Source organism: Glycine max, chromosome 1 (genome assembly GCF_000004515.6).
Source record: "Glycine max cultivar Williams 82 chromosome 1, Glycine_max_v4.0, whole genome shotgun sequence".
Classification (NCBI taxonomy): domain Eukaryota; kingdom Viridiplantae; phylum Streptophyta; class Magnoliopsida; order Fabales; family Fabaceae; genus Glycine; species Glycine max.
Window position 1 is genome coordinate 8,588,999 of NC_016088.4, and position 65,823 is coordinate 8,654,821.

Here is a 65,823-nt window from a genome sequence, read left to right on the forward strand (position 1 = left end):
ACATTTTTGTTTGTTTTCAAAAATACCAATATATTTCAGGATGACTTTTTTCAATGGTATCTCACTATAAAGATTGGTAACCTTACCACCCCCTTGATTTTTCAGGCTAATGAACCTTAACTCACTCCCCTTCCATCACAATATGAAATTTATATTACTACTCTTAAAGGGAATTCATCTAAAGGATGATCCAAAAGGAAATCATCTTCTAGGGGAGGTTGGCCTTCTTCAATTCGTTCTTTTAAAAAAAGGGAGGAAGAAACAAGTCAAACTAGCAAATATTGATGTTAAGGAAGTTGAAGATGTTATAGTTTAGGTTTAGTATAGGTTGGAGAGGTAAAGGATGTTGAAGTTAAAGATGAAGGAGATTTGGAAGTTAAAAAGCTTTGCTTAATGTATGACAACTTTGATACAAATTAGAACTAAGATAAACTTTATACCAAGGATGGGTTTGATCATTTGTTTAAGGCTAATCCTATGACACCCTCTACCACACACATATATGTACTAATAATAAAAGAAATAATTAAAAAAATTAAACTTAATTCAAGTTTTTAAAACATATTTAAATACAAGCCTTTCAAGAGGGTAGCAGACTCACATTCACCTTTCTAACATCATCATAAAACTTTTCTAAATAAAAGTAAATGTGACACCCTCTACCCCGACATATATATATATAAATAAAATATATTGGTAAACAAAATCACATGGGTAAAAGGTTCACATTCACTTCAATTACCAAATAAAACTTATTAAAAATATATTCGGCTCAAAATAAGGCCGTCAAAATTTACAAAAAATATTTTGTTAAATCACTAAGGTGAAATAAAATAGACTAACATCATAAAATTAACATAAAAACTTATATCCCAATGTCACATCTTATCAGAGCGTTGTGTCCCGACGTCCTTCAGCACATGGTTCCTTAAAGCAATTCACCTAGTCATCTGCTCCCCCGAACACAAAGTTCAAGATGATCACAGGATCCAAACACAAACAACACACGGGGAGTGAGTTATCACATTCCTAACTAATAGAGAAACAAGGCAACAAGATATACATATCATATAAACCAAATAAAACTTAGTTACACGTAATTCACGTAATTCCACCACTTTGTCATTCAAAGTTCACTTTTCAATCATCAATCACATTACACAAGAATCACACGCTCTGATCAAGACATAATAACACATCAATTTCATAATAAACAATTAGCAAGCACATGAGACAGTTATGCAAAGACTCAAGCCTATATGCAATGTGGTACCATGTCAGTGAAAAACCACCCTGGGGCGCTTAGGAGTACATAACAAGACACACCACACAATGGGTTTGTCAGGTCACTCTCACTAAGTAAGATCATAGGGAGACCAGTTAGGGTCACGATGTTTTGCGAGAATGCTCCAACCATATGGGATCAGCATAGGCTTAAAGGAGCATTCAAACCCGGTGACCCCCAAGGCCTACACTCCGAAGAGTCCGTCAGAGCCTCTCCCTCCTGATTCAGGTCCAACCCCTAAAATCATTTTAGCACACAGACACTGCTAGTGAATTATACAATACCCATGACCTCACACTTGTGTCTTAAACACGTACAACATATTGTGCTACAATTTAACACTGGTTCCTAAATAGGAACCTACACTTTCTCTTTAACACTGGTTCCTAAATAGGAAACCTACACTTTCTCTTTAACACTGCGCATTTACATTTTTCTCAAGATAACACTGGTCGAATTATTGTACAATTCACAACTTACAACACAAATAATGTCACATCAAGAGTTAATCACACACTTATTCACAACCAAAACTCATTCACAATTTCGCATCTCATAATGTCACAATCCACCATCACATGTTTTCACGTATCTCACAATTCAACACCTGTTCTACTTTACACTTTTACTCAATCTCAATAACAATATTATAATCTCAAGGCAACATATTATTCCATAATTCATCACATATTTCATTTATAAACACTACTCATGAATTATACAATACCACGACCTCACACTCATGTTTCAAACATGTTTAACACACTTGCGCTACAATTTAACACTAGTTCCTAACTAGGAACCTACACTTTCTCTTTAACACTGTGCATAAACACTGGTCGGGTTATTGTATAATTCATAGCTCACGATATAATTAATGTAACATCAAGTGTTAACACATCCACTTATTCACAATTGAATATCATGTCCACACTTTAACATCTCATAACATCACATCAACCATCCCATAACATTCCCAATGATATTCATAAAGTACAACATACACATGTTCATGAAATTTAACCATAATATTCTCAAACTCCAACACTTAATAATTTTTGGAATCATAGTATAACACTTTACAATACTATTTACATAAATTATTAATATAAATAACTACCTCTATATCTATAAACTAGCATACATCATATTGAATCACAAATTTCAAAGTAAACTTTCAATGCACAAATTCTAAATAATTATATGAACACTTTGGTCAGTTTCAATTATGATATTAATTTTTTAAAATTATATATAAAAGCCTAAACAGCAAGAAAAAGAGAAAATACAAAATCAATATCTCTCTCTAAATTTCTCCTTACTTTATTTCATCAATTCATATTAATTAGAAAAAGTACTCGATTTATAGGGTTCACGCTCAACACAATAGCATCATATCAATTTCACAAAAATTGGTCTGTCAAACATACATAATTCACTGTAATAATTATAAGGATAAAATGAAAATTGCAAAAACACCCCAAAACCCATTCCAATTGATATCTCTAAGGATCCCTACACATGTTCTCACTAATTCCCAATTGTGAATAACTCATCCCTTACCTCTAAGCGGACTCACGTGTCTTCCGACAACGATAGCAACATCTCTAGTGGTTCCCTGAGATTCCTTCAGTTATTCCTCCGACTGCTCCGATAGAATTCCCAAATGTCAGAGAGATGGAGAAGAGATTGAAACCTCCACTTGTACTGTCTTCATGCGATTCCTTTTTATCCCTCCACAATAATTATCTCGAAAATCCCAACGGTGAAAGTGTGCGCAATTGAATTTCGAACAACATATCCAAATTTCATGAAAATCCAACGGTTAACAAAACCGGAATCTTAGTTTTACCGAGACAGTTTTGGGTTTCTGCGAGAAATTTAAAGACTACAATGCGAAGGGTTTTCCTCTAAGCTCAGTTATTATTTTGAAATTACCAACGGTGAGAATGTTTGAAATTGGGTTGCAAACGTAGTACTCAAATTACATGACGATCCAACGGTGAACGAGTCCGAGATTGTTATTTTTCTGAGACAGGTTTGGTGGGCTGCGGAAAAAAGAAAGGATTTTTGAGAGGAGAAGGAGAAAAACGAAAATGAGGCCAAGAAGAGGCACCTGACTTAACATAACTATTTATACCTAGGGTACTCAGCCTATTATTTGCTCTATATTTATTTATTTATTTATTTTATAAAAACAAACTCTATTTTATTTTCTATCAAACAAATAAATGAAATACCCTTTTTATTTTCTCTCAAATTATTATTTTAATTAATAATTATATCTCCTTATTTATTTATTTATAAAATCTCATCATTTTTCTAAAACTCTATTTATTTATAAATAACAATCATTTTTAATCTAGATTACAAAAATTGGGATGTTACAAATCCTAATAACTACTATAGCTAGAGCTTCCACCATGCTTTTAAATTGGTTGCTATATGAAATGACAAGAATACCACAAGAAAGGTGGTTGAATTGGGGTTTTAAAGACTTTTTTGTGTTTCCTTTGAAAACAAAGGTTTCTAATGTTTGTTTAGAATGAAACTAGTATAGAATAAATAACTATTATGAGCCCAGAATAGAAATATAAGTTGCTTAGAATGAAAATACAAACAATTCTAGAAATATATTCTTTTGCAGTTCAAAGCTTTGTTTCAAAGATAGTTATTTTCTTAAAACGTTTTTGATAAAGACAAGTTTAGTTCAAGTGTTGATTAGAAAAAGGTTATCTGGTTTAGTGATTGAGCCCAACCTTGGGCTATGTTTAGTCGTCACCTTTCAAGTTGATATTTCACTAACACTTTTAGTCATAACTGGACCACAACTACTAGATCTCAACACATTGTCAGTTCCCCAACTAGATTTTAATCCTATTACTAGCCTTAATTAGATTAGCAACACCACTAGATTTCATCTTTGCCATCCACTATTGGACTTAATACAGAAAAAAAAAAAGAATTTGTGTTTTACTGCACAAACTATAGATATTCACCTCAAAAGAGGGATTCCACTTAGGAATTAAATCTCACACTTCTATCTATAGATTTGTACGCACAATACTAAAGTGGATCACTCTCAAAGAAAGGGTTGAAGTAGAACTACTGGTTTCTCAATAAAAGGCCTAGCTCAAGATGTTTCTATGTTGGAATGATTCAAATTATTTTTCATTACCTTTGAAATATCCTAATAGAGCTCCCAAGAAAACTGTTGAGGTGGGCTCCACATATCTGACAATCTTCTAAGGCAAGTAGGTATACTTTACAACTATCATGAAGTGACAACATGTAGAACCATTATGAGGTTCCCATTATGAGGAACCTTTCTGGTAGGCATTCTGAAGAACCATCAAAATAGTCATTCTGATGTATGTTGAGAATGAATCCATACTTTATGAATTTAGTTGATGACGTTCAAATTGATATCCCATTTTGATGTAGCACAACTTCATCACTCTTAACACTTCTTCATAACTTCAAGCATTCTGAAGTTGATAGCTTCACAAAGACTAAGTAGAAGTTCAATTGCTAGAATGTTAGTGTTTTGTCCACGGTTAGACTGAGTGACATTCTTCAGTCTTTCATTCTAATGACTATCATCAATGTTTTTCATGGATAACTTCAACTTTCAACATATTTACATCTTTCTTATGCAGTTGGTTCTCACTTTCTAATGTGCCTTCAATATATGTGTCAACATATGGAAAGTGAAGTGCACAATCAACTTAAGTCTTCTTATGTGCCTTTTGTATGTGAGGCATCATATGGAAGAACTGATGTTGTCCTTGTGATGCATTCTGAGTCTTTTTGAACCATTCTGATGTTCAAAAAGTCAGAGTCGAGATCTTCACCATTTTGATGTAGACTCTGCCATAGTTTCATTTTGATGTTAGATGCTCATCATGTAGCCTTTGATAAGTCTTCTATGTAAGGCCTTGTTGTTTAGTTTCTTGGCAAAAACCTAGTACTCAGAAGGAAGCAACCTTCATCATTCTGATGGGCTTCAAGAAATCTTCTAAGTTCTTAACTTGGACAACTGTTCTAAACCTTTCTTAGCATCATTTTGAGCACTTCAGAATGAATGAACATATTTTTTTTTCTTAAAGTAATAAACATTAAATCACTTGAGCATAATATTAGTCATCAAATAAACCCATCATCGTTTCTATTTGCATTGTTAATGGTTTGTCATAATTAAAACCAGAGATATGGATTCAATATTATATTCCAACATTTCCAACACAAAATTCTTCTTAATGTTGCTAGTTCCAAATAAGTTCATTATAATTTAATGACCAAGGCCAAACAATTTGTAAAGGATGTCTAGGTCACCAATGCAGGGTAGTCAAGTTGAAAATAAACACAGAGAAGACTGTCAAAAAATGAGTTATGAGTCTAACTGAACCCTACAAAACCGGCTTGTAAGTGAGAAATGTGTCTCACTTATATAGTCTATCTCGGTACTATTTTTAGTCAATGTGGGATTGCAACATGTCCCTCTTTTTTCCATGGCTATCCACTATGTGGGATTTTCAACACACCCATTTGTCTTGGGTTGACCATAATTTTAGGTGGCTTTTCCAACCCCCCCCCCCCCCCTTTATAGCATGACAAACACAGGGAAGGCCATCAATGGGTCTAGGATAGACTCTGATACCATGTTAAAAAGTGAGTTAATATCCTAACTCAATCCTACAAAATAGGCTTGTAAGGTGAGGATTGTTTCCCACTTATATAGTCTATCTCGACACTATCTTTAGTCAATGTGGGAATTCAACATGTCCTTTTTTTCCCACGGCTACCCACCATGTAAAACTTTCAACACATCCCTCTATATATGGGTGATCACAATTTTAGGTGGCTTTTCCAACAAAGACTAATTTTAAGTTTGAGAAATAGAAATTGTAAGAAGACTTAACCAACTCATCTTAAAAAATTCAAGACTTCAAATATTCTTTGGAAATGACCATGAAACATCCAATAAAAAATAAAAAGCATTGAAGAAAAAAAAACAAGAGGAGATCAAGAATGTGAAGGTGAAAAGAAAGGTTAGTGTTGAAGCATAACCATTTTCTAAAATAAAACTTTTAATGACAATAATCTTTCAAGAAGAAAATTTTAAGTCTATTAGACCTAAGCCATTAATAATTTTCTTTGAGTATGTTATTTATAGACAAGACTTGATTAAGAAACATGAAAAAAGGTGTGATTTTTTTTTTTTGAAGTATGCCAACCTTCTAAACATAGGATTTGTCACATCAGAAGCAAGACTACAAAAAGGAGAGTCAACGAAAAACATGAAAAACAAATTATATTTTCAAAGATCAAAGTTTAACAAAACCTAGAAACTATGTATGATTAGAAGCATAATCATAAGGTATCTTCAATCAAAGGGTAATATGACCATAACTATATTTGCACTGTTCAGAAGCATACACCATAAGTGGCTAAATTAGAAGAAGACCTGCAAGTGTTTAGAAAGATAAGATCTTAGAGATCACCAAGCCCCTTTGAGACAAAGTAACCAAAAGCAAGAAAAATAGTTGCACAAGCATTGCAGACACCAGAAGTAACCACAAGAAATATTTTTGTAGAAGATCAAACTTCAAAAGTATCATTCATTACAAGAACCTGAAGATATCATGAGAAAATCACTAACAACAACAAGAACCAACTATCACAACTTCAAAATTCAAATTATGCACATTATAGATATGAAAAAGAAAGAAAAATTGGTTGTAGAAAAAGTTCATAAGCAATAGAAAAGACAAGAGAGTTAGTCAAACATCTCTAGTTTTGTGAAAAAAAACAACTCACACATAGCTTGAGTGAATTTGAACTTTTTCTAATAGTCATAAATGGCTACCTCAAGGCCTATAAAAGGGACCTTACTTGATGGTGATTATATAAGGAAGGGAAATAAAAAAGAAAGGGTAAGATCATTACAAATTGAGATATTTATAGAAAACAATGCAAATTTAGATACAAGTATTTCTCAACCAAAACACTCTAAGATTAGAGCCAAACTTTTCTAACACACTTGATATTAATAGAACTCTCGCTGTATTTTGAAATATAAGAAAGGACGACTCTTCTTCTAACAAGTTTATGATATCCAAGCTACAAGCTTAAGAGAAAGTATTAGAAATAATGTCATTTGTGAAAAGAAAGCCATAGAAAATTGAGTGTCATTAATCAACCCCACTTCTAGTGACCCTTTGAACTACTTCAATTGGTATCAAAGCTCAACCCTTGAGAGTTGAGCGCACTTAATAGTGTGGTAGGAAATGATCATGAAGAAGTGATGATGAGCACATGCAGTGAAATATTCATCCAAAAGGAATAACCCATCAAACTTTGATGGGAAGGACTACTACAACTAGAAAGAAAAAAATGAATTACTTCATGAATCTCAAAATGTAAACATGTAGGACATTATCTAGTAAAATCCATACATTCCTAGCAAGAGAAACTCTGAAGAAGTTCAAAAAATATTGCCAGAAGCGCAATGGAGCTCAACAAAGAAGTGAAAGTATCTTCTGAACTCAAAAGCAAAATACTTTCTTTTGTGTGCATTGAGTAGAAGTAATATGTTAAAATGGCTTGTTGTGAAATAGCCAAGTAGAAATGCTATACCCTGAAAATGACCCATGAAGGGACTAACTAAGTGAAGGAGTCCAAAATCAACATCTTGGATCATTAGTATGAGTTGTTCAAGATGAAAGAAAATGAATCTATTAAGGAGATACAACACCTCATAGCAGATTAGAGGAATCCTAAGAAGCTTCTCTAAGGTATGGAGACCTAAGGAAACAACTATCTAAGAAGTAAAATATCCCATCACCTTAAAGTTGGATGAATTGCTAGGGTCACTCAAAGTCCACAAACAAGAAAACATGAATGAAATTTTGACGTAATATATATATTTTTTAAAATATATTAAAATATAAATCATTTGATTTCTTTCTTATTGATATTTAATTTTCATAAAATTTGACACAAATAATCAAAATAATATATAATTATCATTCAACCATTAGACCGATCACATTCACATGTTATGTAAAATTATTAAATTGTGTAATAATTAATGTAAGTTACACTAGTGTCATTTCCACACACTAAAATTAATTATTACAAAAAGAGTAATAGTTCTATCAACATTTTTTATCACTAAAATTAAAAATTATTTAATACACATATATTTATAAATTATCTAAAATAACTCAATTTAAGTCATAAATTTTCAAACATTCTATTTAGGTTATCTAATTTTTAAAAATATTTCAATTACATTATTTTCATCAAATTGAAATTGACACCCTTAATGAAAATTCACCATAATTTATAAGTGAATATTGTCAGAATTTAATGAAATTGACCTGATGGAAACATTTTAAAAAATGAGAGGATTTAATTGAAACATTTGAAAATTTAGAGACTAAATTAAGCTATTTAAAATAATTTTGAAAGACTAAATCAGTATGCAAAGCCTTTTCTTTTTTGGCTTTATGCTTCTGTTTCTCCCTTTGAGATGTTATAGCAGGAGATCTAGGATCCTGAGATTTTCTCATTATTATCTGCTGTAAACATAGGTGATTTTGTTTTGCTCGCAAACAAAGTTCTGCCACTACCTTCGTTTTTATCCATTTACGTTAGACATAGTCTGTGTTCTGTCGCGATCATTGGGTGCACGTAACACCCAACAAGGTATAAATTCTTCATAAATAGCATTATCCTTTCAATATTTTTTGCTTCTAAATTCTTAATTAGTTATTCAAATATTAATACAATACCCCAACTTTTTTTGGACTGATTATTAGTCTTGTAAAACTTTGTCACTAAAAAAAACATATTGTTACTAAATTATTTTTTGGAGAACACAAGTTATTATTGAGTTTTTTTTTATATCTTCACCTTGTTTTGGCTAAATAAAAAAAAGTTAAGTGAACTAAGTCCAAGGGCTCATGAAAGTCAAGGTTCTCAAGACTTAGAAAACCAATGTTTTCATAACTAAATCGGTCATTGAATCGATGAAAGTATTGGTTCAAGGATCAATGATTCAATCGGATCGAATCGGAGTCGAAACAGTTTTAATAAAATAATTTTTTTATATTTTAATATCATATCCTAATAATATTAAACAAAAAATAACATAATATATATAAATTGACAATAATAAAAAGTAAACTTCACTTAAAAGTATCATAAGTCATAATATTTATTTTTTAAAACCAAAACAATGTCGTTTTTAAAGTTTTTTTTTAAAAAAAAATAGTTTTAAGCAAAATTGATAAAACCGGTTCATCTATGAGGTTTTACCGGTCTTCGACCGATTTAGCAGTTTTGAGCCGGTTTAAGAACACACCAATTTTTAAGAAAGTTAGACTGAACAAATGACCTGTTCCTAGTCGAACTGGTCGGTCCGATCGGATCTAGGTTCAAAATCATGTAAGAAACACAAAAGATTCTCATATTTGGAGCGCATGTTGTTTTAAAATATGAATTCGTTTATTATTATTTGGATCAACCTTTCTTAGTTATATATCTCCATCTTAACAATCACATGAGAATCTAAGTTGGACTCGGGCCGGTGTAACATTCAAAATCAAAACCTTATCCTTTCATAAAACTAAACAAATTTTGAATTTTGTGATTAAATATTAAAAATTAAAATATTACCTTAATTTAAATTTTATTTTTATTTACCACTATCCCATAAATAGATTTATGATCTATTAATAAATATAATTCTATTAAAAAAGATTAGTTTCTCACAATCTCACATAGTAAAGTTTGAATATCTATCGAGTAAGATGCTCACATTTTAGTATACGACGATATGTCAAACAACAATTTCTCTATGAGAAATACTCGCGGAAAATTAAAAATAAATAAATTTATAGTCTCTTATTAAATACCAGACACATCCAAAATGATCCGGTGCAGTGCAGCGAAAAAAAAAATGCATCTGTCAATTCTCATTGGTTGTATATGTTTTAACTATTTGTATTTTATAATTAAATAAGAAATTTTTTTATGGTTGAATTCCTTTAGAACCTTATACAATCCAATTCCTCACACGTGTGTGTGTATATATATATATGCCCACACCCGTCTTCTACATTTGCCAGCTTCTTCTGTGTGCCACCCTTTCTTTAATTTTTTTTTCTTTGTAAGCATTTTCTTCCTTTCTACTGCTGTGAAACGTGTCGATTCTTTGTGATGCTGTTTCCAGTTATGTTAAACTGAATGAGACTATGATTGACCTTCATGTTTTTTTTCCCTTTAAGTTTCTGCTGCAGTGGGGGTGTCAATTGAACATGTTTTATGATCTGGGGCATGTGTTTCTTGTTCTTTGAAACTTTTTCTACAATCTGTCAAGTGTGCACTTGTTTCCACCCTTTTTCAATTCTTGACATCGATCTCTTGAAATTTTGGTTGTGGCGATGATACCCTTTTGTTGAATTGCTTTCTTTTTGACAATTATAGAGTCCACATGCAAATTGAATTTATGGGGTGAACCGTTTCATGCGTAGCTTAAAGTTTTTTTTTTTTTTTTCTTTCAATACTTTAGTTATATTATATGACTCATGTAGGCATGTATGTAAGTCTTGTAGTCAAACAAAAAGTAAAATCAAAATTATCTCATACCTATGTTCTGAATTTTTGCTTCCCTTTTTTAGAATTATGTTTTTAGCTATGAAGCTGGATCTTGGACAACTTTGGAATTCCCTTTGTGTTTTAGGTTTAGGAAGGCTAAATGCAAAGCTGGTTGTGTTTTGAATTTCATTGACTTTGTTATTTCCTTCTGAATTTGTTTTGATGCTTTCTTTTTTCTTTTTTGGTTTACAAAATAGAGCTTTTGGAGTTTGGATTCTCTTGAACCATGGCTAAGAATACAGGAGAGTTGAGGATTCATGAGAGTGTGGATGAGCTTAGGACTGATTTGGCAGACTATGTTGCTGAGTTATCAGAGGCATCTGTGAAAGAGCGAGGAGTCTTTGCCATTGCTTTATCTGGTGGTTCTCTCATTGGCTTAATGGGGTATTTGTATCTCATCTTTTCCATATAATGTTTCTTTGCTTTCATGATTTAGTGTTGGTTAAAACTTATGCTTGCAAACAGAAAACTCTGTGAAGCTCCTTATAACAAGACAGTGGACTGGTCCAAGTGGTATATCTTCTGGGCTGATGAGCGTGTTGTGGCGAAAAACCATGCCGATAGCAATTATAAGCTTGCTAAAGATGGCCTTTTGTCCAAGGTTGTGCCCTCAATTGAAACATATCATGTTTCTCATTTCTTTATCCTGTTTATGTAAAGAATGATTTGTTCTCATAGTAATTTGGAGGAAAGTGATGTAGTTGTAGTTTTTTAGCATTACTCTGTTCTTTTGTAATTTGCCTTCTCATGCTGATTGCTGCTTAAAAGGGAAAACCAAACAACGTGGATGGATGGCTTTTGTTTCACTTTTGAGCTTATATAAAGAAGCTTCTTTCACGTGAAACATTATATTTTTGCTTCAAGGTGCCTAATTTTGAATATGTACCAAAATTAGCATTCTGGATCTAGTTTTTACTGTTTACTTAATTGAGATTTAACATTTATTCTGATATGGAAGTTAATTTGCCCTTTATAGTTCACAGAATTAGGAGCCATTCATAGTTTACTACAAATTTCTTCTTTATCCTCTTTTCTTTACTTTTTCAAGGCGTGGGATAGGGGGCACAGGATTATATAATATATATCAATACCACATAAGTTTGAATTCTCAAAAGGCTGCTGTCCAAAACTTGTCTTTAGTAGAGGAAAGGATTATGCTGAAACTTGAAAGGTTATGGTACTTTTTCTGCAAGATTGTAATGGTAGATATTCAATATTTATGGGATATACTAGTTAGTTGGCTTGAAAGACCATTGGGATTGAGTTATGGGATCAAGATTCACCAGTTAGTTGACTTGAAATACCATTGGGGTTGAGATATACCATAGTTGAGTCGGTCTGACATGAAGCAAATGTGTAAAAGTTCAGTGGCATAAGTGGAGTTGCATTTTCACAAAACTTGATAATGCCAAATTTGTGAAAGGAATCAGCCATCCCTCATAGTACCACCTCATAGAAACTGTAATATTGAAACTTTCATATTTTTATTGATTCTCCAGCATACTGCAGCAAGAGCTTTTGGAAGAAAATGAACTTTTTTTTTTTATTTTTTTATTGACAGTATGAGAAGTCGAAGCTGCACATTCTCAAAAATCTGAATTTATCACATGATTTTGTAACATAAGAACTAGAGAGACAGCAGAACTGATCTAGTAACTGTTCAGCTGACTTTTATGGCCTAGTCTCCAAGGTGGATAGGACCCAATAGCTCTTTCATGGAGGGTCTTTTATGTTTTAGATGCTGGGTTATTAAACTATACCCATTACCAATAATTATGATGTTGGGGATTCTTACAGTCCTAGCAGGATTGACTATATCATAATAAGAAAGAGGAATACCAGCAACACACACAAAAGAACTTTAAAATTGGAAGATTGCATGTGAAAGTTTGTTATTCTGTTGCTACAATCAGAGGAAGTACATTGCCTGTTAGTGGCATGTGCCTCCAATTTCTCCAATTTACTTCCATGTATTGAAAGTTGGTTGTCAGGTTTGCTTTCATAAGTGCTGAGGACCCTATTAGTGGACAATTTTGCTTGAAGGCTGTAGCAATAATAACTACAATGATCCAATATTGTGTAAGCTTCCTAAAGAGATTACTCTTTAGGAAGCTTACACAGTATTGGATCATTGTAGTTAACGGATCATGTGCCAATGCTTAATGACTTTTCAAATCATGTTTATTCTAGGAAAAGCCTCAATCTGGCAATTTAGTCCAGCCTGAAGATCACAGTTGTTGACTTTTCACTCTGAAATCAATTAGATACATCTCTCTGCATGTAGGTATAAAGACCAACCAGAAAAGATACAGAAAAATTAGTCTGAAGTGTAAACTTTTCTAGTAAGATTGAGTTGTGTAGAGACATTAAAAAGAAACAGCTTTTGTGTATAATCAGCCTTGGCATGATATGAAGAGTGAGACTGTCTGAAAGAAAGAGACAAACTATCTTAGAATGTCTTATTATCTTTGTTTTCGTAATGATTTCTTGATGACGGTTTTATTAGTGCAAGCCAGATTAGTTTTAAAGTAACAGCAATATGTAGTGGTGAATTTTAAATAATTCCAGAGCACTGTTCATTGCACAATGGTTATTCATACAGTACACCAAGTATATAGTGCTATCAGGTTGTTATGCAAAGCACATCTTGATCTTCATGTCTATTTCCCACAATCCATTGGTACTTTCTGAAATTTATATGGGGAATGGCTGCTTTAAGATAATATGACTGCACTGTTTGGCTATCTACTTCAGTCTCATTTTGTTTGTTAAGCCCTTAATTAATTGTGTATATTGCTAATTAAAATTCCCATAATATTGTAGTTGATGGACTATCCCCTTTTTGTCTTCAAGTATGATTACTTACAGTAGAAAACTAGAATGTGATTATCAGGCACGAAAAAGGAGGTATAAATTGAATTTGTCTATATTTCTAGTATATTACCTTTAAAGTTAGTCCTATTGTGAATTTTATGCTTGATGTATGCTCTAAGTTGGCTGAAATTTATTTCTTTGCCTAATTTCTACTTTTGTCATCTTACAATCCCTCAGACGTATGTTGTCTTCTTGGAGTCATAGTCCACTTTGAATTAAAAATTTCGAAGCATTAATAAAATTTTAGTCAAATACAAGGCATCCCTTGATGGCCATAAAGTACAGAGGTACAAGAGATAGTGGTGGGAAGAGGGAGTTCTTGGCAATTACAGATTATCCCTTCAAGCAGATTATGTACGAACTATGAATTGTGTAAAAAATGCTTTCAGCCTTCAAGAAAAATGTTCTTGTATTACAGGTTAAATAGCAATATAAGATGTGCATTACATTATCCCGGGGTGTACAACTTGCTTTTGATGTATTTATCCCAACAGGAAAAAGGTGTGGTTCAATTGGGGTGTTGTAAAACTTTTTTGTTTAGCTAATGATTGGGTTGTTCTTTATGCTTTACATTTCGCATAAATGTCTTTTGGTTGAAGGATCAATATACTTTGTATCTGGAGAATTAAAATAATTCTGTACCGTAGAATCTGTAATATTCAACACTTCACAGACTTCATTATTATCTATTCTTCTGTGCATTTAGTTTCTTAGCTGATTCTGTTCAGAGGTCCATACCATTCAGCTTGTATGTGATGTTTTCCTGTGCTGCAGTTGCTATAATACTTATATGTTATTTAGGAAAGCAAAACTGTCATTAAGAAAGCAATTTTGTCAGTGTTTCCCTGGTTGTTAGAGGTGCATTTTTTCATTTCAGGAACCATTTTGTAAACCCTGAATTGCATTTTTAAATATGCTGGTGGATAAATTCCTGACCAGGGGAAAAAGAGATGATTCAGGATTTGCATGCTTTTTATTTAAATATTGAGTTCAACAAATGCAATATGGGAGCCTCTGATATAAATGTTTTGATTTGATGTGTAAAAATAATTCTCCTTTTCTATCTCTCCATGTCTGTCTTATAATATTCCACGAGATTATTTAATATTCATTTGTATTCTTCTGCTAATATGCTTGTTATATTAGCAGGTGCCTATTATCCCCAGTCATGTGCATTCTATTAACGATTCCGTGTCAGCAGAAGAAGCTGCCGATGATTACGAGTTTGTCATTCGACAGTTAGTGAAAACCCGTGTTGTCAGCGTGTCTGAGATTAGTGACTGTCCAAAGTTTGACCTCATTCTGCTCGGATTGGGTTCAGATGGCCACGTTGCCTCATTGTTTCCTAACCACTCAGCACTCAATGAAAGGGAAGAATGGGTAACTTTTATTACTGACTCCCCCAAACCCCCACCTGAGAGAATCACATTCACCTTGCCTGTCATCAATTCTGCATCCAATGTTGCAGTAGTTGTCACAGGCGAAAGCAAAGCGGAATCCGTACACTTGGCAATAGACGATGTTGGACCTGATGGCCCCTTAATACCAGTGAGAATGGTCCAACCAGCGATGGGGAAGTTGGTGTGGTTTTTGGATAAGCTGGCTGCCTCAAAACTTGAAGATTCCAATTTGAACAAGTAGGACATGTTGAGTTTGTATGTAGTGTTAGGGGATTTCACAAGTGTTGATCATCCTTAGAATCCTGCCTATTTCTTATGTCTTGGATAGAAAGCTTGGTTTTTTTTTTTTTTTTTTTTTCTTTTTCCTTTTCTTGCTTTCTCCTAGGAGGATGTTTGGAGAAAGTGTGGTATAGTTTTTGTAACCGGCCAATAAAACTTGTGGCTATCATTCCAAGTTCCAACACCCTTCTTTCCTTCTATTTCTTCATTGGGTTATTGGCTATGATGATGGTCTCACTTGTTTGCAATTTAGAAAGGAAAATCAGGTTCATGTAATTCTAAGAGTTCACTTTCCCACTTTCTTGTTTATCTATTTTGTTTCAATTTCAATATATATATATATATATAAAAATCTCTACTTGATGGTGGAAAATTTTAATGCCCCCACTCTTTTTTTTGTTGATAATTAATTTTGATGAATCCTCTGGCCATTGGGAGAAGATAGTATGTGGCACCAAGTATCTATTAATTGATTCTTCTTTTCGAGTTTGTGGTTATTGATGGGTGCAACATGCACCATCAAGGACTCACATATACACTTGATTATGTCGGAGCAACTATAGTGCTTGTAGGGATGATGGAAAAGACAGTTGAATATATTTTGATCTTCTACAAATGTAAAAGTACAGATAACCCTTTTGGCATATAGATTTACATACATTCGTACTTACCTTTAGTTTGGATGGTTGGAATACAGAAAAGATAACATTTTAAGGAACGTAATAAAATTAAGATGATAATTATTGTCCTTTTCAACAAAAAAAATGATAATTATTGTCGTTTTATCATTTAAATAACTCTAGGAAAACAAAAGTGATAGTACATCCAAAATTTCGAGAACAATAGAATATAAATAATATTTTTAATAGAATCTTAATATTATATATATATATATATATATATATATATATATATATATATATTTCTATTGATGAATTTAGAAGTTAATAATTTTACTGAACATAGTTTTAGGGCCCACTTTGTTATACTTTAAAAAGAAAATGCTTTCACAGTTAGAACTTTTTTTTATAAGTTATTTAACTTCTGATAAATGTACTCAAATGACTTGTTTAGGTTGGTGTTTGAAAGTAATCTAATCTTGTATAACTTCTTAATCACATTTTTCTCTCGATAAAAACAGTTTTTCCTTTTAAAAACCCTCCACATGCTATCTTCTGGAAGTGAAAAAAAAAAAATGAATTATAAAAAATGGCAGTGGACAAGATTTCGTGTCTATATCTGCTACCAATATTAGTATTGCATTTGAATATGGGATTGAATTGTTCTTCTTATTAATTATTGTATGCATTCCATTTGGTTTCGTTTCATTTATCAAAAGGAGACAGAGAAGAACTGAATAACCTAGACCACTATGGAAAATTGTCAAGGCTAAAGAAAGAAAATATATATTTGATACCAATCTTGAGCGACCTACTAAAAAGGCTGATAATTAAATGAGAGACGAAAGCTATATCCACCCATATCCATCACTCTGATATAACCATTAAGAGATTTAATGGATAATGACAATGTCACAACTGAAAATGTTTTAAAGCATAATTACAAAATTTATGTATAATGAGATGACTTCCCACCTAAAGGTTTAAACCACCCTTTTCAATTATTATACATCAAGAACCACCAAAAGTATTCCATAATTCCAAATTGAGTTCTAGGACACTCTCAAGAATGTTAGTCCAACAATAATGAAGCAACAGCTAACGTAGAGAGGCATCGACGCCAAACGTATATTTTAGATTTTTTTTTTTTTTGCTTTAAAAAATCTCCATTCAAGTTTATATTCTGTGTTAGTTATGTGTTTAAATAGTTATTTAACCTAACTTATGACCATGGAGCGCATGGGTCAACTTAGCTGGGTTATTTCAGCTTAATCAAATATATTAGGTTTGAGTTCTGGTATGTAATTGCATTAAACACTCAAGGAGAATTTTGTTGTCCATAGTTTTATTGGGTTTAAACATGATTACATCTAGTAGATTATACTTGGGATTTAGAAAAAAAAACCCTAACTTATAACTTAGTTATCTTATTATTTTATAAGCTTGTTTAACAAAAAAAAAAGATGTTTAACTCGTTAAGATCGATCAAGTAGCAAAAAAAATGTGATAAATGTATGAGTACTTAGAAAAATCCCCATTGCCGTCATTGTATATAAAAATAATTATAAGATGTTTGATAAAAAAATTTAATAATTTATTTCGCTAATTTACTGTATTTTTTAACATTGCTTGAGAATCTTATAACTTAAACTTCTTGTTTTCATTTTATTCTCAACATTTTAATAAAATTCATCATCTATACCTATTTTGTTTATTATTCTTGGAAATAACATAATAAATACAATTGAAAGAATCTTAAATATTTATTTTAATTATTATATTATTTTTAATATTATGTTTTTTTTATCATTTTAATTACTATACTATTTACACTATTTATTTTAATCCTTTGAAAAAAATTATCTTTAAACAAAATATTAAGAAATTAAAATTAAATAAAACCTAAAAGGCTTAAGTATATTTTAAGTCATTGCAAATATGGATTTATCTTGTTTTAGTTCTCGCAATTTTTTTTTTGCTATTTTTTTATCTTGACATTCTAGTAGTGTTCGTACTAGTCATAGTTAATTTAGTATATCTGTCATTAATTCTTATGGATAAAAATAAATATTAATTAAGGTAATTAAGATAATGAAGGATTCTTCAAGCTAAGATAATTAGATTATTTTTAGGTGCTTAGTTTAATTTAATAATGTATTTATTGTTTTAGATATATATGGTAATTAAATATAATGTAATCTCATAATTATTTTAAGGATAAAATATATTATGGTCCATGTAAAATTTGAAAAATATTAATTTTATCCTCACAAAAAAATTTATATTAATTTGGTCCTTGTAAAAAAAATATACTTTTGTTAGTTTTCAGTGTTGTTTCATCTTCTTTAATCTCATCAGAAAGTACGACAAAATTGTGTAAGAAGTGACAAAAAATTATAATATAGGGGGAGGGGGGTTTGCCACCAGATATTATTTAATTCCTTTTAGAGGATTTAACCGTCACAAATTTTTTAATTCATTTGTAATCAAATTATATATGTAAGTTTATTAGTCACGTTTAATGTCTAACGGAATTATCTCTAAAGACTAACAAAAATATTTTTTTTTATGGGAACCAAATTAATATGAAAAAATTTGAGTACAAAATTAATATTTTTTAAATTTTATAGGACCTCAAACATATTTTATCCTTATTTTTCATTTCTAATATATTATAAATAGTGTTTTTTATTGCTTTTAATATTCTTGTTATTTCTTACTTTTCAATTCATTATTTACTTTGAATTTTATTTTTTAATATATATATATAATTTACTTACTTTTACATTTGGAACCAAAAATTAATGCTTGTGATATATTAAAAAATAAATCATATTACAATATCAAAATTTATGAATCGAAATTTAAAAATAATATCAAAAGTAATATATTAAAAATAATTTATCTTAATATTAAAATTAATGAGTGTTTAATTAAATTAATATTTTAAAAAATATGCAATATTAAAATAAATTATTGAACTGGAAAGTAAAAACAATAAAAATGAATATTGATAATATATTAAAAATAAGTTATGTAAGTAAATTGTATTTAATTACCTTATTTATATAAAGTAATAATTACATTACTTAGTTGAACCATGTTCCTAATAAAATCTAATTATCTTAATCTAAAATAATCAATTTCCTATTGGAGATTCCCTTGGTAGAAGTCTTAGCTTTTGCTTACATAAATTGTCAAAACACTCAGGTTTCAGCGTTTGTAATGTGGATATAACACTTTATAATTGAACAAAGCAGGACAAATTTATTAATGAGGATTTGAAAAAAAAAGAAAAAGATGCCGGAGAAAAATTACAAACACCAAAACATTTTAGTACTTCCCCGAATAAGAGGTGCAAAAAGAGACACGAAAATACACAACTTTGGCAAATAAATGTAAAGTGGGGGAATTGAGCTTGGATTATAATGCGAATGCCATTAATAAAAAAAAGAATGGGAAATACAACAGCCTAAGGTAATATAACCTCTAGAAATGGAACACACAGAAAGAAACAAACAAATAAAACACTCAGTTTTCTATACAAGGGATGAAGACTTTCACTGTGAGAAACATTGGCTACAAAACTGATATTACTCACTAGCAGACCCTACTGCTGTGCGGTATTCTGTTTCTGAAATTGATCTAATGCCATTTGAATCAGGGGTTATGTCTTCCTCCATATCTTCATGTGGAGGAAAGCCCCGTACACGGCCGAGTATCCATTGATCGATAACCCCGCAATCGATTGCATACTTGATGGAATGTTCCAGGTATCCTTTATCAGTTAACAAATCAGGTTGAACTGTCAACATTCGCATGAGAGCTGCAAAGATCATAGGAGACCTCAGAAGTGGGAAAAATGTCTGAAATTAATGCTTGGAAGTTTTCTTTTACTAATCTTTATGTACCAAAGATACAAGCAATATAAGCCCTGAGTGATGCAACCATTTAGCATATGCTTGTTATGGCATTCATTAAACAAACTCAAAAGTGGTTTTGCCCCCAAAAATCAAGGTCAAGGCAAAAAGGCAATTCAGTTTTATCTGTTATATATGTTGTAGCTCAATCCTAACCCCGATATGCAATTAGTCACCTAGTGTAATACTGTTTAGATAAATGAGTTTTATCTAAGTCAATTCTTCAAGAACAGAGTCTTCCTATTGGATTTTAGAACAATAAGACAGCAGAATTATCCAAAGTTATGTAAATTATACTATAAATTGCAGGACCTCCGCTTTATTGCTTCAAAATCCATCACCTCTCGAATGATTTTTTTTCACATTAGTGTCAGACATTTAGGCCCTGTTTGGATAAACTATTCAATATGCACTTATAAGAGAAGAAAATAAGAAGGTAAAATAAATTAAACTTCACTCAAAAGTTAAAATCAACTTATGCACTTCAACTTTTATAGAAGCTATCTTATTTAACTGCTCCAAATACTGATTTTAAATTGTGATAAGTTAATTTTAATTTATAGGAGAAACTTATTTCATTTTACTCTCTCAAGGCCTCAAGAGGTTTCCTTTTTTATTTTTCAAATGGGTTGATACTTCATATGGGGGAAAAATGCAGGCCTATGATTGAAACGTAAATTTACTATGATTTACCAGCAACAATGCCATCTCCAGTTGCTGACATATCACAAGTGAATGGGGTAATTGGGGCATCCTCCATCCCAAGAACAGCACCATCGAGCTCTTTTGTGTAGTAATGTATTTTGGAAGTTCCATTAGTCACAAATAAAACCTTAAGATTTTCATGCCAAAGTGGGGAAACCACTTCAGGTTCATAATGGACGAACTTCGACCTGGCATTATTTTTGGTGTCAAATTCTTCAGATGGTGTGATCCCACATAAGAACTCAAGTTCTTGCTTAGTGACCTCAATAATGTCTGCAAGATTCCACGCTTGCTGAATGAACATCATAGTTTCTTCACTAGAGTGCCATAGTGGTATAGGAAGGTTTAGATCATAGAAAATAACCCCTCCAAAATGCTTTGAAATCTTGATGGCTTGTAATGTAGTTGACCTCATGTTACGATCAAGCAGGGAATGTGTATTGAAGTAGAACATTTTTGCCTGCATGACATGCATTTAAACTTTTAAAGTACTCAATAGCAGTTGGCAGCAATCTAACCTCCCAAGCAGCTAAAACCTAAAAAGTAGGAGCATAAATTATATAGAGGACCTAACACAACCTTTGGCAAGCAACCATGCCTAATAGAGCCTAGAACTAAATTATTCATGCTTTTGCCTTTTATTCAAATGCACACATGGCTGTAACTAACATGGAAACCAACAATGCACCATTTCAATGGTTGTAAACCAACACAAACAAGAGGATAAAATAGTTTAGTCTTGATTGCACTTTTGATCCTCCTACTATCGTTATTCACGAATTTGGTCTCCCTTGTTTTTTTCCCCACAAATTTAGTCCCATACTGTTTTAATTATGCAACTTTGGCCTATCTATTAACTTGATGTCCAATATTTAAGGAAAATATTAACATGGCAATCTACTACACATCAATGTCAGCATTCTACTGGTTTCATCTAAAGAAGAAAAACACATACCAATGGAAGCCCAATAGCATTGCCATATCAAGTTATCAACAATGATCAGGCTAGAGTAGACCCTACAAGATACAGAGAATTCTATTTACTTATTTTACATATTTTTCTTTAATGGATTTCAAGTTTCATACCTCTTTCAGCACATCAAAATTTAGCTCAGACTTTGTCAAACTATCTTCAGCACAGGGTTTTACACAACTCATTTTAAGTCGACTCCTTTTACCAACCTTCATCAGTGATACAGCTGTTGCCCTTTTACTATCAATACGTACTGATCGGGTTTGGACATTATTCGCATTCATATAGTATAGCATTGCTTGACCATAATCATCATCCGCAAGTTTTCCCATGAAAGCAACCTTGCCACCCAAGGTAGCAAGAGCAATAGCAACACTACCAGCAGAGCCCCCTGGAGCCCTAACAAATTTTTCAGGGCTCCATAAGGCATCCTTCATGCTTTCATGGATTTCATGATTTATAAGCCTATTGGCGGGTCTCCCTGAAGGCACAAAAGCATGCTGCACAGCTCCAAAGCAACAAACAAGAGGAGGCCATCCATAAGTAAAGCTAATGTCCTCTCCATCATCTTTTATCAGTTCCAAGCCACTGTCACTATCGTCCTCCACATTTTCAAGAAATGAAGGCTCATCTTGGTCACTGATTTCAGCTTCACTACCTTTATCCTCTACAATTAATTTCTCCTCTTCAGTTTTCTTTCGTCTTCTAACCTTTTTCTCTTCCTTGACTTCCTTCTTTTCTTCCAGGCCAGCAGAACTAGATGCACCTATAAACGATAGCAGGACTTAGCTAGCACTTATAAGCAAAACACATTATAATGCATAAAATTCCCAGTATTTTCATTTGAGACAAAGATCAAGAGATTACCTTTTTTCCGAGTCCTTCGAGTTTTCTTGGAATCATCACTAGCGGCCGCTGAGCTTCCTTCAATAGAGGCATCATCTGTATCTCCAGGGGACTCATCTTTTGTTTTCTTCCTAGTCCTCACTGTTGTCTTCTTAATTTTAGATGACCTAGTCGTCTTCTTTTCCACCACAGATTCATTGTCACTGGGCTCTTCTTCTATAGAAGAGTCTAGAGAGGCCTTTTTCCTAGCCATTGCGACATGACCCCATTTACACCCAGGCCCGAGTTTCCCAAGTTGCACTGTGTTAAAAGAAGTGCAGCAATAGGACCAAGTCATGTGGTACCTGCACATTGCAGAGACAATATTATTTACACACTCACATTCAACCACCACAAACTAAAATTCAGCAAAACTTGAGCCTCTAAAGCTCACCAAATAGCAAATTCCAAAATTTCTTATCCTGAACTTCATTACATGATTACCCCCCCCCCCCCCCCCCCCCCCCAAAAAAAAAAAAAGGAAAAAATTGATTTTTTTTTTAAATTATATTCTTATCCAAATCATAAGAGGGGATCAATGGGTTTCAACTAATTTGCTAAATTTCAAATTTTTCCTTGAAAACCATTTCTTGATTACACCATAAAATTCAAAATTGAAGAAAAACTCTTGAAAATAGAAAATGGAGAGACTATAAGCAGAGAGTATCAATGGAGAGAGAAAAGAGAGAGAACCTAGGAAGCGAGAGAAACTGGGGAAAAGAAAGATACGCCATTGGAATGAGCACAAGTTTACAAACACTGAATAGTTTTTCCTTCAGGCATGACACCCTGCACCTGCTAGTAGCTAAGGTTTAGTTTGGTTAGCACAAGAAGATTATGGCTCTGGAGAGAGGGAGGGTTTAAGAGAAACAACCCAAAACGACAAGGGTTTTTTAAAAATGGTAGGGTCACGCCTCGAACGTCATGCCGTATAAACAAGTTTCATTACCTTATTAAATTGTCTTAAAGTAAAAAAATAAAAAAATACATCAATATTTTACTAATCTTCCAAACAAGTTTAATGTTAAAAAAATCAAATTAATTAAACTTAGATATTCATTACTTAAAAGATGCTTATATGGAATAATTAGTAAAATCACTTTTGTGGCCTCTTTATTTGTTTTAATTTATACTATTTAACTTCTTTATTATTAAAATGTTGAATTTAATTTTTTAATTATTAAAGTATATGCATTATGTAGCTCTCTTTTTTTTTTTATCTGTTTTCTCACTAATAACATTAGCTTAATCTAATAGAAAATAGGACTTTACTATTTATTTTTACAGCAGATACCTTACTATTAGACTAATATGGTTAGTAAAAAAACAATCCCACATTCACACTGCATATATATTTAATAATTAAAGGATCACAATAAATATTTTAATAATAGAAAAATTAAATCAATAAGTTATTTATTTGAATATAACTTGATTTAATATTTCTAAACAAAAAGATCTCAAGTTTAAATATTATAGATAAAAAATATGATTAAGAGTTATTATAAGTAAAATTGATGATATCTTACATCAATATCATAATAAAAAAGAATTAAATTCAACAAATAAAAATATATAAAAGAATCGTCAACTAAGTTGGTTCAATTAGTAAAACAAACTCATATATTTACCTGAATTCAATTCAATTTTCATTACCAATGATCTAAGAATATTATTGGTAGATAATTTATAAGAACGGATAATGTTTTCAATTATAATATCTATATATAAGGATTAAAAAATTAATTTTATTATTTTGGAAAAATATTTGCAAAAAGAATTAAAGAGCAAATTGATTTATTATTTGATTTAATTATATATTTAATCTCTTAATTATATTTTAAGATTTAATTTTGATACTTAATTATTCAAAATTTCAGTTTAGTGCCTCAACTATTCAACAGTCAGCCTCTTCCTCTTCTTTCTCTAACCCTCTACACCTGCATTCAAAAGCCGTAGGACACCACGTCGTGCACCGCCGCGTGCCACCACCCACTAAACCACCAACCTCCACACCCAGCCCAACACAAGCATCGTTGTCGGTTTTGTTTCTCTTCCTCCCTCTCTGGTTTTGGGTCTTGGAGTGTCCTTCTAGCTCTTCCAACCCAATTCGCGGAGATGAAGTAAGAATCACAGTATAACCATCTAATTGGTATCTTCAAGAAACAATAATGTATATTTTATGGTAACAGTTTTAAATTACAGTCAGCAACAGTAACTTAAAGTTTGGGAGATTGTGAATTGCATCAGTCTTGACCATCTGCAATTTTTTTTTAAAATTTTTTTTGTAACATTTAAGGTTTTGGAGGTCTTTGCAACAGTGAGTGCAACCGCAATTTAAAACCTTGACACGGGTATTTCCAAGGTAGGCATGGTTATAACTCTTTGTGCTTATTTTATGCAAGGTGTTTGATGCTATCTCTCAAAGAGTTTTGGATCTTGTTTTTTTGGTGTTGCATGTTATGGAAAAATAAACCAGGCTCATTGGCTGCAGTCATATTGATTATAATGTTTATTGGCTGCATTGGGTGATTCACTAGATTGGAACAATGGATTGCTATTTTTTAATTGCTGTTGCATGAAATTACTATGGATTTTTTATTTTCTGGAGGAATGTGAACTCTTTATGATGTTTTTTTCCCTTTTTATCAATGGCTGGGATACTGCATGTAATGTACACTCTGTCTATTCTCAGATGAGTATTTTAATGTATCTAGGGGAACCCAGGCATAAGCTTTTTGCTGCCAGGAAGTATCTTAAAGGTAAATGTAAACTCATTGAACTCTTTGAAGCTGCTCTTTTGAGTAGAATACTGAATTTTCTATGATCTGATACTGAAAAGTGACTCAGATTGAAATTTGTGAGCCTTTGGCTGCTATAGTATGTAAACAACATTCTATGCCTATGTTAGTGAATTGGTTTTCGTTATTGAAGGTTATTAAACCCAAAGATCGCTGTCAACTGATACTCGGATGGAAATATAGAATTAATAGATTTCCCCCCTTAGAATTTATTATGTATTTTAGTGCTACAGAGATAAAAAAAAATTCAGCTTTCTAGGCCATGCGTGGTTCCTAAATTCAGCTTTCTCGTGCTGTCAACTGATACAGCACGAGTATCCAATATGATAAGATTCAATATGTAAATATGATAATTTAAAAAAAAAAAAAGGATACAGGTAGGACAATATATATTAAGCAAAATATAATTATATTTAATAACTTCTTATACTTTATTAATTTATTTTCTCGTTTATTTATTTGTCTAAATATAGCTGATATTTATATTAGTTTGACATTATCATTGTATTATTACTAGTCTTTAATATCTGGAAAAATTTATTAAAAAGCCATAATTGTAATAATAAAAAAGTTATATTCAAGTTATGATAATGATCCCTTCATTTTCTAAAGAAAAAATGTATATTAAGAGGTTTGAAGATAAGGCAATGAAACTTTGATACAAAGGCATTCATAAAATTCGCATGTCGGAATCCCATACAGAAATGTCGCCAATTTTGAAGTATCCTTGTATCACACTTTGCTTGTGAAAGGAAGTAAAGTGATTAGAGCTCATCATTTTTTGAATAATCAATCAAACTTAATTTCCCTACTGTTTTAATTTTCATTGCAGGAGTGGGTTTTTCCTCTTTTCACACTGCTTCAAATTCCTCTGTAGAGCACTCACAAGAAGAGGAAGTAGTGATTGCTCTGGGAAGTAATGTAGGTGACAGGCTGCATAACTTCAAGGAAGCCTTGAAATTGATGAGGAACTCAGGCATTAACATCACAAGACATGCTTGTTTGTATGAGACAGCGCCGGCATATGTTACTGATCAACCTCGCTTTATCTACTCAGCAGTTAGAGCTGTTACTAAACTAGGTCCACATGAACTATTGTCTACACTCAAAAGAATTGAGAAGGACTTGGGCCGTACAGATGGTATGAGGTATGGTGTCCAAGGCCAATTGACTTAGACATTTTATTCTATGGTAAATATAAAGTCAGATCTGATATCCTCACTATACCTCATGAAAGAATTTGGGAAAGGCCATTTGTGATGGCCCCCTTGATGGACTTATTGGGATCAGCTATTGACAGTGACACAGTTACTTCCTGGAATTCATTTTCAGGCCATTCTCGTGGACTCTCTGGATTATGGGAAGATTTAGGCAGTGAATCCCTTATTGGAGAGTTTGGAAAGGAAGGAATGTATAGGGTAATGCCTGTTGCAAATGGCTTACTTGACTGGTCATGGAGAACTTCCGTCATGGGGATCCTTAATGTGACTCCAGATAGTTTTAGTGATGGGGGACATTTTCAGTCTGTGGAGTCTGCTGTTTCTCAGGTTCGGTTAATGATTTCAGAAGGAGCAGATATGATCGATATTGGGGCTCTGTCTACTCGGCCCATGGCATCTAGGATCTCTGCTGAAGAAGAATTAGGTAGATTAATCCCTGTCCTGGAAGCTGTAGTGTCAATGCCTGAAGTAGAAGGAAAGCTCATATCCGTGGATACTTTCTACTCTGAAGTTGCTTCAGAAGCAGTGAGTAAAGGGGCTCATTTTATAAATGATGTATCTGCTGGGAAGTTAGATAGTAATATGTTTAAGGTCATGGCTGATCTTAATGTTCCTTATGTTGCAATGCACATGAGAGGGGACCCATCTACAATGCAGAATAGTGAAAACCTGAAATATGATAATGTTTGTGAAGAGATATCATCGGAGTTATACTCGCGGGTTAGAGAGGCAGAGATGTCAGGAATCCCGGGATGGAGGATTATGATTGACCCTGGCGTTGGATTCTCAAAGAAAACTGAACACAATTTAGACATTCTCATGGGACTACCTGATATCAGAGAAGAGATTGCCTCAAGAAGTTTGGCCATCTCTCATGCTCCCATGCTTATTGGACCCTCAAGAAAGAGATTTTTAGGTGAAATTTGCTCTCGTTCCGATGCAGCTGAGAGGGATCCTGCTACCATTGCTTCAGTCACAGCTGGTGTTTTGGGAGGGGCTAATATTGTTAGAGTGCATAATGTCAAAGATAATCTAGATGCTGTGAAGGTTTGTGATGCAATTCTAAGACAGAAAAGTTCTCACATGAAATCTAGACGTTTAATTTGTCTTTCTACAGCATATCTGCTGCTGATGTTAATTGCCGGGCTGCCCGAGTATTTGGATTTTTGCAGCAACAACTCTGTTAGTGTTGTTCTTTGCCATGTTACTCCTACTCCAAGGTCATATGTAGAACACAACAATGCTGTCAAAGCCGGAACAAAGAAGCATCAAGTACAATGTAGCATTGAATAATCAGCATACCATCGTTTTGATTCTGAATTTTATGTCTATCTTGTATTTATTTCATTCCTTAACATATATTTGATTCACAAGTTTTATTTCAACCTATCCACTTGTAACTTATTGATTCATATGAATGTTTGGATGAGTGTGACGAAATTGATTTTAAGGTTGTGATTTATGTTTGGATATTTTTTATTATAAAATTAAGTTATAAATAAAATTCAATATAATTTTTTCTGTCATAATTAATTTTGAATACAAATAATTCTGAACACAACTATATAAAAAATTATCTAAAATTAATTTTGTATTTAGAATTAATTCTCTTATTAGAAATCAAACACAATCATTTGTAATTATTTCTTATTATGTGATTTATGTTTAGATATTTTTTAATTATAAAATTAAGTTATGAGTAAAATTTAGTATAATTTTTTATAATTAATTTTAAATTTTTGTTTAAAATAAAATTAAATATATGAAAATTTATCTAAAATTAATTTTATATTTAGAATTAATTCTTTAATGAGATACTAAGCACAATCAAATGTAAGAATTGATTGTTCCTTGCTTATTCTTGTCAAGGACGTAACCCAATAATCAAGTTCCCACTATTTTAGGTCTGACACTCAAAAGTGATGTTAAGTGTTTGAATACTATATTTTAACGAAGAGAGAGATTTCAAATAACTTAAGCCATTCTTTGGGGGAATGTAAGGGACAAGGAATGAGAGGGGGAAAAGCGAGGAATGACGATAGAATATAAAATATTGTTATTTTAACTGGATGTCGTATTGAAAAAAGTGAACTTAAGAAAAGATTAGATACATATATTCACCCTAAATGATTTTTGTTTAAATAATATTTTAAGAACAATCAAGTAATTTAAAATGCATTTAGGTTTTGTATTCACACTGCTAGCCAGTTTTAAAATACTTGAGTATGTATGTGCATGTTTCAAATCGTTTATATGGTTCCGTTTTGTATAGTACAAAAATTGTTTGAACATTCTTAATAAGAGATATACTATTTATATAGTACAATTTTATAACATTTTTACTATAGTATTTTTTTATCACATTAACTTTCTTATTTTATACTTTTCTCTGTTTTCTTCTTATCTCTATGGCATAGTTTGATATATAAAAATTGTGTAACTATAATTTCTCATATAATATTGCATTTTTACATCAATTTTATTAAATCCTAACATTCTAAGACATCTCTTTATTTTTATTTTCAAAATAACACGTTGAGTTAATCTGCAATTATGAGAATAAATGAATTTAGTATAAAAATGTCATTTGAAACTATGAAATGAATTTAGGCTAGAAAGTTGGTCCAAAACAATGTGTATCACCACCTAATTACACCTATATTCCATTAAGTTTTACTTTTCTTTGATTTGATGTTTTAAGTTTTAAAAGTTTTGTTTTAATTTTTCATGTTTTTCAAAATTTTGTTTTCGTTCATTTTTTCTATTTTCGTTAACAAAGTTAGAAGTTCTATTAACTCAGAAAATTTTTAAATAAATAATCTAAAACAATAGCTGTTAAAACTGTCATAATCTTTATTTTATTTCTAAAATTATAAACCACTAAAAAAACCTCCTCCCCCTGTTCATCTTATTCAACAATGTCCACGGCACCACCATCCAAATTTCCACCGGTCTAAAATGGTAAATGTCAATTAAACAAGAAATAGGATCAAACTTTAATCCTCCACACAAGAATGAGTTGCAGATAAGCATCAGACCACACAAGAATTCATCATAATACTATAACAATAAATATTCATCAATCATCAGAAAAATAAAAGTCCCTAAATGCCAAATCAAAATCCACCGTCGAAGGTGAGGGATAACTCAATCTACGGACCCACCACGCCATCAATCGAAGCAACCACCGCACCATCAAATTTGTTTTTTGTTCTCCTCCGGCAAAGCCATGGCATTCAAGCTCGAGACCTTCGTCGAGAGAAAAAAGACCTCCATTGAGAAGTTGTTGGGGGTAATTGGAGAACTATCCATCCCAGAGCATTGTGGACAAGTTGGGCGTTGCAATTCTTGCGGATTTGTGTTTCATTCATGGCTTCGATTTAATGACTCTAGTGGTGTTGATTAAGGGCTTGCTTTAGATCTAGAAGAGGGTGGGAAAAAAACTTAGATCCGAAAGAGGAATTTTTATTTTGTGGTTTATAATTTTTAAAATAAAATAAAGAGAATATAAATTTTTAGTAGTCATTATTTTAAAATTTAAGTTAACAGAATAACTAACGTTAACGAAAATAAGAAAAATGAGATCAAAATGAAACTTTTAAAAACATAAAAAATCAAAATAAAACTTTTAAAATTTAATATATCAAAATAAAATTTAATGAAACAAAAAGTAACATTGAGCCTTTTCAAATTGATCTAACACTCGAGGTTCCTTTTATCAGCTACCTAAGGCCACCTTCATAGTCCCTTATTTGTTGCTATGTTCAGCCCTGTGGCTCTTGTCCATTATTGATGTTGATCCTTCTTTGGAGCAATGGTGGTCGCTTTTGATACATGTCTTCTATTTTTTATACATTTATACGAATATATCATATTGCTTTGTTTTTTTCGATGATGTTATTGCTTTGTTAGTTTATCTGCATATGATGTATACATATTTGAGAAATCTTTTTATATACTTTTATTTTAAACATAATAAATTAGCCTTGGGAAGTAAATTTGGCCGTTGAAAAAGTTGCTATAGATCTTCTTGAGCCTTTGTTGGGCATTAACTTCGCAAAAGATAACATGCAAGAAAAAGATTAATTCTTAAAGGTTTACACAATACAACTATGCAAAAACAAGATAACATGGGAATTTACAAGCCAATTTACAGCCTACTTTTATAATCCCTAAACTAAAGGCACACTCTTATAATAAGCTTTTATATCTCCAACATCCAAACAAAACAACCAAAAGCTATATGAACCTTTAAAGTGTTAACATCTTTGCCTGTCTTGATCATCATTTCTATTCATTGAAAGTTGTATCCCAACAATAGTTTTGTATATCTCTTCCTAGCAACTTTAGCCTTCTTAAGAGCCACCCTATGAAAATTGAAGGCTGGGACTCTTCAAATTTTTCTCTCCTTAATTCAACTTTTTTTCTCATTTCCTCAACAAATTTATAGAAGAATTTGATATTTCAATTATTTTTTGCAACTTTTGGAAAGATATAAGATCTTCACATATAAGAGCCAGATCACTAGTTAGTTTTTTTTTTAAGTACTAGAGAGTCAAACTAAAAAGTAATAAGAAAGGAATGAGATATAAGGTGGGTTGAATGGTTAAAGAAGGAAAGAGGAAAAAGGTGGCAGATTTGATCTCTTTTGCTAACAAACATTTTAACATACTAACATTTGCTGATAAAAAAAAAAGCAGCAATGAAACATAATTTGAACTTTACAGAACAATAAGTAAAGCTTCAAACTAAAATGCTAAAACAAAAAAGAGATTTCTCCAAAGAAATGAAAATGCTAGAGATTAGACTTTTGTCTCTTACAGTCACAGTTAAAAACTGTTTCTGTGCAGATTTATGTATCCCAATAATTAACAAAGTGTATCCTTGAGTAAATTTAGATCCCTATCACTTTGCCTTTTCCAAATGGAGAATGAAAGGGTTAGAAAGGTTATGAAGTTTCATAAAATTTTGAGAAAACATACGAATCAAGTTATTTCCAAATAGAAGTATAGCATTATGAATTAAACCAGGGAGAGCTACAATTAAGAATTTCATTTGATTAGGTGTTCCCAAATTTAAGGGAGCATAAAAATTAGAGTTTTGCATGATAGTTCTGTCATTAACAAAAAGAAATAAATTTTAGAGACCCCAGATAACTTATCAATAAAGTCAACCATTAAAGAAACATGAAAAAATTAATTAAAAGGAAAGGGGTATCTCCTAATCATATTTAGATCATAAAATAAAATTCCTACAAACCTTTTTCCTTTCACTATAATGTTGAACATTGAATAAAGAGGAAAAAAAAAAGAAAATCAATTAACCATAGTGTACGACAGAAAGTAAATTAGAATGAAAAACCACTAAATATGTGACTCAAATTATCAAAATTGGGAGAGAATTGAGTTGTGACATATTACCAATTAGTAGCAGAGGAAGTTATAGACAAAAAAAAACACTATTAACAATATATATCCAGATTTAACACAAGAAGTGTCAAAACTCAAAAGCTGGGAACAAGAAGTATCAATAAAGACATGGCTTCAAAAAATTCAAAAAGAAAATCGAGAACCCCAACCTGTAATAAAAAGCGTGAATATAGCAGAAAAATATAACAATTTGAACCATGCCACCCACTTTTTGTGATTGAAATCATTTGTCTGTGCAATGCAACAGCCCTGTTTCTCTGTATTCAAGCCATTAAGCAATGAGTAATTTCAAAACTCTCAGGTAATAGCATTTGGCAGAAGAGGGAGCCACCTGTGAATGCCAATGCTGGTCTTGAGGAGGGCTACACAGGTTGGGGGCTGGTTGTCAGAAATCACATGGGTGATGTTGTATTTTTGGTGTGCAATAAATAGAATATCCTGGTGGACCATGCCCTTGCTAAGGTCTTGGGAGTTAGATGGAGTTTAGAAGTGGCAAAGGAGCAACAAATTCATGAAGTTATTACTGAATAGGATACTTCAGCAATGGTCTACTTGTATCTATCAGAAAAATCTATTGAACCTATCATCGAAGACTGCAGGGAAATTATGTGCTATTTTGAGGAGTGTTCTGTGTGACATATTAGTAGACTTAGGAACTCTGTTGCTCACAAGCTGGATGGCTTGTCTAAACAATTTGGTTCCAGAATTTGGGTAGGGAATGTCCCCAGCCATATTCAACCTTTTATAGTAACAATGTTTAGGTTCAGCACTGTGAACCAGAATAGATTCCAATCACATATTCTTTCTTCTATACTGGGGCTGAAGACTTCTATTATTTGGAGAAGCATTACTAAGGCTATTAAACACATGATGGATGGACTCAGTGTTCATCTTGGTTCGGGTAATTCTTCTTTCTGATTTAAGGATACTAGAAGAATTTATACTTGTCTCAGTTTCAGGTAAAGGATATGGGATGGTACTAATTACCAAACAATGGAATGGTCTTTGGAAAAGACTATCTACAAATCTGCCAAACTGGGATTAGCTGAGAAGTAAGAATCGGAATCTATTCAGCATCTACAGAATATAGTTAGATTCATCAACGTAAATTTCCTTTTGCTGGAGAACAGCAATGAAATTAGCTCTAGAAGTTGTAAGACTATAGAAATTTAAGTCCTACTTCGGTTGGTACTACAAGAGGCATATTTACCTTAGACGTGCCTAAAATGTCACTTAAAAACAGAAGGATACATACCTTAAAATAATTAGAAAAAACTCAGAGTTTTGTTGTAAGGTCATTATATGTATATATGAATCTAAAATTCAAAGTAGTGTAATTTCATTTCCAAACTAATGGTGATTTCATTTCACTAGCTACCCTGTTTCAGATTCTACAGTACCATGTCACCCCATACACAAGATTCATCAGACATTACAATGAGGCAAACAAACAATGAAACGCAACATTTCCCTCACCAAGTTGCGCCGTTTTGACAAGTCATTGGTTTTGAAGAACCTCCGCTTCAGCCTTGGCCATAGGATCATCCTTGATCTCAATTTCCTCTTCCTTCTCTCCCTCTCGCTGCTCTGCCACTTGCTTCCGGTGCAAGTCTTCTGCCGCCTCCATCGCCGCACGATTCTCCTTCTCAATCCGTTTCATCTCTTCCTCCTGCTGCTGCCGCTCAAACCAGGTATCCGCATCCGCCCAAACTGATTCAAACACAAAATCAATCAATCACTCAAAAACCACCAAACAACACGTAGAATGAATTAAAACATTCACTCCTTAGGGTTTCTAAAATATTGTAATTGAGCACGTGTTCTTTAGTTTCACGTTAGATTTTCCAAAATGATGTTGAAATTGATTCCGAGTCGAAGCAACTCGTAGTATCTGCTTCAGACCAAGCATTTTATATTTGAGTTTTACTGTTAAACTTGCTTTTGGAGTAAAAACATTCAAACATGAATCACATCACTTTAAAATCAATTTTAACCAAAATCAATTCTGCAAAATTAATTTCATTCACAATCAATTTCGTAGTTCCAAATCAATTTAACCAAGATCAATTTTGCGAAATCAATTTCATTCAAAATCAATTTTTCCGACGCTCATTCAAAAGGTGGAAAAGAGGGTTAGGGTTTTGGGCTTACCGGGCTGGGCGGCCCAGCCCTGCTCCCCTCCCTTGATGCGTTCGGGGAGGGCGTAGTTGACGGTGAGGACGCGGCCGTAGAGCTCGGCGCCGTCCATGTTGTCCATGGCGGCGGAGGCATCTTCCCGTTCGAGGAAGGTGACGAAGCCGAAGGAGCGGTGCTTCTGCGAGGCCTGGTCCAGCGGCGTCTTCACGTCCTTGATGTCGCCGAAGGGAATGAACGCCGCGTGGAGGATCAACTCGTTCACTTCTTCCGCTAAGCCTCCCACGTATAGCGTGTTCTTCTGCACACCTTGCATCATCGCCATTGCTACACTGAGTTCAAACGAGTTGAAACTCGGACTGAGGTGGAAAAAGGTACTAGTTGAAAGAGTTGAAACATTTGAAATTAAACCTGTGTTTTCTGTTTGGACTATCTTTGCCTCTATGGGCTGGGCTTAATAATCTGTTTTGATTGTTGGGACTCACAACGGGTTATTCTTTTTACATCCAACAAATGTTTTCTACACTTAATATATTTTAAAAAATTCTAACTTTATCCTTTTTTATTTCTTTTTTTTCGTTCCTTCCTTTTTTTCTTTTTTTTCGTATAGCCTACGGATTGCACTATTCATTTGAAATTTTTGGCGCATTCATTGGTTTCCTCATTCTCCTTTGCAAAGCTAATGTTGGTATTATTCGTAGTGTATGTTTGTTATTCGTGGTTCTTCCCTAGTTTCTCCTCTAGTAGTTCCTTGTCGTCTTCCGCGAGTTCCTCTACCGTCATGAGTAGCCTTGCGTCATCACCGATAAATTTTTATTTTCCTTTGTTTACTCCATACGAATTGTCAATCCATATGGTTTATACGAATTATTAATCCGTATGGTTCATACAGATTACTCATCCATAAGGTTGATACGGATTGTCAATTCGTAAGGATTATACGAATTATCAATCCTTATGGATTATATGGATTCTCAATCTGTAAATTCAATACAGAGAAAGCAAAACTCATGGCATCAATTTTGGAACGACGGTGGACACCAACCACGACCACACACTGCTTGATGAAGAAGATGAAGACGAACCACAAATTGAAGAGATGAAGATGAGAGAATTTGAGAGGAAAATGAAAACATCATGAATGGTGCAGCAGACGGATTCCCAATTCGTAGTTTAAATTTAAGTTAAATGAATCAGGGGCAAAATTGGTTTTTCACTCAAAATTTTGGGTGCAAAAGAAGTATTAATGGTGCAGGAAGAAAATCCCCTCACCAGGCACCATTACATTTTGTAATCCAACGAGTATTATATAGTCGCAACCTAGCTATCTCGACTTTTCTAGTTATTTCATGATTGATGAGGTATATTACATTACTTTTTATATGCTTATGTTTTGTGAAGCCGTATGTTTTGTTATTGATCTTTTTTTTATTCTTTTAGATTTTTTAAGAGTACGATTATTAAGATCAAACAAATATCAACACCATCAAAACCATATACAATGAATGTCAGAAATATCATCGTGAACAAAGGGGTCCAATAACAAAAATACATCTCATGAAGTTGATAGAACATGACGAATATGTTTACTAGTTTAGACGGTTGGATAGTGAAGATATTGTCGGAGATATATTGTGGGCACATCTAGATTCCATCAAACTCCTGAATTTATTTCCAACAATGTTGTCGCAACCTACCTCACGATGGGACGGTGAATGAAAATAAAAAGGTACGTCTTCTAAAAAAGAAAACGAGTGGGAGTTGCCACTAACGCTTATTTGAGGAAAACATTAGAAAAACCAAAAAAAGGTATCAGATTTTGAAAAGAAAAGTTCGGGAGTTGTTTACGCATAAGGAAGGTATTAGCATCCCACGCGCCCATCACAAGGGACGACAATCTTTAATCGAGTGTGCAAAAATGTGACTTCAATATTATTTAATTTCCCTCTTTTATTATTTTTTTTTATTTTTTTGAGTCGACAAGAATGTTGCCCTTGCTCCTACGTATCCCCAGGTGCGATAAGGAAATCAGACCTACATAGTTCTTTAAGTCTGAATGTTTGTGTGTTAAATTGATTTTATATTTTTGAAAGATTTGTTTTAATTGCGAACAAAGAGTCGTTAAGGCATTGGACCTTGAAACGACATTTTAAATTTTGAAAATCGAATGGAGTCGTTAAGGCGTTGTTGGACCTTGAAACGATCTTAAGTGCTATTTGATGAAAAGAAGTTTGGTTGTGAATTGATTTTCTTTATTTGTTTTTTTTTGTTTATTAGTCTCTAGTCTCACAAAAGAAAAGAAAACAATTTCACGACACTGGTAGTCGACTAGAATTAAATCTTACAAATAAAAATGAAATTACCAACAATAAAGGGGAGAATATGAATACATACATAATATCAGAGAGGACCTATAAGGGTACATGGATTACATTCAACCCTTAGGAAAAGAAAAGAAAAGGAAGAAGAACTAACCGGTTGTTGCATAGGGTACAAGGCTAGCAAGAAAAGCAACGTAAGGAATGATCCTTGGTTTGATTCGGCAGCGCCTCAGCTTCGTTTTTCTTCTTTTTCCTTCCTTTCCCTTCATTTTTCTTCCTTTCTAAACTTTTTGAACCCCCAAAACCCTTCCCCTGCATAACTATTTATAGGAAAAGCCATTTGGGGCAGGGGAAGCTCGCCTAGGCGAGCTGGTTGCTTAAGGCTGAAGGTAATTTCATGGCCCAAGTGAGTCAGATGCTAGCCTGGGCGAGCTAGGGTCTAGAAAATTCTAGAAAATGACCATTTTGCCCCCTTCTAGTGGCTTTTGTTTCTGGAGCTAACAAACAACCATCAAAACCATGCGTGACCCCTTGGCCTTGTGCTGTAACTGATGCCAAACACCGTAATTCGACTAGCAATGATCAAAACATCATATATGAATGAAAAAACATTATACCTAAATGAAATTAGGATCTGACAAATGTTGATTTGTGATACAACTTACAAGACAAACATATGTCATCTTCCGTTGTTGGAAATTGTTGGTATCCCTTAAACAAGCATAACTTTCATTGTTGCCTTTGCTTATTTAAGTTATGAGAAAACAAATAATTTTGAATAGGTTTTAAGTAAAGAGAAAAGGTTATTTGTGAAAGATGATTTGTTGTCTTAGGTTATTGTCACTGATAGGGATCTTGCTTTCATGAATACATTAGAAACTATGTTTCCTTATTCAACCAACTTGTTATGTCTATTCCACATTACAAAGAATGTCAGAGCAAAATGCAAAATCCACATTGATAAGACTGAAGAGTGGCAAAATGTAATGGATGCTTGGGAACTATTATTGCAATCTCTGAATGAAGAATCATATAATGAATGCTTGAAAAGCTTTACATATCGGTGTGCACGTTATAAAGTATTTGTTATCTATGTATAAAATAAATGGATGATGCCATTTAAGAAGAAGTTTGTACAAGCATAGACTAATCGAGTCATGCATCTTGGGAACACAAAAACAAATAAGTACATAAATTCGTTGACACTAGTCATTTTTTAACATTTCCTTTTGTTAATTAAATTTTTTTTACATTTCATTTTATTGAATAAATAGGGTTGAAGGCACACATGTGAGATTGAAGAAGTTGTTTTGCAATAGCAAAGGAGATTTGTGTAGTTGTTGAGATGCATTGAATAACATGATTGTCTTGCAGCATACGACGATTAAGGCTTCATTTCAGAAAAGCATAAATGCGGTCGAGTATAGGTTTAATACCTCAGTATATAAGAACATATGCGGTTTTGTATCAAGAGAAGCACAAGACATCATTTTTCATGAGCTGCAACGAGTTGACACCGTAGGTACTAAGAGTTCTACTTGTGGCTGCACACTTAGAGTTATGCATGGTCTACCATGTGCTTGCGAACTTGCTGAATTTATCAATATATATGACTTCATTCCCTTAAAGTCCATTCATGTACATTGGGGGGACTTAACCTTAACCCATGAGGTTGATGCATTGTTTAAGAGATTTCCCCAACTAGATGTGGGTAGTAAAATCACCTTAAAGACTAAAGTCCATGGACTTGCATTTTCAAATACCATTTCAATGTGTCCCCCTCCAAAGAAAGTAAAAACAAAGGGTGCACCGAAGTCTATGAAATCTACCAAGCATGAACCTTCAATGTGGGAGTGCGTTGATGAAATGAATCATTATATGCTTGGTAGTTCGGGAACTCCAAGTTTGGCTTGCAAGTTTAGTCGTGATAACAAGAAGACTACAATGAATCATTATATGGATGAATTTCTCGATGAGTTTCAATAATACATTTTGAGCATTGTTGATGTCACACCAAATGGAAATTGTAGTTATGGGTTTGCTAAGCCATGGTGAGGAGTCTTGGTCTCTCATTCGCCAAGATTTGATTTGAGAACTTCAAATATGACACTCTCTCTATGTTGAATTGTTTGGCTCAAAACAAAGACTGTTGGAATTAATAACCTTTTTGTATGTTGAACGTGGCCCAGTACCCACTACGAAGTGGATGACCATTCCCGACATGGGTTATGTCATTGCTAGTCGGTATAATATTGTATTGGTCCACTTATCTAGGCTTCAAAGTTTGACCTTTTTTCACTTAGGAGTCTTGCACCATCTACGTCCCGTCTCATTGCAATTGGATTTGTCAATGGAAATCACTTTGTGCAAGTATATATTATCCACTAAAGATACCATTTACTTTTGTAAGCTAATATTCATTTATTCATAAACTTCGTCTTTTGTATGATAATATAGCTTCTTTTAAAGGATAATTTTCCCTTGCCTCCTGTTGTACCGTGATGGAGAAGATAGTGCACACTCGAAGCTCGTTCGTGGAAAAATCCTTACATGAAACACATGCAAGTGTTCAATTCAATAAATTTCATTCAATTACAGGATTTCAATATGTGGTAGACATTTCTATAGATTGAAATAATTTTAAACGTTAAACGTGTATCCAATTAATTTTATGGATGTATATCTCAATATGTAGTTCACATTTCTATGAAATTTGATTTAATACATAAGTTATTTCCACTTGTCAAACTATTAGAAAAACCAAAAAAAATGCATCACAGAAGTATAATTTCGTTACATAATGAACAACGAAATCATACTTCCATTGTGCATACTTTATTGACCGCCACTTGCACAATAGAACTGTGATTCTATTGAGCACATTTTTCACACAACAGAATCATGATTTTGTTGCACACTTTTTCCGCACTCCTCCGGTTCAATGGAATTACAATTTTGTTGTGCATTTTGGGCAAGGGTGTTTTCGGATTTTTTAATGGTGACAGGGGCCCATAACAACCGCCCTGGACCTAACACACATTAAAAAAATTAGTGATTTTCCTATGTAATATGATGCTTTTTAAGGACAATTTGTGGGGATTTATTTTCTTCACTTCATCCCACCTGTTTCCTACACTTCCCATTTTCATTGTGTTGACTAAGTTACCCTTAATGAGTTTCAACACTCTTTTTCCCCAAATGTCTCAACCCTAAAACTTCCCTTGTACCTTCAAAAGCCCTACACCCCCAATGAGACACCGTTCCGACAACACTTGTCCTCGAGCTCCATCTCCCTCTCCCATGCAACATTGTAGCTTTTCTCTTCCACGCAACACCGCTGCTTCCCTCGGTCACCAACGAAGGTAAGTGATTGTTTGGCTGGTCTACTGTAGTGTGGGTGTTGTGGAACATATTTCGGGATTTTCAAATCTATTATGGAAGACGCATTCCATAATGCACTTTTTAAATCCAAAAATATGTTGTGGAGCACCTATTCAATAATTAGAACTTTTGAGTTTTTGGATTCTGGAATAGGTATTCTGGAACAGGTACTCTAAAACACATTTAAGATTTACAAGTGTATTACAGAATGAGTATTCCATAATAGACTTGTAAATCCTGAAAGGTGTTTAGGAATACCCATTCCACAATACAAGAATTTTTTTTTTTTTGGTTTCTAGAATAGGTATTCTAGAACACATTTCAGATTTATAAGTGTATTACAAAATGTGTATTCCATAAAACACTTTTAAATTGCTAAACATGTTTTGGAATAACCATTCCCAAACAATGTTTTAGATTTTGTCTTCCAGAATAGGTGTTCTGTAATACATTCTTGAATTGCAAGTGTATTACGAAATACCCATTCTAAAGAAAAAGATAAGGGGTCACCGGAAGGGGGTCGCATGGGGTGCAAGGGCTTCTGAAGGTCCAAGGAAGGTGTTTGGGATTTACGGTTGAGACATTTGGAGGAAGGGAATGTTGAGACTTATTAAGAATAATTTACTCAATACAATAAAAATGGGAGGTGCAGGAAGCTGGTGGTGAAGTGTAGAATATAAATGTCCAATTTGTGATTTATGAAATGATTTGGATGGAGTTTGATTTTCAAGTTCTTAGTTGCTCAAGATCAAGGAATTTGTGACTGCTAAAAGCCACCAAAAATTATTTAATCTTTAAAAAATACAATACACCAAAAAAATAATAAAATAAAATAATAATAAAATCAATATTAAATCATCAATTAACAGGGAAAATAGATGGAAAGGACTAAAATATTAGACGAAAAAAAAATTTAAGAACTTTTACCGGTTTTCAAAAAATTTAGGGACCAAAACCATAAATGTAAAAAAATTTAGGGACGAAAAACGTAGTTTTTCTTTTCTTTTTTTTCTCCTTTGCTGCTTATCTTTCCTTCTTTTACCTTTCTCTTCTCTATCCCCCAGTCTTTTTTCTTTGCCTTCTATTCTCCACCATCATGAACCACCATCTCTCCACCGCAAGCAACCACACCCTGCTCGATACCTTTGCCTCTCTCATTCATGGAGCTTTAGAGACTCCAAGATCAGAGCCTCTCCTCGCGAAAAGGAAAAAAGAAAAAGTTCAACGAGGAACAAATCCAGGATCAGTAGATCTCGTTGGTGTCACCCACCTCTAATGAGCGCCTCTGGCTATGACTTTTTTTTTTGTTTTTTAAACAATTGATTCTCTTTGGAAATTTGAAAAACCATTGAGATCCAAATTTATACTATCCAGATCAGGATCTGGAACACTATGATTTTCATAATGTTTGATTAAGTGTTTTATTTGGATTGCAACAATGACTAAATTTAAATTTAAGTGCATGTAATTAATTAATTAATTATGAGATGATGGTTTATAGTGTTTATACCTATGTTTTTGTTTAAACCATGTTTTATGTGTGATTAGTTGGTTTTTAGAGTGCTTAGGCCTAGATGTGTGGGTTTTGAGTGAAGAGAATGAGGTGGGTGAGTTTAGTGAGTTGTAGGGTGCAAAGAAAGGAAATAGGGAGAGTCATAAACCCTTCAAAGACCCTTGACAAATATGAACCAAAACACTGACACTCTTTTCTCCCTCTCCAAGAAAACCCTCCATTGGAGAGTTTAAGACTTTGTAGTTGTGCTTTTCTTGAGTTGTAGACTAATATCAGTGTTAAAAGTCCCTTTTCTTTCTCCTCTCATGTTCTATTTTCCTTTTCTTCCATGAAAAATTTTGAGAGCTCATAAAAATGCTCACTTTCAAGGTTTTTATGTTGTTTTTGTTGGTTTTGAGGGATTGGGTGGTATGAATGGTGTAGAGTTGTTGTGTAAGTAGGAGAAAGCTTCCATATTGGACCTAAAGTCTTCTTCTTTCTTCCTTCTTTCTCCTCAAATCTAGTTCATTGAGTTTGGATAGACAAGGGAAGCTTTAAACTAACTTCAATCTTATGTTTAACATGTTGTATTGTTGTTTTTAGATTATTAGTGGTGTTTTAATTTGATGTTCATGTTTAAAAATGAAATATTTGAGTTGGAAATGGATTGGAACTCATTAGATGGGAAGCATGGTAGAAAATTATGATTCTGCAAATTTATTTTTGCTATGACTAAAATTGTACTCGTTGCAACTAAAAAAGACTTTCGTTGCGGCTAAAGTTGTTCTTGCTACAATGAATATTACATATTTTCACTATAGCTAAAATTGTTCTTGCTACATCGAAAATATGTAGTTGTGTAGCCTTGTAGGTGATCTGGATGACTAAATTTGGAAAGGTGATCTGCATGAAAATTGCAGTCCTAAATGTTAGCTAACTAATAGCTTTTGTCTCACTTAAAATATTGTGTATAACTTTAGATATGATCAAATTAGTGAACAAAGGTCAAGTTGTCGGTAATAAGTAAAAGTTTCATGTAGATTGTTATTTTAGGCATACTATGCTTCCAAAATAGGTCTTTGGGTAAACATAAAAGTTGGAGATAATCTTCTTGACTTTCAAATGAGACAAGAATCAACTTGATTAAGTTAATATATCTTTAATTATCATGTTTACAATCTATGAAGGTCATAGACACATAATAGAAAATGAAGGAGATAGTAACCCAAAACTTATGAGATGTTTTGATAACCTTAAACATGAAATGGAAAGTTGTTATGGTATAGTGATGCATGATCATATGATTTAATTGGTCTATGATGTTATTGTTGAGAATATTATATTGATGATGAGATAATTATGTTAACTAATGAATGTCTTGAGTTATGTTGGGTTAATTTCATTGATAATAATATGAATTTGTGATATCATATGATTGTTGAGGATGATAATTTTGCCTTGTAATTATCCATATGTGTTGGAAGGGTCAGCTATGACTTTTGGAAAGGTTTTTGTTGAAAGGAAAATTGTATACTTGGAAGGGTAAGTTCAATGTCAGAACTCTGCCTAACTAAAGAGACCTATGGGTCTCGTCTAGTAGGGTATCTTTCCAAGTACCACCCCTAGGTTTTGACTTTGAATGGTGTGTCAGAGTGTTGGGAACTACTTCCCAAGAGGTTTAGTGACTTTCAGTGTATATGGGATGAATTGTTGTTGATGGTGAAACTTGGACCCTTACAATCGACCATGAGTGAGATAGTGGATATGAAGGTGTCATATCTTAAACCTCAAGGAATCTAAGTTTAGTTGTTGTTGTTGTGAATAGGCACATAAGTTGTGGGTACTAAGAAGACCCTCAACCTAGTGTTGGAGGTCGTCGGTGGTGGCTAATGATGAAAGGGCCTATAGAATGGATGAGTGTACAAACTCTTAGGTAGGTTAAGATCTTTGCAAGCCTTATGGAGGTAAGCCACTAACCACGCTCATCCATTTTCGGTAAAATCACACTTCCTCTGCAGGATTAATCTGGATCTCCACGAATGGTCAAATCATAGAATGTGACTATGTTAAGGGATGTGTTTAGGTTAATCACTCATGTAGTGCAAACCTCCATAAAGTCGAGTTTGTCTTTAGTGTCGATGGTTGATGGAATGATTATGAAGATGTTTGATGGATGAATTATGGTGATGATTATTATGAGATGCTTTGTTGTTTGGATTTCTAATATTTATGCCTTATGTATGATTTCTAAAAATTACTTTCTATATGTATATGATGGTGTTTGTTTATGTTTTAATTGTTAAATTGTATACTATTTTAGTATGCTTATTTTTTGTTAGTTTACCTTTATGTTGTTGCACATGTGATTTGTGCCTGTGATGATCATGTATTTAACGTACTTGAGGAGTAGATGAATAGGAGGTGATCTTGTTGTTCAGATGTGTTCGGTAAGTGTACCGATTTGCACAAGTAATATATAAAATGGTAAAACCGAGTATCGTATCCTTAGGGAATTTGTTTCACCTAGACCATGTATACTCAATATGTAAACACTTATAAGGATTAAAACAAAGCAAATGTTGAGTTTTGTACCTTAAAACCTATTTGAACAAAAATAGAATATTTAAAGTTATAAAAAGTGACAACTATCAAGTTAAAAACATTGGGAAGTGTCCTACTGAATTTCTCTTGCTGTATAAAATGTGTTTTTCTCTATTTAATGTTATCCTAGTGTTCTTACACTGAGAAATTACTCAAACCATGATTCCTCACATGAATGAGCTTAACTCTCTTTAGCCTTTGTTCTTGATTCCTCAACAAACTTGTGCTAAAAGAGTTGCACTAAGCCTACAGTGTAAAATTGACTAGATCACTGCACTCCTTTCCTAGACATACAGATTTCTAGCTTGCTCTATCAAGTTCTAAGGTTTTAAAGAATTTTCCAATACTAAAAAGCCTAACTACACATACAAATGGTTGATCAAGCCACAAGCATGTAAAATAAACATAGATAGAAGCAATAAACACATAAAAATAACATTAAATAGATAGTAAGAGTATTACATCAAGAGGTTCAGTAGTAACTCCCCAACAAAGAGGCTTAGCCTTCCATTACAAGCAAAGCTTCAAAAATACAAGAAAGAAACTATTTTTGGTGAAAAAAATTGGAAGATGATGGAGAATGTCTTCTCCAGCCTCTAAACCCTAAATCTCTCTATTTTCACAAAGTTAAGCTCCCTTTGCTGCTTTCCACTGGTTGTCTTTTTTTCATTTACGCCAACTTCAGTTTTTTAAAGGCTCTTAGATTCTTTAGCTTCCAAAGGCTCGCTTAGCAAGCATGTCTCGCTAAGCGAGAGTTAGTGGATTTTCGCTTAGCAAGAGTGGGCGCGCTGAGCGCGAGAAGAGACAACGTCCTCGCTAGGCGGGCTGGCTGCGCGCTGGGCATGCAGATCTCTGACTTATCCTCTTCTAGGGTTTCCCATCCGCTAGGCGAGCTGGATGCCTTGCTAAGCTGATGAGTCTCATTGAGCGGATCTTCCTCGCTAAGCGAGTCATCAGCAGCTTCAACCTTCTCTTCTTTAGCCTGAAATTGAGTTGGATTCAACATTAGGTCACAAAATTGGAGTTTCTATCCTATAAAATCACACAATAAAGAAAATATTTACAATTTCTACAAAAAGAACCATAAATTAGAGGCACAATGCTATTTCCTTGCAAATTTTCAATACCAAACTAACTTATGAATAACCACTAACAAACTCCCCCAAATTTATAGTTTTGTTTGTCCTCAAGCAAAGGAATAACAGTTTACTTGTCCTCAAGTGAATGGAATCAATAGTGGTTAGCCAAAATTGTGTTTGTTTCAAATGTTTCAATCACATGAACAAAGAAAAGTAGCAATGCTTCAACCAACAACCTTTCACCAAGGTATGCAGTATTTCAAAGATATGAACATGTCTATTAAGCAGCACAAATAAAATAAGCTAGCAAGCATGACAGGTATCAAGGCAAGTTAACCAAGCTTAATCCTCACGACCACTGTTTCTCTCATAGGCATAAATTTTTAAGGTAATTCTTCAAATAAACAACCAACACAAGCCTCAACTTTTGCATTTCATCTCATTCCATACAATCACAAATACACAAAATGAATCTGAAGGACTTTCTTGGCTTGTAATGAGGTTGGGCTACAAACAATTCATGGTTTTTCTAGGATGCAAAACTTAGGTTCTAGGAGAGCATTCATCCTTAGATCACCTTTTTCTTTAGTTCCCAGCTTTTATTGATATGCCACAAGCATAATAGACATTCAGCTCAAGCAACAACACACAAGTTTACTTATTCTTGGAATTTTCAACTTCTTTTTTTTTTAGCAGCTTATGATTACTGCTACTAGATATGGTTTTCTGTGGTTGTTTGCTTTCTTTCCTGCAATCAAAATCACCCAAACACACTCCCCCAAATTTGGGACACATTTGTCTTAAACCATAATGCTCTCCTATAACCTAAGGACAGGTCAACGGAGATTATAATTTCAATCAGGCTTAGGGTTCAAGAATTTATTCAATCATACTCAAGCTCAAAATGGGTGCAAGGGTTTAATCATTCATGAACAAGGTAAGGCTGTTTGGCTAAGTGGCTAAATCAATCAATCATGGCCTTCATCATTTCCAACTCATGCATTCATTCAGTATTTAGAGATTCATGCAAAAATTGATACTTAATGCTAGTCGTTCTCTCACAATTTAGATTCACACATCTCACTGGGTTATAGTGATTGATTACCTTCGCTATTTACCTATCAAACAAACTAACATTTTTACTCACGCCCCTAATTTCATGTTCTTTCTCTTCTAAATATCGCATACTTATTCAAGGCATGTGATCTAGTATCGCAATTCACTCAATTCACACAATCAATTCAATTCAAACGAATCAACAAACACCAGCAATTAAAACCAAAACATGTTTCAAAAACCACTGTGCATAATCAAAAACCAGTAAATTGTTCAAAAAGTTGTGTAAAAGTGCTAAGTAAAATAAATAAAACTAAACTAAACTGAAAATTAAAAATTGTCTAAATAGCAGAAAAATAAAATGAATCTTGTCATCAACCATCCTCAATCGGTGTTGGGTCGTGTGGAAGCAAAGCTTCATGATGAATAAAAAATGATTCAAAGGTGTTTTGATGATAACAATGATGACAACAAAAGATGATGACAAAGGTGATGAACAAAAAGCTCAAAGATCAAAGAACAACTCAAGTGAATCAAAGAACATCTCAAGAGAATCAAGAACAAGTCAAGAGTTCAAGAATCAAGGAGAATTCAAGACTCAAGAAGAAAGCCTAGAATCAAGAATCAAGATTCAAGATCAAGATTCAAGACTCAAGATTCAAGAATGAAGAAAAGACTCAATCAAGATAAGTATTAAAAAGTTTTTTCAAAACTTTGAATAGCACATGAGTTTTTGACAAAACCTTTACCAAAGAGTTTTTACTCTCTGGTAATCGATTACCATATTGTTGTAATGGATTACCAGTAGCAAAATGAGTTTGAAAAAGTTTTCAAACTGAATTTACAACATTCCAAATATTTTCAAAAGGCTGTAATCGATTACAATGTTTTTGGTAATCGATTACCAGTGTCCTTGAACGTTGAAATTCAAATTTAAAAATGAAGAGTCACATTGTTTCACTCAAAAGCTTTGTGTAATCGATTACACTTATTTGGTAATCGATTACCAGTGACTATTTCTGAAAAATCAAAAGATGTAACTCTTCAAAAAGGTTTTGACTTTTTCAAATGGGTTTTAAGTTTTTCTAAAAAGTTATAACTCTTCTGAATGGCCTTCTTGACCAGACATGAAGAGTCTATAAAAGCAAGGCTTTGTTTTGCATTTTCAATCAATTCATTCATTCAATCTTGAACACTCATTTCATACAATCCTTTACAAGCCTTGAATCTCTTTGAACTTCTTCTTCTTCTTTGAACCAAAAGCTTTCTGAAGTTTTCTGGTTTTCCAAACCTTGAAAACTTGTGCTATTCATCTTTTCATTCTCTTCTCCCTTTGCCAAAAAGAATTCGCCAAGGACTAACCGCCTGAATTTTTTTTGTGTCTCTCTTCTCTCTTTTCCAAAAGAACAAGGGACTAACCGCCTGAATTCTTTTGTGTCTCCCTTCTCCCTTGTCAAAGAATTCAAAACGACACAGTCTGAGAATTCTTTTGATTCTTCCCATTCCCTAATACAAAAGCGTTCAAAGGTTTAACCGCCTGAGAATTCTTTTGTATCCCCATTCACAAAGTATCAAAGGTGTAACAGCCTGAGATCTTTGTCTTAACACATTGGAGGGTACATCCTTTGTGGTACAAGTAGAGGGTACATCTACTTGGTTTTGACTGAGAACAAGAGAGGGTACATCTCTTGTGGATCAGTTCTAGTGGAGGGTACATCCACTAGGGTTTCAAAGAGAACAAGGGAGGGTACATCCCTTGTGGATCTTTGCTTATAAAAGGATTTTTACAAGGTTGAAAGAAATCTCAAGGACCGCAGGTCGCTTGGGGACTGGAGGTAGGCATGGGTTGTTGCCGAATCAGTATAAAAACTCTTGTGTGTTTGTTTCCTTCTTCCCTACTCTTTTACTTTCCGCTGTGCATTTAATTTTCGCTTTTACTTTCTATTAAGTTTCTCTTCTACTCCATATTCTCTTAACGAAAAAAGTAAAAGCCTTAAAAAAGTAATTTTTAATTGGTAAAGTTTTAGGAATAATTAATTCAACCCCCCCTTTTTAATTATTTTGAGGCCACTCGATCCAACAGGTCGTCCTGAGGTGATGTGGGGGCATCCTAGGCTGGCATAGGTGTGTCCTGACATCTCCTTCACCTCCAGCTCTGGCTGCGGCTCCTGGGCTGTAGGAGCCTCACCTCCCCCCGTAGAAGAAGGCTGGATTCCTCACCAGGCCACCTGGGCCATAAAGTCCTCCATGCTGATGATGGGTCGATGTTGAGCCAAGTCATGGATACTCTGCATCACTAGGCATAAGCCGTGGTGGAAGCTATGTAGCATTGGCACTAATGACGTCCAGGGTCTGCACGGAAGGGCCAGAGATTGCTGGAGGTGCTGGAGGAGGAACCAGTGCTAGTGCAGCTGCTGGTGTGGGAACTGGAGTAGGAGCAGGGGTAGAAGTGGAAGCGTCTGAGGGTCCCCGAGCCCGGGCCTTGCGGGACCCAGGAAATGTGATTGTCGGATCATCTGGGTTCCAGCAGTTCTTCCGAGTATATGTCAAGTTAATGACCGGGCTCAGAGACTCAAAAGTGAGTGAGTCAGGGACGACTCCTCTGGCTATGCACAAAGCTGTGATAAGTACAGGAAATCTGAGCCCAAATGAGCTGGATTGGGCCATCTGGGAGATCTGACCAGAAATGATGGAGCCCACGTCCATGTCCATCTTCATGACGAGTTCGTAAACTAACCTCTCCCTGTCCATATTAAGATCGGGCGTGTAAGAAGTAGGGGCGAGGTTAGAATATGATAGAACACTCCAGGTTTGAGCAAGAGTAGTGAGGTCCTTCCTCGGAAGCTTCCAAGGTGCTCCCTCAGCGTTAAGTACGAAACCCCGCCCTGGAATGCATAGTCTGGCAGCAAGCTCCTAGGGGTCAGGGTATGTGCTACAAAACCTGGAGTATGTAGAGTATCGCTCCCCTGGCTCCAAAACCACTGGGGTCTACAAGAACTCGTTAAGAGTTGCAGCATCAAACTTAATCAGCTTCCCTCTCACTCTACACTATCTTGGGGATTTGTCTTCTGAATCATATAAGTTAGCATAAAATTCTAAAACAAAGAATTTAAAATTCCAAATAAAAAAGGAGAGTTTGGACATTTTTCTCTGCTGGAGTAACAAAGAATTTTTCTCTATCGTCATACTCTTTCTACAGCTCAGTCCCTTCTGGCCTCATTTTCCTGATAATATATCACATATATTCACAGTCTAAACTCTAAACCACAATCAGAATTTTAGTGTAGCACATTTAAGCTCATTGCTTGGTCATTATTCATAACTTCCATAAATCTATGTACCTGAGATTTATTTTATAATTAGTTGCAAGTCCTAGTAATTCTGCAAGCTCTGTTTTCATGCACCAGATCCCATAGCTTCTATATCTCTCTTAAGGACAACTTCCCAAATTCATTAGACTTATCTAAGCAACAACTAGGTCCTAGATTTTGATGCCTATCAAAGTTCAAACAAACCAATCGTTTAAGTGTTATAGAAGGCAATTTTATGGCAATTTATCTAGTGTCCCAAATAACCAAAATGACCATAAAACATATTAATGTAAAGCAACCTTATATGGAAAAAGAAAATTAAGATCAAGATTTCAATCACTAAACATAAGCTGAAACCAGATTTATTTCTTATCACATTTTTATGGCTATACAGGGTTTTGAAGTACTATTCTCTGCACTAATTGCCATGGATTACTATTTGATTCATGTTTGTTAATCTATATTAATTGCTTTGGTTTTTAAAATAATAGCTTGTTGTTGAAGTCCATGGCAGAAAATATGCAAGCTGAAGAACCTAGTTCACACCAACCAACTCCACAGTCTTCAGACCATCCTACTCCGCTGTCTTCACACCAACCAACTCCACAGTCTTCAGACCATCCTACTCCGCTGTCTTCACACCAACCAACTCCAGTAGAAAGTTCTACTGGTATAGCTGATGATCCTAATAATGAACCTATGCAACAACCACCTAGCATGGAGGTGGATGACCATGGTGTATCATCAACAAAAACTGGAGGAGGGAGGCTCAAAAGCATTGTGTGGAACCATTTTGATAAGATTAAAACTATTGATGGGCAAGACAAGGCCCAATGTAAATACTGCAAAAAGTTTCTCGAGGGAGCATCAAAGAATGGAACAAAGCATTTGCATGCCCATATGGAGAAATGCATTCAGAAAAGGTTACATGACAAAGGGAAGGTACAAACATTTCTTATTCCTAAGGTTACACAAGGTAGACAAGAATTGACTGTTGGAAGTTATAATGAAGAAAATGCAAGGAAGGATCTTGCATGTGCTATTATCATGCATGAATATCCACTTTCAATAGTGAATCATGTTGGGTTTAGAAGACTTTTAGCTACACTCCAACCACAATTTCAATGTCCTTCACGAAACACTATAAAGAAAAAGATATTTAATGTTTACGACTTTGAAAAATCAATTGTTATGAAGCTGTTGGATACAAATGAAGGAAGGGTGGCAATTACATCAAATATGTGGACTGCAAGCAACCAAAAGAAAGGGTATATGGCTGTCACAGCTCATTACATTGATAGATCATGGACTTTGCAAAGTCGCATTTTGAGGTACTAGCAACATCCTTAATTTTATAGCTTCCCAATATATTGTGTTGGATATTTTTTATAATTTTTTGTGTTAGATATTTTTGTGTTGATATATTGTGTTAGATCTTTTTCTGTGATAGTGTGATTAAGCTATTTTTGTGCTGATATACTGGATGTTTTGTTCGTATCGCTCCCAGGTGACCTCAGAAATGAACCTAGATGTATCGTAAAGGTCCTGGGGTTGGGAGTTGGACGCTCTTCTCTTCCTAGAGGACATCTGCACCAAAACAAGCAAAAGAAATGAAATTAGACAGGGTTTATTGAAAGCAGATAACAGGAAACAAAACAGGAAAAAGAGTTGGGCGCTTAGCGAGTTAGGCTCACTTAGCGCGCCTTCAGAAAATAACAACATGCGCTTAGTGCGCAGGGGGCGCTTAGCGCGACAACAGAAAAACAAAGACTTTGGTTAAGCAAGACACCCTCGCTTAGCTGAAAAAATACTATGGCTAAGCAAGCATGGCTTGCTAAGCCTTATTCTCTAACAGAGAGCTAATTGCGCTTAGCGTGGCACACTACCCAGGCTTAGTGCCAGTGGGCTTTTAGCAGGACTTGACTACTACAACATTAATGGCTTAGCAAGCAGGCTCTCTAAGCCTTATTCTAAAATAGAGACGAAATTGCGCTTAGCGAGCACGGCTCGCTTAGCGGATGCACAAAAATTCTACAGAGCTAAATTACCTTGGGCTTAGCGAGACAGACTCACTTAGCCCAAGCTTACTCACAACAGAGGCATGCTAGCTTAGTGAGTGAGGCTCACTTAGCCGCAACGGGAATACAAAATGCCTCTCGTCAACGGTCCTAACTAAGTGTACTCGCTAAGCGCGGCATGCCAGCTTAGCGAGTTCATGCGAACTCAGAAATTAAACTGAAATTTAAAGGATCGCTAAGCCGTAGAGCAATGGCTTAGCGAGTTCATACAAATATGTAGAATTTTAAACAGAAATGATGAACTCGCTTAGCGGGACAGGGCCCGCTTAGCGTGTTCATCAGAAAACCCAGAAATTCAACCAAAGCGGATGAACTCGCTTAGCGAATGCATCGAATTTCCAGAAAAATTGGGGCTTCGAAGCCTCAACTCCCTAGCCACTTCTCAGGCATAGGAAGCCTGAGTAGACATGACAGGAAAACCCGTATCCGTGGGTACCCGTCCGAACCCATCCCGACTTTGACGGGTAATATCCGAGTTGACCGGGTATGGGTTCGGGTTCGGGTTTTCCCCGATGACCAAAAGTAGGGTACAGGTATGGGTATGGGATTACTGTATCCGCCCCAACCCTGACCTCGACCCACCCCGCCACTGAAAATAACATAAATAAAAATAACATAAATAGGGTCCGCACGTGAAAGAATAAGGTTTGAGTCCGTTCAGGGAGAATTAGAAAAAAGCTAAAGCCGCATTATATCACCAAACAGCATCCTACGGTCCTACCCCCAACCCTAACCCTAACTTTAGACCTTGAATCTTCCTCTTCTTCTTCCTTCAGGTAATCAGGTATGGCTTCCTTGCTTTTCTTCTTTTAATGGTTTTCTTTACATTTCGCGCAAACAAGTCGGAAGGAAATCGGTGATCTTGTGCTGTTATGCTCAATGTCTGATTAGTACAGTGGTTTTATTTTATGTTCCCTGCTTTGGATTGAATGTGGATTTTCATTAGTGAGAGAAAAATGTTATAATATTTTAATTGAGTCGCTGGTTTTTCCAGTCTCTTGGATATAGGAGGATATAGCAAAGCTCTTAATAAAAACACAAACCCTAAGAACTGAACACGACGCTGTGCTTTGTGTAGTTGCCCAACCGTGTCACCACAAGTTTTCCATCTAAAGCTTTTTCTTCTTAAAATGTTTGCCTTTATGCTTTCTGTCGTAAGGTATATATCAATCTCGTTGTATGCTTTTTCAGTCTGTTTTTGTTTTATATGATGTTTCTTCAACTTATTCTGCTCTAAGATTCATTGTCAACAACTTTCTTTCAATTAGGAATTTAGGATCCAATTCATGCCCCTCTAGGCTCATAAACAGTTTTTTTATTTAGGATTTTTTTAATGAGATAAACCTAAGCATATACAGAGTAGTATTTCACATGTGCATCTCCACAAAATATGCAAAGAATTTGATAATCATCCTTCTAGTGTTAATTGAAAACAAAGAATTATCAATTAACTAAAAACAAAGAATTTAAAACTTCTTGTTATTTAAAGTTCAGAAAAATTTAGTGAGAATTATCAATTAACTTTTCAAGAAACTGCTAAACAATTGCGAATCCCTTGCACCAAAAAGTTGAGTTTAGATTGTCCAACTAGATGGAATTCAACTTACAAGATGCTTGATGTTGCAATATCATATGAGGATGTGTTTTCCCGATTAAAGCAGCGTGAAACTCAATACTCTTGTTTTCCAAGTGATTCACAATGGGAATTTGCAAAGGAAGTGTGTAAGAGGTTGGCCATATTTAATGATATTATAGAAATGATTTATGGTACTAAATATCCAACTGCCAACATTTATTTTCCTCAAATTTGTGAGATCAAGATGACTTTATCTGAATGGGTCAATTCCCCTAATGAAGTGATTCAAAAAATGGCAGGAAAGATGTTACAAAAATTTGATTCTTATTGGAGTGTTATTCATGTGATCATGGGAGTTGCTACTGTTTTAGATCTAAGATACAAAATGGAGTTGCTTGAGTTTTACTTTGAATCAATTTGCCCCATTGATTTTTTTTTCACAAGTTAATAGGATCCGAAACTTGTGTTATGATTTGGTTTCGGAATATCAAGCCAAAGAGCATCAAGATTCTACTAGTTCTTTTGAATCACCAAATGTGGTTAGTGATGAAAAGAGTAAATTGTGTGATTATGATAGATACATTCAAAGAAAGAAAAGGGCAAGAACATCAACTATGAAAACGGAGTTAGATCATTACTTAGAGGAGGAATTTTTACCAAGAAGTTCAGATTTTGATATCTTAATGTGGTGGAAATTGAATGAGTTAAAGTAGCCAATACTACAAGCAATTGCAAGGGATGCGTTAGCTATTCCGATCTCCACTGTAGCTTTTGAATCAAAATTTAGTATTGGAGGTCAGATATTAACTCCTCATCATAGTCAACTTCATTATACTACTTTAGAAGCTTTGATATGTTCTAAAAGTTGGTTATGGAATTCAGAGACTGCAGGTAAAATTCTAAATGCTTATGTGATACTTTATGAATTGCTTATATTTTTAAAACTTATAACTTGTTATTTATTATTTTAAAATTATTATTTATAGGTTCTAGATCAATTGAAGAATCAACTTTTACTGATGAGATTGAATCCGATGATGAAGGTATATTCACTTTTAGTTGTTCTAAAAAAATTTTAATATCATTATACATATCTAATTTTTCAAAATTTTTAAAATATAGGTGGATCTTTGGTCAGTAGCATTACTCAATGTTTGCAAGATTAGTAGACATTATTGTTGATTGGTAAAGTAATAACTATACTTATTTACTAATGTGATGTATGATTTTAAGATTTGAAACATCTAAAATATGATGTTTGATTTTATAAATACCAGGTTGAGCGTTGAAGAAGAAATATTGATGACATCTTTGGTGAAGTTGGTGGTTATTTTGATGATGGACATTGTTTTCATTTTCTAGTTATTTCTAATTTGGTGTAATTTGAACTAATGAACATTTGAATTATGTTGTTTCATATTTGACGTATTTTATTTACCTTAAAAAATTATGGAATCACGCTAGACAAATGTGTTAGTCTTTATTTTATTTATTACTAGTTAATTTTATTTTAGAATTTTTACATAATTTAATATTCATTTCTTAATGAATTTTGTAGGCACATACGCTATAATAAATTTAATGATATATAAGTAGTTGAAAATAAATGTTTAACAATAAATTTATTTTTTCTAAAGTCAAATTTTTACTATTTTTAAAATTTTTTTTAATTGGAATCGGGTATGGGTCGGGGTCGGGGATACCCGATACCCGACAGGTACGAGGATGGGATAAAACTTTTAAACCCGTCAAGTATCGGGTACGGGTATGGGGACATGTTGGGGAGTCGGAGTCGGGGATTGGGGAGACAATACTTTTCCCCGCCCCGCCTCATTGCCATGTTTAAGCCTGAGGCTTAGCCCTCCAAACAACCTACATTACATACTAAACTAAAGCCCTAACAACATACTAACAAAATCACAGAGAAACTTATAGGTCTTCTACCCTAGGGTTCAGAAAGTTAAAATGACAATAGAGTAAAGAAACTTACTTGGATTGCAGAGATTGAAGTGAATTGAAGGCAGGAAGTAGAGAAAGAATGAAAGCACAGTGCAAAATCACGCCAATGATTGCGAAAGATGTGTGAGGGAGGTTATAAAATAATGCAAAGGTAACTGCCTAAGGCAGTTATGTTTTATTTTTGGCAGTTTCGATCTGCTCGCTAAGTGCAAGTGACTTGCTAAGTGAGCACTCTGTGACGTTTGAATTTTTAGAATTTAAACTCATGCACTTAGCGACACTGACTCGCTCAGCCCAATTCAAAATATAGGAAACCCGAGAGGTTTTTGGGCTTAGGGCACAAGGGCGCGCTTAGCGAGTTATGCAGCTCTGATTGGTCTGTAACTTTCGCTAAGCGGGACATGGCTCGCTCAGCGAATTAAATGCCTCATGATGCAATAGTGGGGTCGCGCTTAGCAAAATGGTCTCGCTTAGTGCTATTTCCATTCCAGAGAGGGTTTTGGGGTTAGCGAAATGGCCCACTTAGCCCAATTACCATGAAAGTCCAGGCAGAGAGCCTTTTGCGCTTAATGCACAGGCGCGCTTAGCAAGAGACTATGTCGCGCTTAGTGAGAGACTATGTCGCGCTTAGCGAGATGACTCGCTTAGCCCAATTCCATTAAATGCATAACTCGAGAGGTTTTTGGGCTTAGCGCGACTGTCTCGCTTAGCGAGACCCCAACAACCAATGGACTAGGGTTGGCGCGCTTAGCGAGAGATGCTACTCGCTCAGTGCATAAGGTATGGCTTGCTTAGCGAATGAGGCGTGCTGAGCGAGTTGGATGACTGAAAATTTCTAAGTTCTTTCCTCATCCAATGCTTCAGAGAAGCTTTTGACCAACCCCTTTTATCATACAAAACATGCTTAACACCTTAATCTAGCAATCTCAAATGAGTCAAAACCTAACTACATAATGCTTAACAAAAAAAATGATTGAGAAAACAGAATAAAAAAGCTGGGTTGCCTCCCAGTAAGTGCTTCTTTAACGTCACTAGCTTGACGTATGTTACCTCTAGGGGTCTTGTAATTGTAGAATGGTGGTCAATCTCTCAATATTCCATCATGGTATAGCTTCAGTCTCTGGCCATTTACTGTCCAGCTTCTATCCTGAGTTTCTGACTGAGGGTCAAATAATTCCACTGCTCTATAAGGCTTGACCTCCTTGATGGTGAATGGTCCAGACCATTTAGATTTTAACTTGCCTGGAAATAACTTTAATCTTGAATTGAATAACAGAACTTGTTGACCCGGTCGAAAGTTTTTCTTTAGCAGCTTTTTGTCATGATAAGCCTTCACTTTTTCTTTGTACAGCTTGGAAGACTCATATGCATTCAGTCTCATTTCTTCCAACTCCAAGAGTTGCAGCTTCCTCTTTTACCCTGATAGAGCCTCATCAAAATTTAAAAACTTCAAAGCCCAATATGCTTTATGCTCCATTTCTACTGGTAAGTGGCAAGCTTTGCCATAAACCATTTGAAACGGAGACAGGCCTATAGGGGTCTTGAAGGCAGTCCTATAAGCCCATAGTGCATCGTCTAGCTTGCTTGACCAATCCTTTCGGGTGGCAGCCACAGTCTTCTCCAAAATCTTTTTTAGTTCCCTGTTGGAAACTTCAGATTGACCATTTGTTTGTGGGTGATATGGTGAGGCTACTTTGTTTGTGACATTGTAACGGCTCAACACCTTCTACAGTTGGTTGTTGCAAAAGTAAGAGCCCCCATCACTGATTAGGACCCTTGGCACCCTAAAGCGAGCAAAAATATTCTTCTTCAAGAACTTCACTATAGTTTTAGCATCGCTCTTTGGGGCAGCCACTTCTTCAACCCACTTGGAGACATAATCCACAACCACAAGGATATATTCATTGCCGAAAGATGGAGGGAGGGGACCTACAAAGTCAATTCCCCAGCAGTCGAAGACTTCCACCTCCATAATATTCTGCAAGGGCATTTCATTTCTTCTAGAAATTCCTCCCATTCTTTGACATTGATCACATTGAGTGGCATGTTCATGAGCATCTTTGAAAATTGATGGCCAAAAGAATCCTGATTGCAGGACTTTGGCTGTTGTTTTGTCTCCACTGTAATGGCCTCCACATGGTGAATTATGACAATGCCACAGTATGTTTCCCGCCTCTTCTTTTGTTGCACACCTCCGCAACAGATTGTCAGCACCAATCTTGAATAGATGTGGATCATCCCAAACATAAAATGGGGCATCATGCAAGAATTTCTTCCTTTGCTGCCAAGTTAAATCCTTAGGAATGATTCCAACTGCCTTAAAATTGGCCAAATCAGTGAACCATGGCCTTTCATTCATCATGAAGAGTGATTCATTAGGAAATTCATCTCTTATCTCTAGCTTCTTCAAAGTCACCTCCTCATTGACTAACCTCGACAAGTGGTCAGCTACAAGATTATCAGATCCTTTCTTGTCTTGGATAGCTAGATCAAATTCTTGAAGCAATAAAATCCACCTAATTAATCTGGGCTTGGAATCAGCTTTATTCAACAGATACTTAATGGTTGCACGGTCAGTGTAAACAATAACTTTTGATCCAACTAAGTATGATCTGAATTTCTCCAGAGCATAGACAATTGCAAGTATTTCTTTCTCTGTGGTGGCATAATTCAGCTGGGCATCATTTAAAACTTAATTGGCATAATAGATAGCATGGAAAACTCTGCCTTTCCTCTGGCCCAATACAGCACCTACAACATAATCACTTGCATCGCACATGAGCTCAAATTCTTGGCTCCAATCTGGTGTTGTAATGATGGGAGCGGACACTAGACTGGTCTTTAAAGTGTTGAATGCCTTCAAACACTTTTCATCGAATAAAAACACAGCGTCCTTGTTGAGCAAGTTACTGAGTGGTTTGACAATCTTTGAAAAATCTTTTATAAACTGCCTATAGAACACAACATGCCCTAAAAAGCTTCTTACTCCCTTGGCATTCACTGGAGGAGGTAGCTTGTCAATCACATCAATCTTAGCTTTGTCTACTTCAATCCCCCTCACAGAGATTTTGTGGCCCAACACAATTCTTTCTTGAACCATAAAATGAAAATTTTCCCAATTGAGCACTAGGTTGGTCTCTTCACATCATTGCAAGATTCGCTCTAAATTTGCTAGACAACAATCAAAAGATGAACCGAAAACAAAGAAGTCATCCATAAATACTTCAATATACTTCTCCACCATGTCAGCAAATATTGCCATCATACATCGCTGAAAAGTCGCAGGACCATTGCAAAGGTTGAAGGGCATCCTTCTATAAGCAAACACACCAAAAGGGCGTGTGAATGCTGTCTTTTCTTGGTCATTCAAGTCCACAACAATCTGATCGTAACCAGAGTATCCATCCAAGAAACAATAAAATGATTGTCCAGCTAATCTCTCAAGCATTTGATCCATGAAGGGAAGAGGGAAGTGGTCTTTCCTTGTGGCATCATTCAATTTTCTGTAATCAATACACATCCTCCACCCAGTGACTGTTCTTGTGGGGATCAAATCATTCTTCTCATTCCGGATGACCGTCATGCCACCCTTCTTGGGAACTACCTGTACAGGGCTAACCCATGCACTATCAGAGATAGGATAAACGAGGCCTGCTTCCAGTAATTTAAGCACTTCTTTCCGCACTTCCTCCTTCATAACAGGGTTCAATCTTCTTTGCGGTTGTCTTACAGGCTTGTACTCGGCCTTCGTATTGATCTTATACATGCAATAGGAAGGGCTAATTCCCTTGAGGTCAGAAATATGCCATCCAATAGCTGCCTTGTGTTTCTTCAAAACCTCCACTAGCCGAGATTCCTCCTCCTTTCTCAAGGAGTTATTGATGATCACTGGATTTGCTTCATTCTCTCCCAAGAACACATATTTCAAATGTTCTGGCTGAATTTTTAACTCCACTTTGGCCTTTTCCGCAGGGATGTCCTTCTTCAATTCTTCAAATACGACTTTTTCAGAAGAAATTTCTTCTAAACCTTCTAATTCTTCCAGACAATTCTATAATTTTTTTTCTTCCTCTTTTGTCAGACAATCCATAGTATTGGTCAGTGCTTTTTTTAGTAGGGACTGCAATACCATAGCTCTAGCCACCATGTCCACCTCATGTTCAACCTTCTTTACTTTAAAACAGACCTTGTGGTCACTTGGGTACTTCATTGCTTCAAACAAATTGAAAGTAACCTTCTGATCATCTACACTCATCTCAAGGATACCCTTTCCCATATCAACCACACAATTTGCTGTTAACATGAACGGACGACCTAGAATCAGTGGAATTTCAGCGTCCTCTTCAATGTCCATAATCACAAAATCTACAGGGAAAGTGAATTGACGCACTTTGACCAATACATCTTCTACTACACCATATGGCCTTGTGACTAAGCGATCCGCTAGCTGCAATGTCATTCTAGTTGGCAGGATTTCCAACTCTCTTATCCTTCTACGCATGAATAGGGGCATTAAATTTATGCTAGCCCCTAAATCAATAAGTGCCTTTCCAACTGACATAGCACCAATTGAGCAAGGGATGGTAACACTCCCTAGATCCTTATATTTTGGTGGAAGGATCCTCTGAATGACAACACTGCAATTTCCTTCCACCACAATGTTGTCACTGTGGATGTATTTGCCCTTCTTGGTCAGCAGATCTTTGAGAAACTTGGAGTAGAGTGGCATCTGTTGCAAGGCTTCTCCGAATGGAATAGTGATCTTCAATTTCTTGTTGATATCAAGGAAACGAGAAAAGTGTCGTTCCTTGTCCTTCTTAGACGACACCAAAGGATATGGTGCTTCCTTTCCTAAACTTGGGACAACCTCATTCTTCTTCTCTCTTGCCAAGTCACTCTTGGTCTTTTTCTCTTCCTCACTACCTCTCTTTTTTGCATTTTTTTTCTTCCTCATTTTCTTTTATTTTTCTCTCTTCCATCTGATCTTTGTCTTTTTCTTTTTCTTTTTCAGCTCCTAACTCCTCCTCTTCATTAATCCTTCCTTCATTCTCCACAATGGTCTCCCTTTTGCTTCTAGTCATAAAAGCCTTGCATTCTTCTTTGGGATTTTTCTCAGTGTTAGCTCCAAAACCTCCAGAAGAACTTTCAGCTAGTTGCTTGGCTAGCTACCGTACTTGGATTTCCAGGTTCTTGATAGCTGACTCAGTGCTTTTATGGTAGACATTGAAGCCTGCATAAATTGAGCCAAAGTTTCTTCCAGCTTGGTGGTCCTCTCATATAAATTAGGCCCTTGACTAGGGGGTCTATTGGAAGGTCCTCCTTGATCTTTGTTAAACTGATTCCCTGGATGTGACCTTCATCCTTGCCCTTGATTTTGATTGAAATTCCCTCCTTGCTGGTAACCTGAAAAACCGCCTGAATGAAATCCTTGTCTATTTTGATTTCCCGTGTAATTTACCTCTTTAGCAAAATCATCTTGGGGTATACAACATCCGGATTCATGAGCTCTTCCACAAGTACTACAACCTCCAACCTGCATAACAACTAAATGAGAGGGCTGAGTCGCTTGTAACTGTGTTGGCAATTTACTGAGTGTCTCTGTAAGTGATTCCAGCTGCTTAGCTAACAGCTTATTTTGTGCCAAAAATGCATCTTGTGAAGAGAGTTTTAACAGGCTTCTCTTGGTAGGTATATGAGTTATATCACGCAAGATAGCATGATCACTAGCAGCCATATTCTCAATGAGCTCTATTGCTTCTTCTGAAGTCTTCAACTTAATTTTTCCTCCAGTAGAAGCATCTAACAATTGCTTGGACTGTGGTCTCAAACCATCAATAAAGATATTCAACTGAATAGGCTCTGTGAATCCATGAGTAGGTGTCTTCCGCAGCAAACCATGAAATCTTTCTAGTGCTTCACTCAAAGATTCATCTGGAAATTGATGGAATGATGAAATAGCTACCTTACCCTCAGTTGTCTTTGATTCAGGGAAGTACTTTTTCAGAAATTTCTCTACTACTTCCTCCCATGTCTTCAAGTTGTTCCCCTTGAAAGAATGAAATCATATCTTAGCTTCACCAACTAAAGAGAATGAAAACAAGCTCAACCTTATTGCATCTTCCGGCACCCCTGCGATCTTCACTGTATTGCAGATTTCTATGTAAGTTGCAAGGTGTGCATAAGGGTCTTCATTGGGCAAACCATGAAATAGATTTCCTTGAATCAGATGAATCAAGGAATGTGGATAGGAAATATTATGTGCTTGGACTTCCGAAAGCACAATGCTTGTGAAAAATTGTGGCACGGTAGAGCTGGAGTAGTCCTCAAGAGTAACCCGCTGTGGTTGGTCGTCTGCCATGATGTGAGCTTCAGACGCAGCAACTTCAAATTCCCTCAAGTCTGTTGGAAATGCTGAAGATGATTCGGATGAAAGAGTTCTCTCGGTGCTTGTTTGGATTGTCCTCTCTTGTAACGCTTTCCTCCTTCTTTCTGCATTGTTCCTCCTGCAAGTAGCTTCAATCTCCAAATCAAATGGAGCTAAATCACCTGCTGAAGAATTACCTCGCATACAAGAAGCAACTAAACAGAGTAGTAGTTAACCAAGTCAAGAGATAAAATTGAATTCTATCTATTCACAAGAAATAATCAAAGAATAAAGAATAAATGTTTTCAAACTGAATTATACTATCTAAGTGGAAAGAAATTCCCCAACAACGGCGCCAAAAACTTGTTTGGATGTGTTCGGCAAGTGTATTGATTCGCACAAGTAGTATATAAAACAGTAAGATCAAGTATCGTATCCTCAGGGAATTTGTTTCACCTGGACCATGTATATTCAGTATGTAAACACTTATAAGGATTAAAACAAAGCAAATGTTGAGTTATGTACCTTAAAACCTATTTGAACAAAAACAGAATATTTAAAGTTATACAAAGTGACAACTATCAAGTTAAAAACATTGGGAAGTCTCCTACTGAATTTCTCTTGTTGTATAAAATGTGTTTTCTCTATTTAACGTTATCCTAGTGTTCTTACACTGAGAAATTACTCAAACCATGATTCCTCACATGAATGAGCCTAACTCTCTTTAGCCTTTGTTCTTGATTCCTCAACAAACTTGTGCTAAAAGAGTTGCACTAAGCCTACAGTGTAAAATGGACTAGATCACTACACTTCATTCCTAGACATACAAATTTCTAGCTTGCTTTATCAAGTTCTAAGGTTTTAAAGCATTTTCCAATAGTAAAAAGCCTAACTACACATACAAATGGTTGATCAAGCCACAAGCATGTAAAATAAACATAGATAGAAGCAATAAACACATAGAAATAACATTAAATAGATAGTAAGAGTATTATTACATCAAGAGGTTCAGTAGTAACTCCCCAACAAAGAGGCTTAGCCTTCCATTACAAGCAAAGCTTCAAAAATACAAGAAAGAAACTATTTTTGGTGAAAGAAATTGGAAGAAGATGATGGAGAATGTCTTCTCCAGCCTCTAAACCCTAAATCTCTCTATTTTCACGAAGCCAAGCTCTATTTGCTGCTCTCCATCGGTTGTCTTTTTTTCATTTCTGCCAACTTTAGTGTTTTAAAGGCTCCTAGACTCTTCAGCTTCCGAAGGCTCGCTTAGCAAGCATGTCTCGCTAAGCGAGAGTTAGTGGATTTTCGCTTAGCGAGAGTGAGCACGTTGAGCGTGAGAAGAAACAACGTCTTCGCTGGGTGGGTTGGCTGCGCGCTGGGCGTGTAGATCTTTGACTTATCCTCTTCTAGGGTTTCCCATCCGCTTAGCAAGCTGGATGCCTCGCTAAGCGGATGAGTCTCGCTGAGCGGATCTTCCTCGCTAAGCGAGTCATCAGCAGTTTTAACCTTCTCTTCTTTGGCCTAAAATTGAGTTGGATTCAACATTAGGTCACAAAATTGGAGTTTCTATCCTATAAAATCACACAATAAAGAAAATATATACAATTTCTACAAAAAGAATCATAAATTAGAGGCACAGTGCTATTTCCTTGCAAATTTTCAATACCAAACTAACTTATGAATAACCACTAACACCTGTGACTTTGGAGATTTCAAGGATATTCGTATCTAGACATGTTATCTCTTTTGTTTCCTTTAGCATCATATATAGTGTTGACCGATTCAAAATCTAGGTAGCTTATCTTTATAGAGTTGCTATGATGTTTTTTCAATTTATGTTATGATGGAGTGTCATAAGACACATGGTTTATTCAGTTGTATATATGTACGTGCACACACACGCGCGCGCGTGCGTTATGTGTTTATCTTAGTAACGTGTGTTTTAGCTTTTGATCTTGAAATGTGAAAAGTTTACAAGTATTTTCACAATCAAATTAATATAAGAGTTTTAAATGAATTAAAATAAAGTCTTCTGCCCGAGTTAGCTCCTAATTTCATGTAACGATGGCGGATTGTTACAAGATCTAGATTGAAATTGAAGATTGTGTTTCAGGTTACGATGTAATTTTTTATTTATCGAATCTGATTATTTTTTTCAAACAAGGATTTTCTTTGAGATTTGAATAGATGTTGTTTTGGTGATTCTTTGAAGGTAGCAGGGTTGGAAGAGGTGGAGGTATCATTGTCGCAACAATGAAGTTATCGTTGTTGTGTTGCTAATGGTTCATTCGTTTTTCAAATCTGTAACTTTCCTTCAAGATGTGATTGTTAGTGGTTCTTTGGAGGTGGCAGAGAATGAAAATGTAGTGTGCTAGGAAGCAGGGGAGGTGTTGTTGTTAACAACGACTTTGGTGTTATCACCACATTAATGAAAGTTGCAGGAGTTGGAGTAAGAGAGAAAGGTTAATGAAAAATTCAAAAAGAAAAAGAAAATAAAATGAAAATCTAAATAAATAATAAAAAATATGGATCTTCCATTTAAAAGCTAATAGATTAAAGGGTGTAAAAAAACTTTTGCATCATGTAAAAGAAGTTTTACTTTTACACCGTAGACACTGGGCCAATAAATATAAGACTAACTCAAGAGTGTGTAGAGGAGTTGTATGATAATAGGTTGCGAGTAAATTTAAAATTTTTGGGGCAACCACTTCACTCCGTTAACCACCGGTTATGACAGGTTTATACCTTTTTTTTTTGTTTAATATCAATCTGTAAAAAAGTTGATTTTGTGATCTCTTTGAACGTATCGGCTGGTAGGTCAGATCCCAATTTCAATCGACGAGTCTAGTCTGATTTTAATAACTATAGTTATTGATGGTATTATAAAAATAGTATATTATTTATCAAAATAAAGTAATATAATAAAATAAAAATTAGTTTTATGTTTGCATGAAATTTTATAAACTTGATCGATTTTAAATGAACTTTTAATTCAACCATTGAGCGGGTTAATTTTAACGTCTACAAGAAGATCATATTTGTGTGGGTGTGATGTATCTAGTGAGAATTTTTGTTAGTGTTTAGTAATAAATCTGAATCATTTACCCGCGCATATGGTTAAAATTTAAAATTAATTAATAATCACATGACTAGTTTAAAAAAAATGCATTTATCTTTCAATTTTGATAATTAATAAAATTTAAACTTATAGTTCTTATTTTTTTACGCACTAAATCTGCTAGTTGACCCATGCACATGCACGGAGTCACTCTTTATTTTTTTATGATTTATTTATTTATAAGAATCAAAGATAAATATATCATAAAGTTTACAATAAATTATGCGTTTTCTTTACCAAGCGAGCTAAGTCCTTTAGTTTTTTATTATACGATTGTTTTTTTAAGTATGTATCAAAATGGCTTGTAATATAATAAGTTGAAGTTTGTTTAATATTAAATAAACTTGTTAGCATGTAGCCTAAATGTAAAAATTTAAATAAAAAATTACACTTATAAAGTATAATAAATAATAAGTTTAATTACTTATTTGGTTCCTATAGTTTCATCATTTGTACCTTTTAGTCTTTATAGTTTTAAAGTATTTTTTTTTGTCCCTATAATTTATATTTAATTTTTTTTTAGTTCTTATAATTTAAAAGTGGTTTTTAGTTCTTATAATTTGTATTTTAATTCTCTTTTAATCCCTATAGTTTGAAAGTGATCTTTTTAGTCTCTATACTTTATATTTTATTTCCCTTTTAGCCATTCCCATCAAAATATGAATAATATTATCAATTACAATTAACTACAAAAATATTAACAAATAATTTGTATCTAATTTATCGTAAGATAATTTTTAATAAAAAAATAGTTAATCATTTCTAACTAATTTGTAGTTAATTATCTTTATATGTTTTTTTAATAAAGACTAAAATGTAATTAAAATATAAAATTATAAGGACTAAAAAGATCACTTATAAATTATAGGGATTAAAAGATAATTAAAATATAAATTATAAAGACTAAAAATACCACTTTTAAATTATAGGAATTAAAAAAGAATTAAAATATAAACTATAGAAATTAAAAAATCACTTTCAAACTATGAAAATTAAAAAGTGTGAATAATAAACAATTTAACTTAAATAATAATAATATATAGTAATGTAAGTAAGTTATCGACTGGAGTGATTTAGATTGATGATTTAAGTCTTATATGATATTTAATTAGAGTCAAAAGCTAGGTTGAAAACATAAGTGATTGTTGTAATCTCAGATAAAAGATATATTCATTGATAATGAAACATCAAAGTCCTAGTTACACGTTTTTGCTCTGTTGCAACTACAAGCTCTTGTTAATTACAGACCAATAATTAAGTACTTAGATCGATCATATTACGCCTGAAAAAACAAATG

The 65,823-nt window shown here is 34.4% G+C and overlaps 4 protein-coding genes and 1 pseudogene across 5 annotated transcripts; 2 read left to right on the forward strand and 3 right to left on the reverse strand.

Annotated features, from left to right (window-relative positions):
- The first annotated feature begins 10,417 nt into the window (after positions 1–10,417).
- LOC100809411 (putative 6-phosphogluconolactonase) lies at positions 10,418–15,800 on the forward strand. 2 transcript variants are annotated; one of them, NM_001255735.2, is made up of 4 exons: positions 10,418–10,463; positions 11,149–11,335; positions 11,417–11,552; positions 14,975–15,800. In NM_001255735.2, the coding sequence occupies exons 2-4, from the start codon at positions 11,178–11,180 to the stop codon at positions 15,464–15,466; spliced, it is 786 nt and encodes a 261-aa protein (NP_001242664.2). In that variant the 5' UTR covers positions 10,418–10,463; positions 11,149–11,177; the 3' UTR covers positions 15,467–15,800. The 2 variants fall into 2 exon arrangements, with proteins under 2 accessions (NP_001242664.2, XP_040874265.1); XM_041018331.1 differs by lacking the exon at positions 10,418–10,463 and adding an exon at positions 10,656–10,672 and having other exon boundaries at positions 14,975–15,780.
- A 3,742-nt stretch (positions 15,801–19,542) lies between these two features.
- Positions 19,543–23,470, reverse strand: LOC100786248 (fructokinase-like 2, chloroplastic). Its single transcript, XM_006573095.4, has 5 exons — positions 23,301–23,470; positions 22,590–22,912; positions 21,836–22,488; positions 20,738–21,209; positions 19,543–19,950 (listed from the first exon to the last, which is right to left on the reverse strand). Exons 1-5 carry the CDS (start codon positions 23,339–23,341, stop codon positions 19,718–19,720), a joined length of 1,722 nt encoding a protein of 573 aa, XP_006573158.1. The 5' UTR covers positions 23,342–23,470; the 3' UTR covers positions 19,543–19,717.
- A 1,031-nt stretch (positions 23,471–24,501) lies between these two features.
- Positions 24,502–28,068, forward strand: LOC100786774 (folate synthesis bifunctional protein, mitochondrial-like; annotated as a pseudogene).
- Positions 28,069–33,339: 5,271 nt separating this feature from the next.
- LOC100787326 (peptidyl-prolyl cis-trans isomerase E) lies at positions 33,340–34,616 on the reverse strand. The gene is made up of 2 exons (XM_003517803.5): positions 34,209–34,616; positions 33,340–33,767 (listed from the first exon to the last, which is right to left on the reverse strand). The coding sequence occupies exons 1-2, from the start codon at positions 34,513–34,515 to the stop codon at positions 33,556–33,558; spliced, it is 519 nt and encodes a 172-aa protein (XP_003517851.1). The 5' UTR covers positions 34,516–34,616; the 3' UTR covers positions 33,340–33,555.
- A 21,842-nt stretch (positions 34,617–56,458) lies between these two features.
- On the reverse strand, positions 56,459–58,144 carry LOC106799474 (uncharacterized). Its single transcript, XM_026129315.1, has 3 exons — positions 57,791–58,144; positions 56,775–57,718; positions 56,459–56,684 (listed from the first exon to the last, which is right to left on the reverse strand). Exons 1-3 carry the CDS (start codon positions 58,142–58,144, stop codon positions 56,459–56,461), a joined length of 1,524 nt encoding a protein of 507 aa, XP_025985100.1.
- Between the last annotated feature and the right edge of the window lie 7,679 nt (positions 58,145–65,823).

Bases quoted from the DNA above. Each gene is read 5' to 3' on its own strand.
- LOC100809411 (NM_001255735.2), top strand. From the start codon at position 11,178: ATGGCTAAGAATACAGGAGAGTTGAGGATTCATGAGAGTGTGGATGAG. The intron at 11,336-11,416 runs GTATTTGTATCT...GCTTGCAAACAG, and splicing joins TCTCTCATTGGCTTAATGGG to AAAACTCTGTGAAGCTCCTT. The intron at 11,553-14,974 runs GTTGTGCCCTCA...TTATATTAGCAG, and splicing joins AAGATGGCCTTTTGTCCAAG to GTGCCTATTATCCCCAGTCA.
- LOC100786248 (XM_006573095.4), bottom strand. From the start codon at position 23,341: ATGGCGTATCTTTCTTTTCCCCAGTTTCTCTCGCTTCCTAG. The intron at 22,913-23,300 runs GTTCTCTCTCTT...TGCAATGTGCAG, and splicing joins CAGTTTCTCTCGCTTCCTAG to GTACCACATGACTTGGTCCT. The intron at 22,489-22,589 runs GTAATCTCTTGA...TATCGTTTATAG, and splicing joins TCGAAGGACTCGGAAAAAAG to GTGCATCTAGTTCTGCTGGC.
- LOC100787326 (XM_003517803.5), bottom strand. From the start codon at position 34,515: ATGGCGATGATGCAAGGTGTGCAGAAGAACACGCTATACGTGGGAGGC. The intron at 33,768-34,208 runs GTAAGCCCAAAA...TGTTTGAATCAG, and splicing joins GGGCTGGGCCGCCCAGCCCG to TTTGGGCGGATGCGGATACC.
- LOC106799474 (XM_026129315.1), bottom strand. From the start codon at position 58,144: ATGGTTCAAGAAAGAATTGTGTTGGGCCACAAAATCTCTGTGAGGGGG. The intron at 57,719-57,790 runs GTATTGGGCCAG...AATGATGCCCAG, and splicing joins GTGATTATGTTGTAGGTGCT to CTGAATTATGCCACCACAGA. The intron at 56,685-56,774 runs GTAGAAGGTGTT...AGTTTCCAACAG, and splicing joins TACTTTTGCAACAACCAACT to GGAACTAAAAAAGATTTTGG.